This window comes from Gouania willdenowi, chromosome 20 (assembly GCF_900634775.1).
Source record: "Gouania willdenowi chromosome 20, fGouWil2.1, whole genome shotgun sequence".
Taxonomy (NCBI): Eukaryota; Metazoa; Chordata; class Actinopteri; order Blenniiformes; family Gobiesocidae; genus Gouania; species Gouania willdenowi.
The window spans coordinates 3334964-3407052 of NC_041063.1; the positions used below are offsets into that span (position 1 = coordinate 3334964).

The 72089-nt window shown below is 38.9% G+C and overlaps 2 protein-coding genes across 2 annotated transcripts; one reads left to right on the forward strand and one right to left on the reverse strand.

The window, feature by feature from the left end:
• Positions 1 to 9474: 9474 nt before the first annotated feature.
• Positions 9475 to 29304, reverse strand: map3k8 (mitogen-activated protein kinase kinase kinase 8). The gene is made up of 8 exons (XM_028435051.1): positions 29170 to 29304; positions 27675 to 28051; positions 25732 to 25902; positions 23288 to 23549; positions 16384 to 16490; positions 13871 to 14023; positions 10402 to 10648; positions 9475 to 10319 (listed from the first exon to the last, which is right to left on the reverse strand). Exons 2-8 carry the CDS (start codon positions 28005 to 28007, stop codon positions 10195 to 10197), a joined length of 1398 nt encoding a protein of 465 aa, XP_028290852.1. The 5' UTR covers positions 28008 to 28051; positions 29170 to 29304; the 3' UTR covers positions 9475 to 10194.
• A 451-nt stretch (positions 29305 to 29755) lies between these two features.
• mtpap (mitochondrial poly(A) polymerase) lies at positions 29756 to 51981 on the forward strand. Its single transcript, XM_028435068.1, has 11 exons — positions 29756 to 29760; positions 30482 to 30559; positions 30630 to 30688; positions 38598 to 38764; positions 38837 to 39070; positions 39159 to 39383; positions 43798 to 44009; positions 46337 to 46563; positions 49303 to 49395; positions 49479 to 49552; positions 51395 to 51981. The coding sequence occupies exons 1-11, from the start codon at positions 29756 to 29758 to the stop codon at positions 51731 to 51733; spliced, it is 1713 nt and encodes a 570-aa protein (XP_028290869.1). The 3' UTR covers positions 51734 to 51981.
• Positions 51982 to 72089: the final 20108 nt, after the last annotated feature.

Sequence of the window (72089 nt, forward strand, 5' to 3'; positions counted from 1 at the left end):
CAAGCTAACGCTACATGTGCTGCTGCTGGAGCAGTGAATGCTGCCAGAAGCTCCAGGGGGTCAACACAGCGAGCGTCTCCATTAGATCTCCATCTGTGCTGAAGCCAAAGTGTTTCCACACACTGGACCCCAAAGATGGATTGATGGATTTCTTCTCCGCCATGCTATGTTTTGTTGTCTGCTGGCGTGTGATGTCACAGGCTGCTGACAGAGTCGACAGGTAGCGTCTTTGTATATTTAAAGCATTTTAAAAACACATCCATCTAAAGTCTGCTGTGCTTAAAACCAATGCGTTATTTCCTTGTACCATACAATCGTTTAATTATCTTTTAAAATGATTTGAGATCGATTGATGTCATCCGGAAGGCTAACTTGCCGAGCACAGATCGATGTAGTAGGAATATAAATGGATTAATCGATCTTATGAATGAATTGTTACACCCTTACTAACTTGGTGACCAATGCACCGACCCTGAAAACAAATGCAATTGACATTTTAGTCAAAGTATTTCAAGTTAACATACAGTATTTTGTTGTAAAAATATAAATCCCTTAATGGCCCGTGTCCCGAGTGCGTGGCTTGAGGCAAAAACAGGAAACGCCCCTGGCTAAAGCTTAGATATATATAAACACTATGACGCAAGCGGGTTTCACCAGCGTAGCTCAACAGCGGCCATCTTACCTCAGACAACTGACATTCTGACGTGCTCTACAGTAGCTGTTGGAAGGTGAGTGATCAGCTTAAACAAAAATACCCTTAACTCAATGAAACATTACGGACTTACAAACGGTTTGCCTTATTATACGTAGGTATGACATAGGATGCTTGTACATGTTGAAATTGCCGCTTGCCATTAGAAAATTGGTTGAAAATTGATCAAGTTAGGGATATTTAAATATTACAGGCACCATTGATAATGAAATAAGCGGGGCCAGCTGTCTGAGGTAAGATGGCCGACACATTGCTACGTCGCTGCACATTGTCTAACAGAGCAACTAAGTCATATATATATATATATGGTGGTTTACCTCCAGGCTAAGCCCTACCCAACAAATACATCACAATGTTCAATCAAAGGGTCTTTAAGAGTGACTGCCCCTCTATGGGTTGAAACCCGGCTGTCACAATCAAATGCAGCTATTGGCTGGCTTGTGATGTTTCTGCTCACTGTTAGCCCCGCCCTTTTTATAAAAGCGAGCAGGTTGTAGGTTGGATTGAGAGAATTGTGAACAGAGAGGTACAGTATAGTGAGTATTGAGTAGCTAGTTAGCATAGCATGGATTGTTATTTGGAGACTTTGTAGTATAGACTGGGCGTGTCATGTTCCACGCCCATAATAAAGCTTTTTATGAATTTGGAAGGAGGAGTACTTAGAGAGAACATGCAAACTTTGCACAGAAAGGTCCAAGAAAAAATCAAATCCCCAAGCAGAAATTGAACCAAGCACTTCTTGCTTTAAGGCATTGGTGCTGTCACATGCTGCCCATCATGATCTTATTGTAAAATTAGCAAAGCCAAATCATTTCAGTTTTGCCAGTCAGATTTTACTTTTGAAAAAACTATTTTACCCGGAACCCTTTACTGATGGTTATATGGATTTTTGTTTTCATTCTAATCACTGAATAATCTAAAATACACCAAAATTCCAAGAGTTTTGAAGGCCTAAACTGTATTTAGGATGACAATCATTAGTTTGATCATCTTAAGTTGTTGTCAATCACTCGCACTATCAAAATCCTTATTATTAGAAAAGTGAGTTACACAAACAGAGTGAGATTTCCTTTTAATATTAGGTTCCACGATGAGAGAAGAATAAAAGCCTTTAACCTGGTTTAGGAGGAACCGTTGCTGCAGTAACACAGACAATACTGCCACCTGCTGGAAAGACTATTATTTCCTATTCTGTCCATGTTTATTTCATTAATACACATATCTTTAATGCCAGCAGGACATTCATAAATCATATGCATAAAGATTATTTTAACAATTTTAGTTTTTATTTCGAAATAACTACTTTCCCATGTATATTGTTTGTACAACATTAAAAAATATAAAATTATATTGTTCATACGATATAGTAATCAGAATACATTTTTACCTGTGGCAGCTCTATGCTTCCAGACTTTTACTAATTAATATCTTGTACAAAGAATTGTAAATGTCTTAAATAATCCCCACAGTAATCCTAACAGTATAAAGCATACTGAAGGAGGTGGTTGGCATAGTATCTCTAGAAGGAGTGAATGAGTGAATAATTCAATTCATATATTTACTATTTATTATATTTATATTTACCCACAGTCTCGTACCCTTTCAGACATTTAACCTAAAGCCTAAGGCACACTTAAAAAAACATAATAATGTGATGTTATATACAATGTAGCCCTATAGTGAAATTTGAAAATATATATAACAATAAAAAAGAATAATAATCTGTAAGCACACAAGAAAACATCTCAATAAGAAGGCCGTTCACCTGGAGAAAAAAATGATAACGTTTCAAACTTATTTAAACTAAATGTATGTTATTTATGGTGTTAAAATGTATAAATCCATGGTCACATGCTAATCTACATTTAAAATCAGTTTTTGTACTGTAAAAATGAGCATTTCTGCTATAACCTGGTACAATGCATCTTTTCTTTTGGTCAATGTTAAATAGTGCACTGTCCCTGTCTAAATAAAGACCATACCATATCGTATCACTCTATTTGTTTATTTAATTAGCCTACTGGCATTTTCAGTGATAAACAATCTCTTTTATTTTGGAAATATAAATCTACCAAATATGTGTTGAATGAACATACACCAGTAATATAACAAATTACTCATCCTTAAACCGTGAAACACAACTTGCTACAACTTTAAAAAGAAAGGTGAGAATGAGAGAATGCAGATCTGCAATGTGAGAGTCTGAGCTTTTAATCGTTCTCCATGCTTAGTCCTTTTCTGTATTTTGTTTTCATGTTTGTTAAAGTTGAAAATCAACTTTCACACAAGTACGTGGTGGCACAGGGCATCAAACACGTTTAGCTAGCCAAAGCAATTAAGCTCTTGCCATATTTCTGCTTTTTTGATAATATAGTTTTTTAGTCACCACTAGAGGGCAGTCTTACAGAGGCCAATGCATGGAGGCTCCTGACTGCTGCTCTATTTATTGTTCTAGTTACCAATGTGGCCACACTGTTTTTTTTTCACATACCCCCTATGACAATTTAGGTATCCCTGAGGGTACCTGTACCACACTTTGGGAACTTAGGTTCAAGGCAAAGTGTTTAATAATCATCAACATTTTGACACATAATTCACTATATTATAATTCACTATAACTTGTCAACTGCTCGGGGGCGCCGCCTACATCCTGGGTCGCTGGGATGTGGGTCGCTCCGCCTGCCTGTTTGGGCGCCTCGGCTTTGATCCCTTGAGCGGACCGTCGCCGTGGATATCGCTAGCGCGGTGCAATAGAATAATACAATTTATTTTTTGCAAAAACAAAAAAAAAATAATGTATTGCTGTCTAAAAAAGAATGCACTTCTTGTAGTGTTGACCTTTGACAGCATGTGCAGACAAAAAGAAAAAAAAAAAAGGAAACTTTGAATCTGACAGATTACCAATGTCCTGTGGGGTTCCTCAGGGCTCTGTTCTTGGACACCCACCTTCTGTTTAGCCTTTATATGCTTCCTTTAGGACAAATTTTACAGAACTGTAAGGTTGATTATCAAATGACTATGGTCCCATTGAGGTGTTGTGTGACTGCTTAGAAAAAGTAAACTGCTGGATGAGTGAAAACTTCCTTCAACTAAACCATGACAAGATGGAGGTGATTGTCTTTGGTAACTGGAAAAGAGGACTGCTGTCAGCAAGTATCTTGAGTCTGGATCTTTAAAAGCTAAAGACCAAGTCAAAAACCTTGGTGTTCTGATTGACTCAGATCTTACATTCAGCATCAGATCAAATCTATCACAAAAACAGCTTCTACCACCTAAAGAACATCTCCAGAGTGAAAGGTTTAATGACTTAATGACTATGTGTCACCCTTTTCTCTGCACACACCCAACACAGCATAACGTGGATGGCTGTTCATCATAGGAATGGGATCCACACAAGGTTCCTGCTGCTTAACAGAAGGTTTTCCTTGCCGCCATGATGAATTCATGTTGGGTGTGGGATACATATATACGTGTATATACGTATATATGCATATGTGTGTATCCATAAAATGAAGAGTCCGTCCTTAAGACTGCTCTACTGTAAAGTGCCTTGAGATACCATTAGTTATGATTTGGCGCTATACAAATAAAGATTGATTGATTGATTGATGATTGACTCAGAAAGATCAGGAGAAACTGGTCCATGCTTTTATCTCCAGCAGACTGGACTATTGTAATGGTCTTCATCAAACAGCTACAGCTGGTTCAGAACGCTGCAGCTCAGGTCTGAACCAGAACAAAGAGATCAGAACACAATACTCCAGTTTTAAAGTCTTTACACTGGCTCCCAGTCAGCCTCAGAGGAGACTTTAAAGTTCTGCTGCTGGTTATAAATCTGTGAATGGGTTTGGTCCAGAATACATCAGTGACATGTTAGTCAGGTATGAACCCAGCAGGTCTCTCAGATCTATGGACACAGGTCAGATAGTGGAGCCCAGAGCTCACAGTAAACATGGTGATGCTGCTTTTAGTTGTTATGCTGCAAAGAAGTGGAACAAACTGCAGCAGAGCTGAAGTCAGCATCACATGTGAACATTTTTAAATCTAAGTTAAAAGCTCTCTTTTTCTCTAATGTGTATGATTGAGAGAGAGATTTTTGATCATGTTGATGATGTCATGTGTTTGTTGATGATTTTAATTGATTTTACTGATGATTTTAAATGATGTTCTTATTGATTTTAAGCTGTTGAATGTTTTCTGTTGCACTTTTTGATCATGTAAAGCCCATTGAGTTGCCTTGTGTATAAAATGTGCTATACAAATACATTGCCTTGCCTCTGTGAACACTCTGTCAGTGTGTCATCGTCCGTCTTTGACAGACATGTAAATATACTGTCAGGAAAATGACATGACACTGTCCCATATTTCTACTTGAAGTCTGTAGGTGTGAAAATGCAGGATATGCTCATCAATCAGTTTGTTGAACAGCACCGGTGAAGGAAACAAAATCTATTACTTAACTACTAACTGTTATATTATTATTAATATTACTATTATTTCTAACTAAATCAGATTTTGCGGACAGAATAGTTGCTTAAACTGTCAGAGAATCCAGAATCCAATCAATTATTCCTGTTTTTTGGGGTGAAAAGGTTTTTATTTAAAGAAACTTTCATGAAAATTTCCTTGAAATTTGGACATTTTAATTTAAATGTTTTTTTTCCCTTTCACTGTTTGTGAAAGGGAAATTACAATTACAAAGTAATTGTTTATTTGAACAAACACTTTGAAGTAGGCCTGGTATAGAATGAGTATGAATGAATGTTCATGGTAGCCCTACTTCAAAATTGTTGTTAAAAAAAAAAAAAAACAATTACTTTGTTTTGAAGGGATTTCATAAACAGTGCCCGTTATCTAAAGCCACGAGAGGGAGCTATTTATAGATACAAAATTTAACTTACATACATGTACATAATGCATGGCTTCTGACGTTGTGCAAAGAAAGAAAGTTGGACAGAAAGTTACAAAGCCCCAGACATGACATGGTAAAAAATTAAAAGTACTAATAATACTAAAAATTAGTATTTTTTTAATTTTTTTTCTTCACCATGTCATGTCTGGAGCTCCAACAAGATTTATATTTGAGAAAATTTAGGCTACAGTCATTTGATATTTATTGTGTGTGATATTTAATACAAATAACATCAATTTTAAATAGCGCTTTTTTGAACAATCAAAGTCGCTTTACAGAAATAAGGGATTATTTTTTCACGCCACTTAGTGGTGGTAAACTACTATTGTAGCCACAGCTATTCTGCGGCAGATTGACGTATTTAAAACAATACGTAGTATATCATTTCCTAATACTGTACTGGGTTTTTCAACCTTAGGGTTGGGACCCCATGTGGGGTCACCTGGAATTAAAATGGGGTCGCCTGAAATGTCTAGTAATTGGTTATACATGAGCAGGAATACCTGGGAAGCACAACAACAACTTAACAGAACCAACAAAGACGTACTGAACAAAAAGAGGACCACAAGGGCTACAGGCAACTAAAACTAAACACAACCTGACAGAAGCCCACTTTGCCACAAGTGTACCAAGTTTGGGAGCAAGTGTGTAACTTTAATACTGTATGTCAGTCAAATTGATTGATTAGTCTTTTTTTGACCAATAGATGGTGCAATTTGGCTTGAAATAAAAACATATCCATTTTCATTCAAGTTTGCGCTGTGCCATGCGTAATACTATTGTTCTGTTCCACTCTTTGATGCCGTTACGCACAGGTGTAGTTCAGCAAGGCTTTGACCAATCACAATGCTTGACACAGAGTTGAAAAGCTCAGAACCTGCAGATATTGGTGATATCAAACACTATGGGAGTGGGCTTTAGCCAATCAGAGATGGATAAAGGAAGGACTCATTGGACGAATTTCTCAACTGAGAAATGCCTGGATGTCAGTAATGGCGGTATCTATCTGACGACACAATTTGGATTTATCAAAAAATTGAGTTTTATGCACATTGGAGCAACTTTTGATAAGAAACGACAAAGGTAAGACACAATTAGTCATCATTGCTGACTTTTTGCCGCTGTGTATTTTCTGATTTTGTGGTTGAGTTTTGGTACGTAACAAACCTGACCTGTATATCAGCTCAGCCTCTAGTTTCACGTGTTGTTATAGAGCTCTGTGGATATTTTGTGACTCACAGCTGTGAGAAAATCCGAGTTTTCCGAGTTGTTGACTTTTCCCTCTTTGAACATACTGGCCTGGTGTGTGTGCTGTGGTATTTGGTTCTGACTTTGGGTTGGCTACAGTATTAGCTGTGTTTCTTAGGATTATGGAGAGGAGTAGAATGTTTGATTTCAATAAAATTATTTACAACATTTAGACCCGTGACGGAGGCTAGAGCTGATTTTGAACATTTTATGAGCATTTTTGAGCATGAAAAATGTTTGCATCTGCTTTTCCATAAGAAAATGATTATGGAGAGACTCAATATTATTATTACTAAAGATAAATGAATAAATATTATTTGTGTTGTATTATCCGTCATCACAAATGTTTTACCAATTATAAGTATATGAAATATATTATCTATTATTGTATCAGTGGAATGATTATTATTATTATTATTATTATTATTATTATTATTATTATTATTATTTATAACCATAGGAGGAAGCTGAGATTATGCTGCCAGTAGGAGTTTGGAATTATTTATAGGGCTGACATGGTACATTAGGCAATGCCATCACCACTACTGACTTATGAAAATTGAACAAAGTTTATTTTCATTTTGATTCAGAACATTCAGCATTCTGCAGAACTTTTAGCACACTACAATATCAGGGACTTTCCCTAAAAAGATTGAAAATATTTTGGAAAGAGGGGTCAAAACTATAGACGTGAGTGAGACTAGAAATGTTTGTTAACGCCTCTAAAACACCTCCAAATAATTACAGATGTGCAACATTAAACTGGAAGCCAATTTAATCATTTAATCATGAACGTGTTTCAATCTTAAGGGGTTAAAAACAGATTTAAGTCATATTTTACCTTCAGTATTTCTCCTTTTACCATATGTTTCTAAGGTAGCGTTTGAAAACACAGATTGGTGTAGTAGACACCTTAATTAAACAGTTTAATAATATACAGCTGGAGTATTTGTGGATCTTAGAAATGCATTTTACATTTTCAATTAGAACAATTTGATAAAATAAATAAAATAATAAATTGTCGAGGTGTCCTGATCCGATATCAGCCAGAAAATCTAAAATCTCTGATATATATTTTATTATATTTATTCAATTGTAGATTATACTGTAGATATTATGTTATAGGTTAAAATGTATGTAACCAATCTGTTAATAATAAATGAGTCCGTTTATCTCATCCCTACTGTTGTTGACTATTGTTCTATGAGTAACATCACTAGACTTTTCAAACACTCCACACTACAAAATAAGTCAGAAAAGTATGTATGATTCGTGCTAATATCGGATCAATATCGGCCAATACTCAAGACTACAATATCGGCATTGTATCAGAAGTGAAAAAGTGACACCTGGACATCCCTAATAAATTGCAATGGTATGGAATGGGTGAAAAGTTATGGATATGGACGAATGTGTGGAGGTGGGAGACATACTGTACATCGTCGTGCTATGACATTGCTTGTGGGTCCCCTAGGGGTCAGTGTTGTTTTTTGCAACACTTGAGCACAGTTATTAATAGATGGTATAAACATTGACAGAGTTCATGGAAATTAAGTTTCTGGGCATAATATTAGACGATAAAATCAGTGTAAATCACATTTAAAACATGTGTAGCATGAATAGTTTCTTTTTGGGTAATACTTTTGTAAAGCGGTAACACTTTACAATAAAGGTCTCTTAATTAACATTAGTTAATGCATTATAATGCATTAACTAAGAGTTTCACAATATTTTATTAATCATTTGAATTTATTACCTAACATTAATTAACATATCAGTAAATGCATTAATAAGCAGTTAATTCATGTCTACTGTACAGACTTAAAACATCAGTAAGCATTAATAAAAGTTACATAATGTAATTAGTGAGTCTTATGTACGCATTGCTTATTAATTAATATATTAGTAAAACTTAATATCTCTAGTAATCATTTTAATGTGTACATCAGACAGACACCTTTACTCCTGTCTGACTGAGTGCGACTATATATACTCTTTTCTGAATCATATTTGTATTATGTTTGGAAATATCTGTATCATATTTGTATATAATTTGTATATTTGTGATATTATTAGTAGTAGTATTATCTATCCTACTTTATTGTGTGTGTATCTGATCCCTATTTTTTAAACAGTCTTTTACTTAATTATACACTTATTTAACATTTATTCTTTCTTTTGTCTTTGTTTAACGTTTTAGTGATTTTTTTTTTTATTTATTTTTTTTTTTTTTTGTGGCTGTAACGAAAGCAATTTCCCCCTGGGAATAATAAAGGAAATGTGATTCTGATTGTCTAACTAAACATAAAATGTTGTGTCTTTATAAATATGACTGTGATTTACAGTGTACAAATAGAGAAAATATGATAATAAACCATGTAGGTTGCTCTGATGTAATAAATGGTGATTTTTATGTAAGCATGATTTTGGTTCTTGATACTTTAAATGCTACTATATTTGACAGAAATCCACATTTTTAAGTTTGCACTAATTTAGTTTGACCATGTTTTCAAAAATAAATGCTCCTGCACTTCTACATCATCCCATTTTCTGCATCATATGACCTTGAAGTTTTCCACACACACAAACAAAAGTACAACGCTTTGGGTTTTTATTTTACTGCTTTTAATGCAAACTAAAAAAGTGACATTTTTTACAATCATAAAACTGAGAGAAAACACCGTGTTTCCTTAACGAGAATTACAAAACATCTCACTTTTCTGGATTCACAGATATTTATCTTGCAATATACAAAAAAAAATATTTGCATTCCATTACAATTTACATTCCACAGGAATCAACACAAGTCCACAGTGAACTACATACCAAACATGGCTTAAAAAACACACATACTTGCATTTGTAACAAATTAAACATTGTTTAAGAGCACTTGTTTCTGGTACGACTTACAATATAAGATAAAGTCTGAGACAGACTACACAATAATCCAAATAATTACCTGTACTCTAGATCGCCTAATATAAAATGATGGAAGCCATTTACAACTTTCAGATCAAGTCATCCTCAGTATTTATTACACATTGTTTATGTAGCAAACAGGCTTCCTGTGTCTAAAGCAACCAAAGCTACAGTAGCTTTGACCTAGTTATGGATCTATAGAAAATGTCTTCCTGATACTAGACTGGAATAAACTTTGGGTGCTAATCAGAATGTTGTCGTTAAAGCTGAATACACATTGATAAATACTTATTGCTACACTTCATTTCTCCATACCAGCCATGGCTGTTCAAACGTTTCACTCTAAATTAAACAAGTTGCTTTTGTACCTGTGCTTCAGTTTGGCATATTTCAATGTCAGATTTTAACCATATTCAGACAACGGAGGCCCTGTCACCATATTACGATAACCTGATAAGGCTCCCAGGTCAATGTATAAGGAGCCTTTTCTCTTCAAATGGCTGGAGTCTTGGGAGGAAAGAGACGATTCTGCAGAAAAAAGGAAATGTCTTATTTTTAAATGCTTCCCTGGTTGTTGTAAATTGAGACAAATCGGCACTTTGGAACTCACCCTGGGTGCTATTGTGGTGCTGGCTTTGCTGTCGCAGTAGAGTGCAGTTGACCTCCTCCAAGGCAGAGTCCAGGCTCCAGCAGCGAGGCTGGTCCTCCCTGGGAGGGTTGATGGCCTCGTCCTTCAGCAGATCAGATGCTGGACTTCGCAGTGAGGGGTTCTTCTCCAGAGCTCGCTCCAGGAAGGAGCGCATGGGCAGGCTGCAGTCCTCTGCTATGTCCTCCAGGGGCGGAGCCTGTTTGTGGATCTGTTAGGACATAAGAGACATAAGTAAAGCATGAGAGTCACTTACACAACAAGTGTGTCAAAAACATAGCCTCACGTTATGCAAAACCAAGCATTATTGTTGCTATTTGATGCATTGTACTAGAGCAGAAAATATACACGACAACAAAGTTACACTAAATGAGAATAGAAATACACACAATGAGATTAGATTAGTAAAATAACAGAGGACAGCACATCTTTCATCACACACATTAATCCCAATGACAAAATGAATCAAATATATTAATGAATTCACTGGTTGGATGAAAGTCTTTGAGTTTGTGTTTAAAACTCCTTGAAGAGTCACACTTCTTCATTTCGCTCAGTAAGCTGTTCCACTGTGTGTGTCCATAACTCACAGAGGAAACTAATGCTACACTCAGAAAATGGAGTTTCAGTAAGAGAGTAAACATGACTTTAGAATGCAACGAGACTTTCTTATGACAGCAGTTTCATATGAAAGTAAAAAAGAGAAGCAGACAATTTCAAAAACAGAAAAAACAGGATGTTTCAACAACTAAGGACTTATTTGACAGCAAAAGAGCACAAAGAAGAGCTTTGTGATAAAGCTGTTGTTTTGTTGCCATCTGCTATTCAGTTAATTTTTATAACTACCTGTATGTATGTTTGATACCCTGCTGTAGCAAAGCTTTGTTGACATTACAGAAGCTGGATGAATCATTGTTTACAACCTTTAGGAGAGGTAAACAAGCCACTTCCCGTGTTATCCAGGCGCTGTAAAGTCACGATTGCTGTGCTGCACCTTTCAGAACATGAATCGTAGGTGTATGCAAAGTGATAAAAAAATGTACGATATAACAGTACAACTGTGCAGGATCACCAATGGTTCTTGTTAAATGTAGAGAAAGGTAAGGGTTCTCTGACTTAAAACGGCATTTTGTTTAAAGGCCTTTTATTAACCTTCAAGGTTCCTATTTTCAGCACGCACGGCACACCTAGAGGCCAGGATATATTGTCCCTAAACTGGAACGTGCTGCAACATGTTCTACAACATGCCTTCGCACAGTGCTGGGAGCAAAACTCGCAGGGCGGATGTTTAGGGGTATTAAAACGTGTGCAAACGTCACTCCAATGCACTAATAAGGGGTGCAAATCCCAGGAAATCCAGACTGCGTGTGCTCTGCGCGTCACAATGAGCCCACAATCCATTTAGCGCATTTCCTCTGATGAATATGTAAAGTAGGCGGATCTCATAAGGGGAGCAAAAAAATGGGAGGTGGAAATGTAAATTAATTAATACAGTAGGTCAATGCAATTTATCAAATCTGAAACTGTTTACAGTGATTGTTTAATGCACCGAAAATAGTACGATACACATTCAGGTGCAAACTCACATCATTGCTGCACTGAATGTTGACACAAAACACAGCGGAGATGGAAAAAAAGGCTCCAGTTAATCTTTCTAGCATAAGCAAATAATGTAAATAAACAATAGGTAATATTGAATGGATAAGAAAATGCAGAGTAAAGTGTGTGTGAGGGAGAGAAAAAGCTGAACACCCGAGGCGGGGCGTGTAGAGTCTGGTGGCGTTGGGAGTAGAGGGTCACTGGGTACGGAGATCCATGGATGTCGCTATGGACACCGCTCCAGGGAACTCCTGTCTTTCTCTCCATGTTTTCACCCTAAACTCTTGTGTCGCATTGATGCCAGGCCAGAATCAGTTAAGCTGCTGCGCAATTTACGCAACATTGCATTAACTCAGATCAATGGCATCAACAGATCAATAGGATGTTTTAGGTTAGGTTTTAAAGTTGTTTTTTTTTTTTTTTGGTTTCTTTTAAACATATTTGTTTATTTTGTTTTCTACTTAATTAAATGTTTGCACAGCCGACAGAGAAGTCCACCAGTCATTTTGTGCTTCTGTGCCCTCACCTGAATGGGGAAAATGTTCATTAAAATTGGGCGGTCTCATCCACGTCTAAAAACACACCGACTTGTGACACTATGTCACTGAATTCCTCATAGCAGGTGAGTAAACAGTGCCACCAAACTGAAACCGTAGCCACACACATGCACACACACAAAAACAAAAAAACAGACCACTTTACATACAGTACATCTAGTGTGATAAGTAAGGACGGTGGAGTAGATGAGGACATCAGGTTCATCCACATCTTGTGTCCCATTTGGAGATCCAAAGCACTATCCTTCAGCAACAAGATCAGGATCTTTAACACCAATGTGAAGTCAGTATTCCTCTACAGATCTTAGACCTAGACAGTGACCAACACCAACAAGCCTACAGACAACTATACCATATCCTGAACATCAGATGGTCCGACAAGGTCTCCAACACCAACCCATGTAAAAAAACAACCAAGACATGGATGGATTGGTCACACCCTACACAGACATGGGGAACCCATTGCCAAACAGGCATTCAACTGGTACCCCCTTAAGGGAAAAGAGGAGTTGGTCAGCCAAAGCAGACATGGAGAAGATTAGTTGAAAACAAGCAAAGACGATGGTCCAGCTGTGGACAGCCAAGAGCTGAATGCTTTGGTGACTTTTGTCATATCAAAAACAGTTATTTTGGTAAAAAAGACACATACAATCATTTCATGAACCACTTCTGTCAATAAACACGCTTGTTTAATTTGTTTGGGAGTAGAGTCACATGAATACATCATTTCATCTTTTACGCTACAATTTGGTCAACTTTTTTTTTACCTTTATTTAACCAGATTTAACCAGGAAAGTCTCATTGAGATTTGGAATCTCATTTTCAAGACTTTCCTGGAAACAGTTTGAGGGACTTGCTCAAGAGAGATTGCCCACAGTGGATTTGAACCGGGGACCCTCCGGTTACAAGCCCGCTATACTATACTATACTATACTATACTATACTATACTATACTATTTCAATGAGAAATATTGCTTCATCAGACATTAATAAAAATTGGCAACACTTTTTTAATGGACGTAAACACCCTGAAAAGAATGGCCTTAACTATATTTGCTGAAAACAGTGAACCAGTAACTCATGAAAGTATAAAATAAGTGATAAATCATTAGCGGTGATGTTTAAAGTGTATCTTTAGTTTGTGTCTTTATAATTTCTCAGTAATAAGTTTGTGTCGTGCAAAATTTGAGTTCCTAGCAGGGCCGACTGTTTGTTCAGTGCCCAAAATAAATAAAAAGCAGAACAAAAACTACAAAGGGCCTTGTCAAACAACTTACAATGTACAGGTAGGATGGGTATGATGTCCGTGGGTATCTCCTGACCCATGGGGGACTCCCGGTCTGCATGTGAATGATGGTGGTGCCCAGGCTGTAGATGTCAGTTTTAGTAGTGTGTCCTCTGCATAAAACCAGTTCTGGACTCATATACATCTACATGAGAGAAAAGCAACATTATGCTCCAGATAAGAGAGGCATGAAATCAGCAAGTTCATCTTACACTCAGTTTTCTAATGTGGTCTGTGTGTCAGTCAGCAAACAGGAAGTGTAGTTCCATGCCGAAAGGGGCTTTCTGCCTGCAGAGACCAAGCTAACCTTTAAAAACGTGCTTGAGTCAGTTGATGACCTACAGCAACTTGGCCTTTGCAGGGAGAACAGTAACTCACTAATATACAGCCTCTGGTTTTCCATGATAGTGGAATATACATAATTCACTTCCTGAAACAGAATGAGCAATAGTTGTTTAGTTTTTCTAATTATCATTAATGTTTTATGTTTTTCATTTAACAAAATCTTCAGATGAAACTACAATATGACACTGAATATATTCTCACATGCATGTTTTGGGAAAAGATCTCAATAGTGATATAAAAAAACATTACCCAAATGTTTTGGGACAATATAACTTTGCAGTAAACGGATGGTCTCTAATGTCTAGCTTTAGCAGGTGTAGCAAACTGCTCGATGTCAAAGATTTTTTGCATTCATTTTTGTAGATGCATTTCTGCTGTGTAAAAAATGAATGAATCACTATAGTTAACCCCATTAATGCATTTAAGATGTTTGCCATGATTTAATGATTAATAGCCAGTGATGACATCTGATTAGTGAATGCTAATAAGGTGAAAACTAGACATAAATATGTTAACTAGTGTCAACTCTAAAACCAATTAGGGACATTTTGAAAGGGAAAATCTGGGGCTCTACTATCAGCTCTGTATTCTTTGTCTTTCTCTGTTGGAAACCCTTCTCTCTCTCTTTTCCCCTGTGTACCACGTGTGTTCTTGTTGAACAGATGCTTAAGCTGATATTATCATAGCCTCGCTCTCTCCTCTGGGACTTTCCACAAGCCAAAGGCCAAAGTGAGTAAACAAACAGTGATACACGGTGTGAACGCATAGACAAAGCATGACAGGAGAGCAGCATGTGAACAAAGTCTAACTCTCAAACTTCCTCAATGACTTATGGGAAGAGAAAAAATGAAGTATAAACAAAGCTGCAACTGACTGTTCATCAGTCAATAAATAAAAAGCCTGTGGTGCATTTGTCTACGTTAATCCCTGTTTTAGAAGTGGTGACAAGTAATAAAGAGTAATTTGTAAACCAATGGTAACTAAACCTGTGTTCAACACATGCTTAAAGTGATACGTAACCTTTTAACACTTTAGAATACTTGTGTCAAACTCAAGGCCTGGGGACCAAATCTGGCCTTTCAGAGCATCTGATTTGGGCCGCAGGAGAGAGTGAAAATGACAGAGTAAACATGAATCATTGTGTCAATCACCAAATAATTCAGCTGTAAATTGTTGTTGAAAGAACTTTATTTTTTTTCACAAAAATCCTGCATTTTTTCTCAAATTGTTCCAAAAAATATTCCCAACCTAAATAAAAATTAGTCAAAAAATAAAAAATTCAAAGGACATTTAAGGATGTTATTGCTAAGTTCATGTTGTTGCCTCCATACTTTGTCTAAATTATAACTTGAAATGCAAACTTGGGCACATTAATGTTGAAATTGCTCATTTTCCCACCTAAAACCTGCGGCCCACTTTTGAACTGCTCCGTATTTGGCTCTTGAACTAAAATGAGTTTGACACCGCTGCTTTAGATGATTGATTTAAAGCTGAATAATAAAACTAATTTGTGTAAGAAATGTCTTTGGAGTCATTTCTATCAAACGCTCATAATATCCCTTTATATGTGGGCATCGCCATTTTGGAGATTTCAGCCAATCAAGCGTTAACTTATATTGTCATCACACCAGACTAACTTGTCTCTAGCTGGGTTTCCATTATAGATTTTTGCAAAATAAAAGCAAAATTTCTAAATGACAACAAATTGCACTTTGAATGTGCTTCCATTTGAACGTTGTTTTGGGCAAGAGTCTCGTAACGCTTGTGAAAACTCATCTTGGGAGACTTTGCTGCAGGATGACGGACGCTCCAAACCTCCTTATAACACTCTGTATTCCTTGTTGTTTCACGTCTAATGTGACAGTAATAATGCTAAGGAATGTCCCAGTCTCCTCTTCTGTGGTCATGTGACCAGAAACGTCTTGTCTTGCAACGTGTATTTGTGGAAAAAGTGTTTCCATGGCGCTTTTGCGACACATTTCAATAATGAAATACCTCCTAATGAAAGCGTAAAAACATTTGAGTGTTTTTTCAAAAGTCAGGTTTTTCCCTTACCAGTTTTTATTGTGCTATTTAGATTTTGTGCATTTCCAAAGGTAATGGAAACACAGCTTCTGTAATTCGGTTGAAGTATCTCTCCATTCATGCTGATGTTCTTACCTCTGTTCCTCTGAGGTCTCTAGGAATGTACACGTCCTCTGTCATCTGCACTGTGAGGCCAAAGTCCACAAGCACTGCCTTATCCGACATCAGGACGATGTTACTCGCTGTGGAAAGTTTCAATAAAAGAAAGAGTCACGTGTCAAAGGTGTTGATTGAGTGATTTCTCATGAGACACTCTGATGGCTATGCTTTGTTCTGTGGGAATGGTTTGATGCTCCAATTCACATTTTGATTTTGAATTGTTATTCATTACTTGGAAAATGGTTGAAGCTGTAATTACATATCTAGGAAACAGACAGGAAATGATGAGAACCACAGCGCTGTGTCAGACTGGGGCTTTTACCATGTGTCACATACTTATCTGTACTCTATATTTATCCCAGGAATAGCAGGAGACCAAGGCTGGAATATTTAGACAACTAACAGCTTTGAGGCTAGTAGAGAAGGATTTCACTAGAGCAATGTTTAACCACTCCCACCTTATCAGACAAAACCAGATTATTCTCTGTCAGCCTGATCCATACTGTATGTTGCACTGGTGTGTTCATAACTTTAATATTTATCCTGCACAAACACCATGTAGATGGATTGACTTTGACACAAACAGAATGCCACTGAGCATGTGCCACATTTCCAACAAAGGAACACTCTTATGTTAAGCAATTTTAACATTTAAAAGCTACATGTGACTATGCAAAATTAAAAATGTAGATACCTTTAAATCCATGGAATTCAGGTAAATTCAAGGTATCTGTAAATGGAATAACTAATCAAAATGACATTGTAGATTTCTCACAATGGAATTACGGAATATCTAGAATTTATTTTGGATATCCGTAATGGCGTTGTAGGAGATATCTGTAATTAGAAACCCCATACATATTAATGACTAACGTGATTTTGTAGATATGTTAAAATGGAATTATGTCATAATTTAATTGTGGATATCCGAAATTTTCTTTTTGACTCGGCAAAACTGAAGTACAGACATCTACAATGTTGTTTTAAGATAGTCAAACTAAGCTTTGAAATGCTGAGGTGAAAGTAACGGATTACAAGTACTCATGTTACTGTAACTGAGTTGCTTTCATGGGTACGTGTACTTTTTTAAATCAGTAATTTTAATTGTATTTAAGTACATTTTAAAAAAAATAATTTGTTACATTTTTACACCCAACCATTACTGAGTAAATTATTCTTATTTTTTGTTTTAAAATGATCAACAGACATTGTGAAACTAGAAAATTGAAATGACCAGACAACAATCAAATGCATCACATCATAGCCGACCAATCAGATTAAACGTAAGGCACCGCGCCATAACAGCATTAAACACTGGTTATTTTCTCAGAGCATCAACAGAAGAACAACGAGTCTACTACTGATGCTTACGTGGACTGAAGTCACATGGCACAGTTTTAGAGTTCATAAATGTAGATATACTTAGGGACTGATCTTTTTTTTTTTTTTTTTTTTTGAATTGAATTAATTAGTGTTTTTTTATTATCAATCAATCAATCAATCTTTATTTGTATAGCGCCAAATCATAACCAATGGTATCTCAAGGCACTTTACAGTAGAGCAGTCTTAAGGACGGACTCTTCATTTTATGGATACACACATATGCATATATACGTATATACACATACATATGTATCCCACACCCAACATGAATTCATCATGGCGGCAAGGAAAACCTTCTGTTAAGCAGCAGGAACCTTGTGTGGATCCCATTCCTATGATGAACAGCCATCCACGTTATGCTGTGTTGGGTGTGTGCAGAGGAAAGGGTGGAGACAGAGCCGCTGAGTCTCTGTAACGCCACACTGAGGATCCCACGGACCTGCAAGACAAAAGCCAGAAGGAGTACAGGAGCAAACACACAAGGGAAGAAGCAGACATAGAGGGAGTGTTTGAGAGAGGAATGGGACCCTCTCCGGTCCCTCTCTAGCCTAAATGACCTCTCTCTTAACGCCCTCTCCAACCTCTCTCCAACCGAGCATGCCAGACCCCCCCCCCCGGCAGTCTATGCCTATTGCATCTTAATTATGAGCTATGAGCTGGTTCCTAACTAAAAGCTTTATCAAAGAGGAATGTTTTGAGCCTAACCTTAAAGGTAGAGAGGGTGTCTGCCCCCCGAACCGTGGTTGGTAGATGGTTCCAGAGAAGTGGGGCCTGATAACTGAAAGCTCTTCCTCCTATACTACTTTTAGAGATGAATGGAACAACGAGTAGTCCAGCATTTTGAGAGCGTAGTGTTCTGGGGGGATTGTATGGCACTACAAGCTCCTTGAGATAGACTGGTGCCTGTCCATTTAGGGCTTTATAAGTGAGAAGAAGAATCTTGAATTCTATTCTATATTTTATGGGAAGCCAATGCAGAGAGGCTAATACAGGAGTAATGTGATCTCTTCTCCTAGTTTTAGTCAGTACACGTGCTGCAGCATTTTGAACCAGCTGAAGTGTCTTAAGCGACTTGCTCGGGCAGCCTGCTAAAAGAGAATTACAATAATCCAGTCTAGAGGTAACAAAAGCATGGACTAGTTTTTCGGCGTCGCCCTGAGACAGGATAGATCTGATTTTAGCAATGTTACGGAGATGAAAGAAGGCAGTTCTTGAAGTTTGTTTTATGTGAGAGTTGAAGGATAAGTCCTGATCAAATAGAACCCCAAGGTTTCTAACAGTTGTGCTTTGTGCCAGAGTAATGCCATCTAGGGCAGTTAGGCTAGCATAGGTTTCTCTAAGGTGTCGCGGGCCCAGTACAATGACCTCAGTCTTGTCTGAGTTGAGAAGAAGAAAATTTTGGTCCATCCAGGCCCTAATGTCCTTTAGACAGGCCTCAAGTTTAGATAGCTGATTTGTCTCACCTGACTTCATTGATACATACAGTTGGGTATCATCAGCATAGCAGTGAAAGTTAACAGAGTATTTTCTCATAACATTACCAAGGGGGATCATATAGATACAGAAGAGGACTGGACCTAGCACAGAGCCCTGAGGAACCCCGTAGCTTACTTTAGTGTACACAGAAGACCTATTATTCACATGTACAAACTGGTACCTATCAGATAGGTAGGACTTAAACCAGTTTAGGGCAGTCCCTGTGATTCCAAGTAATTTCTCTAATCTCTCTAGTAGAATATAGTGATCTATAGTGTCAAAAGCTGCACTAAGATCTAATAAAACCAGCACTGAGAGTCGTCCTTCATCTGAAGCCCAGAGTAGATCATTAGTTACTTTAACTAAAGCAGTCTCTGTGCTGTGTTGAGCTCTAAAACCTGACTGGAAGTCCTCGAACAGGCTGTTGTTTTGAAGAAATTCACAGAGCTGAGCTGCCACAACTTTCTCAAGAATCTTTGAAATAAAAGGAAGATTAGATATAGGCCTGTAGTTTGCTAAAGTGCTGGAATCAAGAGTAGGTTTTTTGAGAAGGGGTTTGATTACAGCTACTTTAAAGGACTGTGGCACGTAGCCTATTGATAGGGATATATTTATTGTCTCCAACAAAGATGGGCAGACCAGGGGAACAACTTCTTTAAACAGCTTAGTTGGGATCGGATCTGAAAGGCAGGTCGATGGTTTGGAGGATGAAATAATAGAGTTAAGTTCCTGAAGTCCTATATGTGTGAAACAGTTTAGGTTAGGCCTATTTACATTTAATGGTACAGCAGGCCCAGGTGAAGGCAGGGAGTGGCTAATTTTATCTCTAATCTTGTGAATTTTATCGTTAAAAAATGTCATAAAGTCCTCACAGCTGAGGGCTAGAGGAATCATGGGCTCAATAGAGCTCTGACTTTGTGTTAGCCTGGCTACAGTGCTGAAAAGGTACCTCGGATTATTTTTATTTTCTTCAATTAGTGAGGAGTAGTATGTAGATCGACTATGTCGTAAGGCTGTCATGTATTTACTATGGCTTTCTTGCCAAAGTATTCGTGACTCCTCTGTTTTATTGGAGCGCCACATTCTCTCTAATTTACGGGTTGTTTGTTTGAGTGTGTGAGTTTCAGAGCTAAACCACGGAGCTTTCCTCTGACGTTTAATAGTTTTTTCCCTCAATGGGGCAATTGAGTCCAAGGTGGATTTTAGTAGACTAGCAGAGCTATCGACAAGCAGATCCAGTTGAGAGGGGTTATAATTAATATCATAGTTATTTATTGGATGGTGCACTGAGTTTAAGGCAGCAGGAATGGCCTCTTTAAATTTAGCCACAGCACTGTTGGATAGATTTCTACTTGTAACTATTTTATTGCACAGTGCGAGATCCTCTAGGATAATGTTAAAAGATATTAAAAAGTGATCTGATAGCAGAGGATTTTCAGGGTAGACTTTTAGTTCATTAATATCAAGGCCATATGTTAGAACAAGATCAAGAGTATGATTTAAACGATGAGTAGCTTCATTAATAGTTTGAAAAAAGCCAACTGAGTCTATTAGGGACATAAAGGCTGAGCTCAGGCTATCACTATCTTTGTCCACATGGATATTAAAATCTCCTACTATCAGTATTTTATCAGAACTGAGGACTAAGTTTGATATAAACTCAGAGAATTCTGATAGAAATTCAGAATAAGGGCCTGGAGGACGGTAAATTATCACAAATAAGACTGGCTGGCAGGTTTTTGATTCGATATGAGATAAATTTAGAACCAGGCTTTCAAAGGAAGTGTAACTGGCCTTTGGTTTAGGATAGATTAGGAGAGAGGAATGATAAATAGCTGCTACACCACCTCCACGGCCTATGTCTCGTGGCATATGAGTATTTAAATGACTGGGAGGAGTGGCTTCATTTAAACTAACATATTCATCTTGATACAGCCATGTTTCAGTTAAACAGAATAAATCAAAGTTATTTTCTGAGATAAGGTCATTTACTAGTAGAGATTTGGATCTCAGTGATCTAATATTTAATAGAGAACATCTAATGGTTTTATGTTTTGGTGTTTCTAGATTTGAGATTTTAATTTTTTTCAGATTTTTATAATTGATAGCTCTTTTATTTGATTTTATGTTAAAATCATTGTGAAATATGGGTCGGGGGACTGACACCGTCTCCATAAAATAATATTCATCACCATCACAACAGTTGTCATGGCGATGAACACAGCTATCCTGATAGCAATGGGAGGGAAACTGTCCTAAGGCAAGCGCAGAGGGGCGTGGAGGACTCCGCCTCTGTAACATGGTCTCATTCATGAGATGTCATAACAGTGACTGTGCCATGTTTTCTGATAGTAGAGATGCTCCCTCCAAAGTAGGATGGATTCCATCTCTTCCTATCAGGTTCGGTTTTCCCCAGAAGGATCTCCAATTATCAATGAAGCCCACCTCGTTTTCTGGACACCACCTCGATAGCCAGCGGTTAAATGATGACATGCGGCTATACATGTCATCACTGGTCAGATTTGGTAAGGGACCAGAGAAAATTACGGAGTCCGACATTGTTTTAGCATAAGCACAAACTGATTCAATGTTCACTTTGGTTGCTTCCGACTGGCGACGTCGGGAGTCATTAGTGCCGACATGGAGGACTATCCTATCAAACTTACGATTACTCTTTGCCAGCAACTTTAGATTTGATTCTATGTCGCCCGCTCTGGCCCCTGGGATGCACCTCACGATGCCCGCTGACTTCGCTAGCTTCACGTTTCTCACTATGGAGTCGCCAATTATCAGAGTTTGTTCCCCGGTGAGTGTGTTGTCCTCACGGAGGGGGGAGAACCTGTTTGAGACGTGAACATGGTGGTGTCCCGAGCGGCTTTTTGACCTTCGACTATGCTTACCACGGACAGTAACCCACTCATTGCTGGCCGGGGGGGAGGCTAAGCTAGAGCTAGCACGGTCCGCACCGGCTAGGTCCTGCTTGCTAGCTTCGGTTTTGGTATCAGGGGTGCGGAACCGCTTCTCCAGATTGTTGATCCTCGCCTCCATATCTAACAGTACGCTACACTTTATGCAACTACCATTGTCCCTAAAGGAGGACGAGGAGTAACTAAACATCTGACACACCGGGCAGGAGAGCGGAGGGGAGGAGAGAGAAGCCATAGGTGCTAAATTTAAGCTAAGCTAAGCTAAGCTAAGGACAAAAGGAAGTTTAAAGGAGATTGTACTGCCTATAAGAGGCGAGATTGCTTTTTACTTAACCTTCGTACGTTTAACTGTACGGTAAAAAATTAAAACAAGTGTTTTCAAGGCTAAAATATCAATGACAACAAGTTTGATTAGAGTTAGCAGAACACAGTAGTAGAGCGCTGCAAACAGCGGTAGAGTGTAAACAGGAAATGATCGATACGTCACCAGCACGTCAGCACGTCACCGTTTAAAAAAACGAATTGTGCATTTTGACAAAGCCTTTTATTTTATACAGATGTCTTTGTGGAAAATTGTGCAAAATTTGGTTTCTTCCTTTTTAGGTTTACATGAGATGTTTATTGTATGCAAGGGAACCGTACAAAGATTTATTACCAAAAATAAACGCAGGGGATGAAAGTAATTTGTAAATTTTACTTTGAGTACCATTTAAATGAGTTACTTTTTACTTTCACTTGAGCATTTAATGTGGAAAGTGTCTATTTGTACAGACAACCCCCCGTGCTATTGGTACGGTTACTAAAGTACACGTCTTAGGGTTAGGGTATAGCCCAATATCGCAACAATTTTTAGTGTTAAGGTTTAGTCTTAGTCACGTGACCTAAACTGGCCAAATGGGGGCGCTGCGTATCGATAGAATGTCAGTATATTGATACGGCAACAATACGGATAGCCACTGCTTTAATGTATGACTTACTTGTACTTGAGTAAAATTTAAATCAAGTAACGGTACTTCTACTACAGTAGATATATCAGTACTCTTTACACCTCTGTTTAAATGGCTTTCCATGCACTCTGTTATTCTTGCTCTTACGTTTAATGTCGTGGTGGATGATGTTGTGCGAGTGCAGGTACTCCAGTCCCCGCAGAACCTGCTTGGTCACCCAGATGATCTCAAACTCTCTCATGGGGCCACAGCTGTCCAGCTTCTCCAAGACTGATCCACCCTCACCAGCCTCCATGAACAGGTGAACGTTCTGGTCCCAAAGCAGCGCACCATACAACTCAGCAACGTTCTCATGCTTGAAACGGGCCTGGAACTCCACATCTGCTGCTTTAAAGTTCTCTATGGGGATCTGAGGGGAGAGATGGTCATAAATACATAAATGTATTTGACCCACTCACTTCTATTCATCCATATACACTACAGTATTGTAGCAGTTTTGTAAGTTGTAATGTCATATTATGTTTGTACTATCTGTTCCCCAATAAAAAATTAACTTAAAAAAATAAAAAAGATTATAATTCATGAAGAATTATTATACAAAATACCTCAAAAAACACATAGTGCACATAGTATCAACAAGAACACACAAAAAGGTGTCAAAAATACACAAAATGACAACAAAAACACAGAAAATATCCAGGGGTTGAAGCAGAGGATTAGCAACCTGCTACTGAATGTTAATGTGTGTCAATAGATGCATGAGAATAATAATGTAAAGTGCTTTAGGAAGTGAGGTAGTGATGATAAAAATGACTACATAAATGTAAAAGAGCATGAGTAACTAAAACAAACCTTATTTAGTGGAGAACAGTGGTGGGTTGAATGTACACACTAAATAAAAGTGTAAAAAATTATATTTCTATGACGTATAGTTAAACCGTAACTGTAATCAGCTGAATTTAGATCAGCCACTCATCCACTTCAAGAAAAGTCCATAGATAAAGTTCAAGCATCCTGTTAAGAATTTCGCAGTCATCTTCACTTTGGAGATGTTTATCATATCAAGTTTAATGAGAAACAAAGCCCTCAGGTTTAGCCTTTGACCTGATGAAGAGAATACATATCTAAACTGTTCTGGGAATTCCCCAAAAAACACAGACGTATACTAGAAAGTGGATGGATGGATGAACTTGATTCTTAACTTAAAGTGATTCTCCACTGTTTTTACAGATGTGGCCTAAAACCTTTGAAATGTCCTTCTTAGAAGATCTATGCCTAACAAAACACATTATTTTGCACCATATTTGTTTTATTAACTTTTAAAACTGGGACTACTTCACCCTGTGGTCCGCCATGTTGAAATGACGTCATTGATGACGCCAATCGCCCCTTTTAGTCCATTGAGTTCTATAGGAGGTGAAGCATTCAGGATCATTTAGCAGCTTTTTCAGTCAAAATGACAACTTGTGCTTCAATCCATTCAATACATTTGCAACCACACACAACCTGTCCGCCATATGGACAGGATTTTACTTTAAAAGTAATATTTTATTTAAACAAAAAGATATATATATATATATATATATATATATATATTTTTTTTTTTTTTATTTATATTTCCAGTGCTTCTGATATTTATTCTTTGAAAACACTTGAAGTCAATACTTCAGAGCCAGTGAGTTTACTGAATAGTTCAGATGTTGAACAGTTTAATACACAGATATGTTTGCAGCACTCTCTGCACTTTGCTTGGTTTTCCTTAATGTTTCCTAACCGGATGGGCAATCCACTGACTACATTTGGAATTCCAAAAATATAACATTATCTAGTTTTTTATTAATCAATGACCAGTAATGCATAAAGTACATTTTTGTTATTTATTGTGGCAGAGGAAAAATCGCAGTAAAATCGAAATCGCAATATTGATTGCAAAAAAAAAAAAATCGCAATTTTGCTTTTGGTCAAAATCGTTCAGCCCTAATCCTGGTTGCCTTTATTTAATGCACACAGCGTTCTTCTTCTCTCTTTAATGACATCTATGAAACGGCAGAGTGGGAACTGTCGCCCCCTGTGGCCACATATTTATTTAAGTCAGTTTTCATTTATCACCTCTCAGTAAACAAAAGAGGTTTACATTGATTTTTTCAACTTTTACTAATTAAATTATCCTAAATACTTCACCTCCAATAGAACACAATCAACTAAAAGGGGCTAATCACGTAATCAATGACATCATTTCAACATGGCGGCGCACAAGGTAAAGTTGTCCCATCTTAAAAAATTAATAAAATGAATATGGTGTAAAATAATGCGTTTTGTTAGGCTTAGATCTTCTAATAAGGACATGTCAAAGGTTTTAGGCCACAAAACAGTGGAGGATCCCTTTAAGGAAAAACCATGAGATTTAAATAAATGTTTGATGTGACAACATTATTCAAAACATGAAACCAGCAGAACATCCGTCTCTCTTCCTGTAACTCATCTACACTGGTTTCATAATAATCTTATCTGTGTCAACATGACACCAAGAATGAAACATTTAACAGCACGTTCTGCAAATATTTGGCCCTCATTCAAACAAATAGACTCACCAGTTTGCAGGCCATTCTTTTCCTGGTAATGATGTCCTGGGCTAAGTGGACTTTTCCAAAGGAGCCTTTGGGAACGATACCACAGCCATGGTTCTTATAGGTCAGTTTCCATGGAAACATCTGGACGTCCACATTGATTCGGTAGCGTCCTTTTTTAATCGTCATGTGTTTCTGCAAAAACAGAAGTTAAGAGTTTGTAAAAGAAAAAACCATGTGCTGTATCTGTTTCAATGACTTCACCGCATAATATTTCATAAAATAGGCAACATCTGGCAAGGTTTGCATAAATCAGGGTTGGGGTCAATTACATTTTTCAATTACAATTACATCTTCAATTATCCATGTTCAATTACAACTCAATTATGATTACGGTGACGGACAATTTTTTTCCAATTCCAATTGAAATTACAACTATTATTTTCCCCTAAAAGTCAATTACAATTAATCACAATTATTGAGCCTTTAATAAATAATCCCATAAAACTCAACCTTGCTCTTGTGTTAGCTTTCTGTTAGCATCTCTAATGCTAGCGGATCAGTTTGATCCATGTCTAAAATCAGCTGTAAAATACACTAATAAATATTATCTATCATCTAATTTAGTTTTTATCACTTGGTTACTTTGTTTGACTTCCTAATCAAATCAAATATTTATATTAATGTTTTTGGTGTAGGCGTTTGAGCCTTTTTTCTATCAGGATACCCTTAGATTTACGTTTTTATTAAAAAAAATTAGAATATGATCCTCAAGATTTAAATGACAGGCAGTGGGAAAAATAAGTTAAGTTAAATCGGGGCTTTCGCCTTTAATTGGCCATGTAATGGAATCACATTTTAATAATTATTAACTACTGTATGTGTGTAAGCCATAGAACTGTAACGTGGTTCCACAGGTTTGCAGGTTGTGCCTCTCAATCCTCTCAGTGGAAGATGTGGAGGACCTCTACCTGTTAGGGGTCATGATCACTGGCCTGCTAATGATGGGGGTATGTGCCTTTCTAATCCTTCGTATGCTAAGAAATCTATCTGAAGATAACAAAGAACTTCGAAAGAAGATGAACTTTTCTTTTGAACTGGAGGAACGCAAACAACGTCTGGGAATGAAATCTGCAGGGAACAAGGACGACACGAACAATGATGGAGAGGAGGAGGAATGAAAAAAGACAACACTGACTACAGATGAGAATAAATCCTACATTAAAAAGGACAAAAAAAAATGAAATTGTGTTCAGAACAACCTACGACTGTTTGACCAGAGAGACAAGCTTTGATGTAAATTTTCTGTGTACAAAACGGGGACGGGACTTGGATAAGCAAACTGCTTCTCTCGTCTCGTTTTTCGGCATGTACAAAACAAAAAAAAAAAAAAAAGGAATAACAAAACTTCTGTGAATGCCATGTCGGAAATAAACTGAATAAATAAATAAATAAAATTTAATTAAATTGTAATTGACAGTTTTTTTATAGAATTTCCAATTAAAAAGTCAATTACCTGAACTCAATTACAATTCAATTGTGATTATAACAGCAACAGATTATCAATTATAATTGACCCCAGCCCTGGCATGAATAATATGATAGAAAATATAAATACTTTGAAATCTTACACAGGACCATAATATGACTAAAATAGGACATAAAATGCATTTGAATACATTTAAATTTAGTCATTTAAAAGATTTTTTCAAAACAGCAGTCAGGGTCAGACAGTCGCACCACATGATATTTTGACACTTTAAATAACAGAAGTAATTACAGACGTAATTTAGTAAGTAACATTAAAAAGATATATATCAAAGTGAGCCCATACATACTAATTTACCACATATTTGGCATCTTTTTATGCATTTAACCTTTTTTCAGCTAAAATAAATGAGTTGGACAGAATAATTAGGTGTCCCATAATTGACCCATAAACATTTGTTCACATATTTATAAAGAACCTTATTGAGGACGACGCCCATCTCCCCAGGCAGGTACTGTAGAGCCTCCGTCTGCGTGCTGGACAGCAGGTTGACAAACGACAGGAGGTCTGCCACTGTTCCATACTTGATGTCTCCATGGTTGGATTCTTTCTCATCATCCCCCGAACCCACAAGGTCCCCATGATCCTCATTCTCATCCATCTCCTCCTGGGAGATATCTTCTTCTTCCTCAAAAGACAAGAGGCCCTCTTCTTCTTCCAGCTGATAGAGAGTCTCTGCTGCATTGATGATGTCCTCAACATTCATGTGAGCCAACAACAGTTCCAGTCCAGTGTCATATTTGAAATCCATCTTGATGATAGAATTTAATATACAAGATGAAGTTCAGATCAGATCTGGAAAAAAAAGAAAGAAAAATCAGTTTATGATGTTGAAAAGCTCTTCCACTATGTGGTGTCAAATGGAAAAAAAAGCTCACTTTTTCATAGTCGACATATTTTGAGCATTTAGCTCATTTTTCTTTAATTTGACACAGAAATTGTGTAAAACAGCATGTTCTATCATTATTAAAATGTGTGCACATAAAAAAAAAATCTAAATCTAAATCTAAATGTTAAATATAAATTTAAATATTAAATTGTAATGTTAAATTGGTTCCCAAGTGTAAAGCTAAATGTTTAACAATTATGCAAAGTGGGCAGGTGAGCGCCTGTCGACCACGGGGCTCCACCTATACCACTGACTACGGCTCAGTGCGTGAGGACAGGGGAAGAGCGGCACATGGCAAGATAGCTCCAAATTGACAAACTCGAAAAAGCAGAAATGACTGGTGTACGGGCTGCACATCGGCCGAGGGAATGTGTTGACAATTACCCTAACCCTAAACAGCATGCTGTATGGAACTCACTTTTGCCAGTGATGAAGACACCAAGGTTGCAGAACACCTTGGAGTGGGGTGTGAGGAGTAGACTTAACATTTATATTCAACATTTACATTTAGATTTATTTTTCATGTTTACACATTTTTAACAATGATATAGCGCATTGTTTTACATGAATCTGTCTTAAATGAAAGAAAAATGAGCTAAATGTTCAAAACATATCCGATATGAAACAGTTTCTACATTCGACGCCACATATTATTCCACAGTGTCACATTTGACTTCCACTCTGTTTGTAGGAAACATTACTGGGAGGAGTTTAAAAAAAGAAGAATGTTTTCCAAACTCAAGGGGATTTCAGGCTGATCTACTTCCCTGTAGCTGATCATCAATATTTTAAAATCAGACAATGTATTTTCGTAGTGAACGTTTGTAAAATGCAATCCAGACAAAACAAACGCATTGTTCTAGAAATGAAATACTTAGATTTGAGGGCAGATGAGAGGTAGTTAGTTTGAGGGAAACAACAACAACAACAACGTCAGTAATAACATTGACAACAACTTTAACAAGCAAATAAATCTGTTACAACGTGACATCAATCAGAAGACGTAGAATCATGTGATACTGACCGTGATTCCGATCAGAAATGAAGCGGTGGTTACATGCTGTTTTCCACTCAGCGTCTCCGTCACGGAATGAGTGTCTCGCGCTGAGCAGCGCGTTTACAGGCACGAGCAAACCGGAAGCGCCTCGTGCGCTCAGGCAGGGGGAGGCTTTCACTGTGTGACAGAGATCAGTGAGTTAGTGAAGGGAAAACGAAACCTACACGATCACAAACAAATATAAAGTGTTAGGGACTTTACTGCCCAACACACACACATATGTCTCAATGTTTTTCTGTGGATTTTTGCTTTGAAAATGTCAAATGATTAATATTTATGATCGAATATGTTTGTTTTTCAACCTTGGTGTCGCCTGGAGTTTAAATGGGATTGCTTGAAATTTCTGAAAAATGTAAACAGATTTTGATTTTTTTCATTTTGATTTTCTTTATTTTTTATTTCTATTCTTCTTCTTTTTTTTTAATTAAAAAAAAAAAACTGAGCTGGCACAACTTGTCACTAATGCTGGCTACTCTGTATTTGTACATGATCAAAAACGAACTCTAGAAAAAAAAAAATGTCTTTGGGGTCTCCAGAATTTATTGATATCAAAATGGGGTCACAATCCAAAATAGGGAACCACTGTGTTAGATAGTTATAGGACACGTCATGTAAAATAATCACCGACTACAACTCAAAATATCATCACTGTTAAATCTTGTTAAATTACATTAGTGATTCCAAGTTATTATAGGTACATGTGTCATTATAAAATCTAACAGATGTGTTAAAATTGGGGAAACATTTTAAAAGATGGATCTTGGATACCTCTGGCCTCTTGAAGCTATGAATACAAAAACCTAACCTTTCATCGGCCAAATAAAGCAAATATTTGCTATGACAACAATCCTAAAAGGTGTGTATAAGATTTAGCACATAACTCCACAAAATAGGTATAAAGAAGACGAGTTGAATTTTGTTGTGCATTAGTGTTACAGTAATTCAAATCAAATAAAATAAACAACTTCTATCAAACACAAATCAACTGAATATACTTTTTCACAACAAAATATAAAAACTAGTTTAGAAATCATTAATCAGTAATTTCCAAGAAGGAAATTTAGACAGACTTTGAACTCATACACGCAATACAATACAGTTGGATGAGACTGGAGAATGTTGTTTTTGTGTACAGTAGTGTAAGTTATATGTATATTTATAGTAATATAAGTAAGTATATGAGTCATTGTGTTACATTATTAAAAAATAATATTAATATATAATCGAGAATCGCTCTGCAATTTATTATTTGAGAATCAAGCTTTTTGGTTGCTCTGAGTTGCCATCGAATAGGACACTCGTACGCATGCGTATTCACTGTCTCTCCTGACAGCAATGGCGTCCCCCTTTGCAGTGTGTAAGTTCCACATGAGAGGCAAGGTTGCTGCTGTACACAGCTTCCACAAATTACAAGCTTTTTTCCGCAGAGGAATCGGATCAGATGCCGTTGCTGTTCACGCTGAGACGGTTCGGAAACTACAATGCGGTACGTATTACGTTTGAGCCAATGGTTAGCTGTTAGCATGGCTAACTGTCTGTCATTCCGAACTTTGTAGTGATGAGATATGAAGAACGTTAGTTTAATGATGTTGGACCAATTAATTCAAAATGTTATCAAAAACTGAAGTTATTTCAAGGCTGACAAAAAATAATAATACATTTAAAAAAAACTCGATATTTGTTTCACTAAAGGAAGTGTCTCCTAGTACGTAAGACGTATATATACCGGTGCCACGGTCTGAGTTTACCTCCGTACTGAGATTATAACCATAACCCAATACAGAAATAAAACACGTGTCCGTTTATCTTGAAAACAAAAACAAACAAAAATGAATTAATTTTATTTTAGCAAAAAATAATTTTTCGGTCGTGCGCATGTGCGCATGCACATATACAATCTCAGTACGACGTGAACTCAGACCATGACACCAGTGTCACGTACTGACTTTACCTCCGTACTGAGATTATATCCCTAACTTTAACCTAATCCAATAAACAAATAAAACACATGTCCGTTCACTTTGAAAACAAAAATAAACAAAAAAGAATTATATATATATACCAAAAATAATTTTTCGGTAGTGCACGTGTGCGCATGCGCATATGCAATCTCAGTACAACGAGCACTCAGTACATGACACCGGCAGTCTATCTGTATGAAAGATGACGTTTCCGGTGTAGTGAAAAATAATCCTACGCGTGAAAGCCTCCTACAGGAGCATGCGCACTAATAACGTAGTAAAAATTTACACGTGTACGTAAAATATTTTGCCTTAATTTTTCCTACTATGATGAAAATGAAAGGAAAGGTTCTTACCTGTTTTCAAAATGACGGATGCGCATGCGCAGTTCGCCAGGTGTGCATGCCCATCGTCTACTCTCTACCGTAGGAAATTTTCATGGTAGGTTTATTCTACACTACACCGGACCTTTTCTACATAAGCGTAATGTGTTTCACCGTGTCAGGAGTGGTCTGACTCAAGGATTCTTCCTTCCGCTGCCGTGGATTCACATTCGACATATATTTTTTTCATTTTAACATGTTATTTAACACGGCAAATTCCACCTTTAAAAATACTTGTATGAAAAAAACTTAAACTTTTAGGGTATTTCCTGGGTTAGGGATAGGGTTCGGAATAGACCCATGCCACATGACATCACAGGTCACATGATGTACGGCCCTCCGCCATGATGGAAGAACAAGCCACCGCAGGAAAGGTTTTAGTGAAGCAGAGAGCCCACAGCGATGGTTAATGTTAGCGCTGCATGTGTTTGGGTGTTCTAACATGGCTGGAGCTGGAGTACACAAGTCTTTCTTCAGGAAATTAAATGAAACTAAATCAACTAAATAGTTTTTATTTGTTTTGCATTGATCCAAGTGTGCACTGCAGATCTACTTTTCACACAAATTTGTGTCATCAATAAAATAGCTCAGATTCTGAAAAACCAGCATTGTGCAGTCATATTAAATGATGAATTATGAAAAATTAGCCTTCTTACCCTGGATTTAACCACATGGAGTCTATTATGAATAAAAGCAGCTACTTCACAAATTCAGCTTCTGGTAAAGTGTCAACATAATCCTTGGCCTCCGACATTTTGAGGTCAAACGGAGACGACCTTTGACAATCGTTTAGCACATGGGCTGCTTTCAATAAGTCAAAAAATCAGGTCGATGATCGACTTTGTAGTTGTTTCACCTGATCTCCGGCCGCGTGTCTCGGACACTCGGGTGAAGATAGGGGCTGAGCTGTCAACTGATCACAACCCGGTGGTGAGCTGGATCCGCTGGCAGGGGAGGAAGCCGGTCAGACCTGGCAGGCTCAAACGTATGGTGAGGGTCTGTTGGGAACGTCTGGTGGATCCCTCTGTCAGTGGGGTCTTCAACTCCCACCTCAGAATGAGCTTCTCCCAGATCCCGAGGGAAGTGCGAGACATGGAGTCCAAGTGGACCATGTTCTCCTCCTCCATTGTTGATGCGGCCGTTCACAGCTGTGGCCATATAGTCTCTGGTGCCTGTCGCGGCGGCAATCCCCGAACCCGGTGGTGGCGCCCGGAAGTAAGGGATGCCGTCAACCTGAAGAAGGAGACCTACCTGGCCTTTTTGGCTGGTAGGACTCCGGAGGCAGCCGAGAGGTACCAGCAGGCCAAGCGTGCTGCAGCTCGCGCGGTCGCAGAGGCAAAAACTCGGGTCTGGGAGGAGTTCGGAGAAGCCATGGAGGAGGACTATCGGTCAGCCTCGAAGAGATTCTGGCAAACCGTTCGGCGCCTCAGGAGGAGGAAGCAGTGCTTCACCAACACTGTTTACAGTGCAGGGGGGGACCTGCTGACCTCAACTGGGGATGTTGTCGGGCGGTGGAAGGAGTACTTCGAGGTTCTCCTCAATCCCACTGCCACGTTTTCCAATGAGGAAGCAGAGGCTGGGGACTCAGAGGCGGACTCGCCCATCACCCGGGCTGAAGTCACCGAGGTGGTTGAAAAGTTCCTCGGGGGCAGGGCTCCGGGGGTGGATGAGATTCGTCCTGAGTACCTTAAGTCTCTGGATTTTGTAGGACTGTCTTGGTTGACACGTCTCTGCAACATCGCGTGGCAGTTGGGGACAGTGCCTCTGGATTGGCAGACCGGGTTGGTGGTCCCTCTCTTTAAGAAGGGGGATCGGAGGGTGTGCTCCAACTACAGAGGGATCACACTCCTCAGCCTCCCCGGCAAGGTCTACTCCAGGGTGCTGGAGAGGAGGATCCGGCCAATAGTCGAACCTCGGATTCAGGATGAACAATTCGGTTTTCGTCCCGGCCGCGGCACATTGGATCAGCTCTATACCCTTCATCGGGTGCTCGAGGGTTCGTGGGAGTTGGGCCAACCAGTCCACATGTGCTTTGTGGATCTGGAGAAGGCTTTCGACTGTGTCCCTCGTGGTGCTCTGTGGGGGGTGCTGCGGGAGTATAGGGTCCGGGGCCCTTTGCTAAGGGCTGTCCGTTCCCTGTATGACCGCAGCAGGAGCCTGGTTCGCATTGCCGGCAGTAAGTCAGACCTGTTTCCAGTGCATGTTCGTCTCCGCCAGGGCTGCCCTTTGTTACCGGTTCTGTTCATTACTTTTATGGACAGAATTTCTAGGTGCAGCCAGGGACCAGAGGGGGTCCGATTTGGGAACCTCAGGATTTCATCTCTGCTGTTTGCAGATGATGATGTTCTGTTGGCTTCCTCAAATCAGGGCCTTCAGCGTGCACTGGGGCGATTTGCAGCCAAGTGTGAAGCGGCCGGGATGAGGATCAGCATCTCCAAATCTGAGGCCATGGTTCTCCACCGGAAAAAGGTGGCTTCCCCTCTCTGGGTTGGTGGAGAGTCCTTGCCTCAAGTGGAGGAGTTCAAGTATCTCGGGGTCTTGTTCACGAGTGAGGGTTGGATGGATAGACGGATTGGTGCGGCGTCAGCAGTGATGCGGTCGCTGTATCGTACTATTATGGTGAAGAGGGAGCTGAGCCAGGGGGCAAAGCTCTCAATTTATCGATCGATCTACGTTCCTACCCTCACCTATGGTCATGAGATTTGGGTAATGACCGAAAGGACAAGATCGCGGATACAGACGGCCGAAATGAGTTTCCTTCGCAGGGTGCCTGGGTGCACCATTCGAGATAGTGAGAAGCTCTGTCACTCGGGAGAAGCTCAGACTAGAGTCACTGCTCCTTCACGTCGAAAGGAGCCAGCTGAGGTGGCTCGGGCATCTGTTTCGGATGCCTCCTGGTTGCCTCCCTCGGAAGGTGTTTCAGGCATGTCCTATTGGGAAGAGGCCTCGTGGAAGGCCCAGGACACGCTGGAGGGACTATGTCTCTGAGCTGGCCTGGTGTCACCTCGGGGTCCCCCCAGAACAGCTGGAGGAGGTGTGCGTGGTTTGGGAGGTCTGGGCATCTCTGCTGAGACTGCTGCCTCCGCGACCCGGCCCCGGATAAAAGCGGAAGAAGATGGATGGATGGATGGCAATAAAGTTGGAGCAAAAAAAAAAATATATATATTTTTTTTTTTTTCTAAAGGGAAAACATTTATTTATACATTTCGTTGAAAAGCAAACCAGTTTTTCCAATACTTTTCAAAGAGATAATAAATGATTAATGAAGATAGCTTGAGTGCAGATAAACATTTATACATTTTTTTTGATCATTTAGGTTCTGGCAATTTTTAATGTGTTTTTGTTTTACATTTTTTAAGTTTGCTATAAATCTGGTGTTCTGTCTGGTAGGGATAGTACTTATATTATGTACTATCAATGTGTTTTGTTTTTTTTTCCTGTACATTGGGCAGATTTTGTTTAAAGAAATGTAGCAATGTAACGATTCACTCAACTCCCGATACAATTCGATTCATGATACTGGGTTCACGATGCGATTCTTTCACGATTTTTTTTTTACAAAATGGGACTGTAGACAAATGATGATGATATATAAAATATTCCTTTACTTTTTTCGGCAAAAAACTAGAAAATACTGTACTATTTTTGATAAACTGTTCAAAACAATGCAATTTAACTAAAAATAAATCTTGAATGAAATAAGTAAAAATAATAATACAAGAAGCCTATTAATTTAAATATTGGTTCTATAGTAAACAATGCAAAACTGCATAATAGTTATTTTTGCTTTTAAAAGTGCAACTGAAAATGTGTTTTTGTGCCTTAACAATTGGACTTAAAAAAAAACTGCCATTGCACTGCATTTACATCAGATATTTGTTTGGACCAGCAGAGGGAGTTGTGTGTTGTTGTGGACAAGACTGATTCCAGCGATTGTAGAATCTGAAACATTGTAGGTTCTTAATAGTCTAAGTCTAATCATATCTGCTTACAAGATGGCACCGCGGATGGCTGCTGTGGTGTGTTGGTGCGCACTTTTTCATCTCAAAGAAAGAGATGTAAATAGACTTTTCAGGAGACAGAACCCCCGTAAGGCTTGTGGACCGGACTCTGTCTCTCCTTCCACCTTAAAGCACTGCTGATCAGCTGTCTCCAGTGTTCAGACATTTTTAACACTTCACTGGAGACATGCACCGCACCAGCCTGTTTTAAGACCTCCACCATCGTTCCTGTCCCAAAAACGCTGAGGACCACAGGACTTGACGACTACAGACCCGTCGCTCTAACATCTGTGGTCATGAAGTCCTTTGAATGCCTCATGCTCTCTCACATCAAGGACATCACCGACCCCCACCTGGACCCCCTGCAGTTCGCCTACAGATCCAACAGGTCTGTAGATGATGCTGTAAACCTGGCTCTCCACTTCATCCTCCAGCACCTGGACTCCCCTGGCTCCTACACCAGGATCCTGTTTGTGGACTTCAGCTCTGCTTTCAACACTATAATCCCAGCTCTCCTTCAGGACAAGCTTTCCCAGCTGAACGTGCCAGACTCCACCTGCAGGTGGATCACAGACTTCCTGTCTGACAGGAAGCAGCACGTGAAGCTGGGAAAAACCATCTCTGCTCCCCGGACCATCAGCACTGGTTCTCCTCAGGGCTGTGTTCTTTCTCCTCTGCTCTTCTCCCTGTACACCAACAGCTGCACCTCCTCTCACCAGTCAGTCAAACTCCTGAAGTTTGCAGATGACACAACCATCATCGGACTCATCTCTGATGATGTCGGTACAATCTGTAGCTACCTTTTAATTGGAGTTTACACATGGTTTTAAATTACACTTTTACTTTGACATACATTTCTGTTTAATTATGGTTTTATTATTATTATTATTATTATTATTATTATTATTATTATTCATTTTACTCACAGGAGTTGAAAACCAATATTTTCTGAAAAAAATAGATACAAAAAAAACTGAATAAAAAATAACAATGTGGAAAACAGAATATATTTTATAGTGCCCTATGTAAGTCCTGTTAATGTTTGCCAGTTATTTCACCCTAGGGGTGGGCGATATGGGTGAATATACGTGAATGTGTGTTTTGCCTTATTGTACTCTTCAGAGTGTTCAAGATTGTATGGAAGCCCGTTTCCGCCACTAAAAAAAAAAAAATCACCAAAGAAAAATCATAATTTTGGGAAACAAAGTCATAATTATGAGATAGAAAGTCATAATTATGAGATAGAAAGTCATAATTATGAGTTAGTAAAGTCATAATTATGAGATTGAAAGTCATAATTATGAGATACTTAAACACATTCACAGCAGCTTGTTCATATGGTGAGCTGACACTGAGAGATGGCTGATAAGATTATCAAAGACTACTTTAGACGGGGATTTACAAATTATGAAATACTTTGTTTGCTAGCAAATTCACATAGAAATATGCTGAGTAGACGCACCCTTGAAAAGATATTAAGCAAAAAGAGGCTCTGGCGTTGAAAGGATAAAACTGATGTGGCTGAAGTAGCTCAGTTTATTGGACGACAAATGGAGATTTCTGGTCAGTGCCGTGGGTACAGATGGATGTACCAAAATGTTTCTATCTCATAATTATGACTTTACTAACTCATAATTATGACTTTCTTTCTCATAATTATGACTTTACTAACTCATAATTATGACTTTCCTTGGTGATTTTTAAAAAAAAAAATTTTTATGGCGGAAACGGGCTTCCATAAGATTGCTTAATTTATCTGGTAAAATAAAAAATCTGGGGTAGGATCCCCCCGACCTCCCACTATAGACTATTTTTGTCACCTTTTCATGCCTTTAGTGTTTGCATGTCTGCAAATGTCACATTGGTCTGTGTTCTGATGCTCGCCCCAAGCCCGTCATCCTTCATGTCGTACTTCCATGGGCTCCACAAAACCTGGGGGCCAAGTTGCGCGGGAAGGCTTGGCCCCCCCTTCATAACTGCTTCCAGTTCTAGTTGTTGTTATCCCCGCCACAAAGTGGAAGGGGGCGATATAGGTTTGAGCTCTGTCCGTCCGTCCGATAGTTAGTAATTTTATATTCTGATGTGATAATATTTTCTTATGAATACATCTAAGTTCTTAGATTTAGGACATTTAGGAAAAGGTTGTGAGTTATGAGAACCAATTTGGCGGGGGATGTTGATGACTGTTTTTTTGTTTTTTTTTCTATCTATTGGTTACCATGTTTGGCTTCCTAATAAAAAAATATAGGTTTTAATATTTTCGGTGTGGGCGTCTGAGCCTTTTTTGTGTCAGTATAGCCCTCAATTTATTTTAAATGGTAAAATGTGAGAAAGCTTGATATGAAACATATTTAAATAATTAACTACATATGTGTAGGACTGTACATAGAACTGTAACATGGCTCCCCAGTGTTGTGTTAAATTATAATTGACAATTTATATAGAATTTTCATGGTAAGTACAAAGTCAATTATCTAAACTCAATTATACTTTATCTATGATTACAACTCCAACATATTTTTTAAATTACACTTATAGTTAGACCATTATTGTAATAAATGATCAATTACGCAATTACAATTATAATTGACCCCAACCCTGGTATCTAATATATAAACATTCATTGTAACAAGCAGCGAAGAAGAAAAAACATGTCTTCCAATTCAAAAAGTGTTATTGTTATTGGGTTTCAATTCCTTTCTGTTTTTCCTTTGTTTCTCGCAGTGTGTGGCCACTTAAAGCTTTCAGCAGCAGAAGTGAGAATGTTGTGCTTGATGAATGAAATCCTCAAATTATGGGAAAAGTTGTTTTTAGCCACAGATATTATCACATGTAACACTGTGATGCTGTGTGAGGTGGCACTCGTGATGTCTTCTCTGTTGGGGTCAAAAAAGTAAAGCCACATGCAAAACAAAGCTACAGCAGACAAGTTTTTTTAGACATTTTTAATGGTGTCACATAATACTTTGTCTGACATCATTCAAGTGTTCACATGTTTTCTATAAGAATATTAATGTATATAATATTATTATTCACGTGTTTGATTTCAGATGAACAGAATGGACACAGGGCTCTTCACATTCTCCAGGAAGAAAGACGCAAACAAGCACAGAGGTCGGTTCTAATCAGCTGCCAAGTAACAACCAATGAGAAAAAGTTCCTCAAGTATTTATCTCAACATGGTGACATCAATAAATTCTTCTTCTATGAGAGTTATGTGAGTTAAAGTTCTAATTTATTGAGTACGTACTGAGTCAGTCTTTACAACATGTTTTTTTTTATCCCATAGGGTTTGTATGCAGTGGTGGAGTTTTCCAGCAGTGAAAGTGTTGCTTCTTTACTAGAGAGTAGTGTCATCCCCTCTGTCAGCCATGAGTGTGTCGTGCCTTTTAAGTCGAGGCTGCTGTGGCTTAGGAACCACAGCTTAGTGGATTCTGGAGGTCAGACGTCAGGCTTGGTGTGCCAGGCTCAGACCACCACTCCCATCAATGAGCTCATACACAGGATCTCCACACAGGAGAGTGTGAGTGATCATTTACACTACATTTGAATTTAATATGAATGTATAGCATTATGTTGACCCTGGTTTATCCATTCATTTGCTCGCTCAGATAGAGCAGCAGATGATGAGTTTGACTGAAGCCTCCCAGCTCACAGAGGAGAACAGCAGGCTGCGCTTCCTCGTGTGCTCATTGCTGGAGGACATTGCAACCGCCTATTTCCCAGAATGCACCATCACACCCTTTGGATCGTCAGTGAATGGCTTTGGAAAGCTTGGCTGTGACCTGGATATGTTTTTGAACCTGGACAACATCAAGGGACGCAACATGAGGCTGGTGAGTGAGGTGTGAAGTGTAGATAGGTTTTATTTGATTTAAAAATATTAAAAGCAAGTTGGGAAGCCAAAAATTGTTGTCTTTTAACAAAGATTTGGATGAGAACAAAGCCATCAGTTACCGCGACAATGCAAGTGGTAATGCGAAAAAGGATTCCCAACTCCTTCGGCTGTATGCGTTTATTATCTAATAAACACAAGTTTGTTTATACTCAGAGATAATGAACAGCTTTACATTAATTCATTGAGGATTTAAAGGGGACATATCATGCTAAATCCACTTTTTTAGCCCTTAAATGCATTTTGATGTATATTTAGATTGTTTAGAAGTACAGAAAAGTTCAAATTAATCTCTTTGGGTGCTCCGTTGATATCTTAATATTCTGTTTTGGTCATATTTTTCAATCTGTTTCGATTTTTCGATTCTCTATTACGTTTTTTGAACAATAACGTCACAGTAATTGCAGCGGAACTGCCAATATAGGACATTGACTCCAGGCCCAATCCGCCATTTTTATTTCTCGCTGCGATTTTGTAGTCCAAGCTCAAGGATGCCGAAGTTACGAGAGGAGAAGTCAAAATGTTCAGTTGTTGGATGTAGTAACCCACACGCTTCATTACACCGTCTCCCAGCATCAGAACCTTTTTGAAGTGCCTGGTTGAGTTTTATTTTTTATGGAAATGTACCCACATCTGTGGGTAAGGTCATTTTTGTGTGCGCGAAGCACTTCAAGGATGACTGCTTCTGCAACCTCCGCCAGTATAAAGAAGGATTTGTCTAATTGAGGGGTCAATTCCTTCTATCTTTGGAGACGACGAACAGAGCACTTCAGTGAGCTGTAAATAACGCTAAAAAGTGTGATGATTAGACATCCCTGTCATTGTTTTGTTAGCATTAGCAGTTGCACCGTCTTCATATGTTAGCGCTGTGTGTTCGTTTTAGATCCTTGATGATATGGCCTACGTGATTTAATTTAAGTCTAAAGTTTTCATAAGTCATTTCATTTTGCCGTTTTTGTCTCTGAAAAGACTGTATTAAAATGTATTTCGTGACGTTAGCTTGGTGCTAGCGTTAGCTCGGTGCTTGTGTTAGCTCACTTGTTGGGTTCCGCAGGTTCATCATCATTTTCATCTCGCTCACCCGGGTCCGACTCTGGCTTGAACATGTAAGGCTGGATGGACAAGTCTTCTGTTGTTGACATTTTGTAAATAACCTCTGAATAAACATTTTCTGCGCCGCTACATAATCGTATCTCTTCTATCAAACTACAAAAAGGGTCGAGCAGGGTGGAGTTGAACCGAGTGTCACCTCTGTAACCTGAAGAGGGTGCGAGGTATGGAGTGTCTCATTTGCATTTAAAGAGACCGCACCAAAATGAGTTGCTCTCAGAAGCACATCAGAAAAGGGTAGAAAAGGGGCCTGTGGAGCTATAATAATGAGGAATTCAGACCCAAGCATTGCAGTTCAGCTTTATATAGACCACAGCTGTATGATTTATATCTAAAAAGAAAGGATTTCAAACCATGATGTGTCCTCTTTAACAGTTATTTAGAGTCATAGGTACAAACATTGTGCAAGGCAAGATTTGAACAAGATCACCCTTGATGATTGTTTTTATTTTATTTTATTTTATTTTATTTTATTTATTTATTATAGGGACAGCACATATTAAAATGCATTCCTGTAAATATGCCATAAATAGCCTAAGGGCAATTGTTCATCCATAGTCCCTGGGCAGTTGTTAAAATACAACACAGTAAAATATTCTCTCTTGTCTGCACATGCTGTCAAAGGTCAACACTACAAGAAGTGCAATCATTATGAGACAGCAATGCATGTTTTGTTATTGCAATGAAATAAATTAATTTATTTTATTGTGTAATTGTGACCATCACCAGCCCTCCCTAAGGAAGGGTGAGAAACTTTTTATTAGGGAGGATATAAAAAGGGAGAGCAGTGTTACACCTAGGTGAAGGGGTGGTGGGGGAGGGGGAAGGGAGCAGGGAAGAGAGACTCAAGGCAGTAAATAGAAAGGATGGGGAGGAATTGATTATTTTAAAGTGAGTGCATCGTAGACCAGTATATGTGCAAAAAACACTACAGCACACCCAGGCGCCGCCCCAGGCCCACAGATGCAGCCAGGCCCGCAGAAAGAGTGGGAGCCAAGGAGCCCCAAGCCACCCCCCCATGGCTGAGCAGCCCCCCAGATGCCCTGGAGATCCCAGGCTGAGAAGATGCCACCGCCGCCCACATACACATCCGAGAAAGCCGTGCACCCAGCGCATCCTGCCACCGACCCCAAGGCCCCCCACTAGCATCCCGGAAGACCCCTGTCAGGACTGACCCAGCCAGCCGGCCAGGCCTGCCGGACCCAGAGAGCAGCCCCGCAGGACAGGGAACCTCCAAGGAAGAGCCCCCGGACCAAGCCTCCACGGGGGGGTGCCCTCCACCCCAGTCCATGAACCAGCCACAGCCCAGCAGGACCACACAGCCCCAGCCGGCGCAAGGACAGCAGATAGCACCCCCCAGCGCACCCACCCCCGACACCGGCGCAGCAGGCCGCCCCGGACCCGCTCACCGAAGGGAAGAGGCACCCCCACGCTCCGCCCGGAGAGAACCCACAAAGAGAACCCCGAGCAAAGAGAGCCCCCAGCAACACCCCTGCTCCCCATCCAACCTATATGTATTTATGTGTATGTGGTGTAATAGCTCCGGAGGGCAGAATTGGTGGTCCCACCCTCCGGGCGCAGCCGGGCACTAGTCACATCCCCCAGCGGTTCAGGGGGCGACCCCCGCCTCCCGCCGTCCCAGAGCGGCCCGCCCTGCCAAAGCAGGGAGTGGCCGAGCAGGAGAGAGGCCAGCACAGGCCCGCATGGCACCACGATACAACACCCTCCACAGGGAGGCGGCCCCGGCCCTCCCGACGAGAGAGGACGCCAGCAACCACCTAAGCAGGGCCCTGCCAACCACGGATCGATAGGCACGTGAACCTAAGCACCCTCAGCCAGGCACCGCCACCCCACACCAAAGCCGCCACCAGCCCCACCCCGCCCAAGGCAGCGCGGCGCCACACTGAACCGTGGCCAATCCCCGGGCAGACGGCAGGGGAGCGCGCCCTGAGACGCCCAACCCAAAGACCCACCCATCGTGCAAGCGACATCTCCAGTGAAGGCCTGCCCCAGGGAACCAAGCCAAAGCACCCAGACGCGCCGGCGGAGCAACCCACCGCAACACCACCCACCCAACGACCCAGGACGCAAGCACCAACCCAGAGCAGTAGCCACCCCCAGCCGCCGCCCCCATCCTGGACCCCCGGTCCCTGAGCCATAAATCCTACCACCCCAGGCCCCCCGACTGGCCGACCCCAAAGCCATCCCACCCGGCGCAACACCGCCCTCCCCCCAGGCGAAGGCCACAGCCCCCACACCAGCATCTCCCAACAGCGCTCTCAATAACACAAACCGATCATGACATACATTACTACAAAACTGTTACAAGCTCAACAACAACAGAGACAAGTCAGACTAACAAACAAGGGACAAGTAGCCAGCAGGGGGCAGCAAGAGATTGTTTAAAGGAAGGCAGAAGTAGGCTCTGATCACACTGAGCTAAAGCTGCCCATAGAAGTCTGAGGTTAAAAGTCCTACTTGTAGAAGCAAAGTAAGGGATAAATGCTAAGCATTCCCACTAAGAGTTTAATTATAAGAAAGAGGAAGGTTGTAGCAACATTTTAAGTTATAAATTGTAGCTGTAGAAGCTGCAGGATTAAAGCTTTAACAGGAGTTGTCTCACTCTAGCAGGCCTTATCAAGCACTGGATCGCAAAAGCAGCCTAATTTGCGTTAAATCTTAAATTACATTAAACATAAGAGAGTTAGAATTTTACAAATTAGATATTATCATTGTCACTAAGGAGCAGAACATTTTGATCTTTGAACAAACAAGGTCAATTAAAATTGTATTTTTGGTCAGAATTTAACCTGCACAATGTACATATAGATGTAGATTAGAAAGTGAACAGAATTTTAGTGCTAAAATTGTCTGAGTTAAAAATTGACAGAGATGTAGCAGTTTACAGTAAAAGCATAAAACCTAATATTACATTTAAAGTACAAATGTTAGCATTTTAAAAATAACAGCAGCATTGTTACTAAGCAGCCAAATATTTTGACATTTGAGTAGCTTAGATTGGTTAAGCCTTCCCACAATAATAAAGGAAACAGAACTTAAATTTAGCATTCCCACAATTACAGTTTGGGGGGTGAAGAAAAGAAGAGGTGCATTAAATCTCAGTTATGTCAAACAGGGAACATTTCTTTTCTAAAGGTTTAACAGGTATAATGAAGGCTTGTTTGTTACTGTGAAGCAAAAAGAAAAACAATGGCCTGTGTTGAGACTATGTTGTGAATCTGCAGCCTAAATCCGGTCTTTCCTTGGAGTACCAAATGAAGCGGGCCAACTCTGAGCGGGCTGTCACCCAGAGTATCCTGTCGGTTATCGGGGAGTGTGTAGACCAGTTCGGACCAGGGTGTGTCGGGGTGCAAAAGATTCTCAATGCACGATGTCCTCTGGTGCGCTTCTCCCACCAGCCCTCTGGGTTTCAGTGTGATCTCACTGCCAACAACAGGTAAGTGTTTTATACACTGTTAGTTGGGAGTAAATAGGAAAAGCTGCAAAAATGCCAATCAGTAACCAGAAGATTTTGTTCACCATGATTGCACCACAGCTGCGTTAACACTTGGTAAACAAACATAAGCCTGTTTTGACCCTCCCATTATCCTTGGGGTCATTTTGACCCCATTCAATTTTATCATTCAAAAGTGTGTGAATGCGTGCTCGTCCTACTACTCAAAGTAGAACTGATATTTCCCACGCTGTGGAGGGCGGAGTATTCCTGCAAGGACATTTGTAGTTCATGCAAAATAAGGGAGGAGCAAACGTATAAAAACTTGCATGCGAGCCCTCCAAATCATTCCTCATTGTGCTCTGTGTGCATTGTAATCTGCACTCTCTCTCTCTCCCTCTCTCTTTTAAATGTACTCTAGAAAAAGGTTTACTGTCAATGAGGTTTTAGAACAGCTCTTTCACAGTGAAAGTGACGTAGAGGAGAATGTCTGAGACAGAGGACTGTATTTTGAGGAGGACCCTGAATTTGATCTATTCTGAAGTAATACATTTTGTTCATCAGAGGAAAAAGGGGAAAGGGGGTCACCAACATCAATCAATTTGGTTCATTCTGTTATTCATGGATGTGCACCCCAAATTATTGTAAAGATGGGTGGAAGATTCTCTAGATAGATTAACTCTAAAACTGAACCTTTGACCTGATGGTGGCCCTGCAGGAAAGGTCATATCCTCACCACAACCAATAGGGTTCATACTCATGTGGTCATTAATGTTGTTAGTAAATTTGAGAAGATTTGGATGAAAATTATTCAAGATAAATTAATTCTAATTTAAAGTTTGGCCTGATGGTAGCGCTAGAGAACAGGTCATGGTTTCATTATTAAGGGGTTATTTATGTATTCAACAGATAAACAGAGTGTCTGACACAAAAACTTAGTCAACAATTTTCTGAAAATCATTTTCTGGAGGCACATATCCCTGGGGTAGATTGACCTAACAACTACACTAGGGCCCTATAAAATCCACGTTAACGGACTCACGGAATCAACCAATGAAAACGGAATTTACTGTTGAACACGGAAATGGACAGAATCGGGTTGAAACGCCGTCACTGTGAGGTAAAGGTTTTTTTTAATGCAGAGATGTCCTTCCCACTCATCCTAGGCGATTCAAACACCACCTAAACCTCCTAAAACATTGTCCAAACTGGCAAAAAACTACGCAAATCATCACTGACTCCTAAATCAGAGCCGACCAGTGTCTGCTTAACTTTTACGTGTCTGTAAAGCTCCGTTTGTTTTTTGTGTAGCGCTGCTGCACTCCGTGAAAACACGAGTCAACTTTAATCAGCTTTATTTGCTCAGAGCGTTTGAACATCTAATCAGAGCTACAGATCATCTGTGGATAAAGTTGTTCTGTTGTTGTTGACGAGACCAGAGTCTGAAACATTGTAGATTAATGATCTGAACTTCTGACAGTTTAAAATGTTTTGGCCCTTAGTGGTGAAAAAACTGGTGCATCCTTGTCCATTTATTTTTGTTTCATCATTACGGTGTGGAATGATGTCATCAGGATAATTTAAATTAGGCAAATTTAAAATTTAAATTTAATTTAATTTAAATTAGGTAAATTTAAATTAAGTTGATTCAAACTTAATCAAAGAACCTGATCAGATTCAGTAAACCATTGATCCCTGAGGGGAAATTGGGTGACATTATTGCTGTTCTCATACATCTTTGGCAGTCAGAACAATCCATGTCAGTACAACTTATATTTGTATTTTACTCAATATTTTAAATTACATTTTTATTTTTGACGTACATTTTTGTTTAATTATAGTTTTCTTTTTTTATTAGTATTTATTTTGTTTTCTCACAGGAGTTAAAAACAAATCTTTTCTGAAAAAATTGATTAATATTTCTAAAAAAAACTGAATTTTGAATGTGGAAAACACATTTGCAAAAAAATGAATGAAACGCATATGAATTTAAATGTATAAAATATTTTTTAAAAAATCGTAAATCAAATCGCAGTATTTGTCAGAAAAATCAAAATGAGGTTTTTTTTGTCAAAATCGTGCAGCCCTATCCTTGGAGCCACTGGGACGTGGTGTCTTTGGAAAAGGAACCAGGCAGGATGTCTTCCACAGCACAGGGACCCTCTGCAGGCTCAGGCTCATGGTGAAGATGTGCTGTAAAGTTCACAGAGCTGGGGGCACAAGCTTTCAGTACTGTGGGGCAGACGCCATCAGGTCCCGCAGCTTCACCAGCGTGTAGCTTCACCAGGTCATGTTTACATGAAATAAAGTATTTGACGTGTTTCCCACAGGGTGGCAATGAAGAGCACAGAGCTGCTCTACCTGTACGGAGGACTAGATGCTCGAGTGCGCCACCTGGTGTTCTCCGTGCGCTGCTGGGCACGAGTTCACGGGATCACCAGCAGCATTCCCGGGGCCTGGATTACCAACTTCTCCCTAACCATGATGGTGCTGTTCTTTCTGCAGAGGAGGAATCCTCCTATTATCCCCACACTGGACCAGCTCCAGCAACTGGCAGGTAGCGTTAGCATCAAAATACTGGAGTGAATGTGTCCGTTCACCAGGTCATACCATTATAAATGCTTTTAAACCTTTCTTGTACGTATGGATATTATCGAGCTTTAATCAGATAAAGATTCCATTAAAATTAAATTAAATTAAATTAAATATGCCAGTACCTTTGAATGAATATCTAGCTTATTTGTGTTATTTTCTTGTATGAGATTTTTAACAACAATATCTTTGTGCAAACTGCTATTGATTTTTAGTCTAAACCAGTGGTTCCCAAACTTCTCACAGTCCGGTACCCCTTCAGACAACCTGAAGACATGTACCCCCTACTCCTTCACTCAAAAAATATAATAATGTAATGTCATATACAATGTAGCCCAACAGTGAATTTCACCTATCCTGTTGAGGAATAATATATGATGATAATAACGAGAATATTTGCATTTCCAGAAGAAAATGCCAGTGAGGCCAGAAAAGCTGGCCCGCTTAGCATTGGCATTAGCATTAGCCTAGCATCAACATTAACATTAGCACAGCAATAGCATTAGCCTAGCATTAACATTAGCCTAATATTAATATTGACCTAGTATTAGCTTTTAACATAGCATTATCATTAGCCTAGCAATAGCATTTGCATTAACCTAGCATTAGCAATAACCTAGCAATAGCAATAACCTAGCAATAGCATTAACATTAACTGCTTTATTTGTATTCTGGTTTCCAATGTTGTCATTGTTTTAAATTTTCATTCACGTTACCCCATGACATTTTGCGTACCCCACTTTGGGAACCAAGGGTCTAAACTAAGGGTGTAAAAAAAAAAAGTTGATTTGGCGATATATCGCAATAATTCACGGCGCGATTATCATATTGATCCACATAATGTCCAAATCAATTTTTTAATAATGTTTAATGAAAAAAATATGTAAATGTGCGAACACATTCATAACGCGTAAATGCCTGGTCACTAGGTGTCAGTGAACACACCATCAGGCATTGTTAAACTACCTCACTCCTCAATGCATTTTAATATGGAAGTTGATTACATTATATTCATAAAACATACCAGGCACTGCAGCTCTTATTGTTCTCAGCTTCACTTTATTTTGAATGTAATATAATAATGAAATGCAAATGTGAGTCAGCAAGCCCGGCTTTTTTATCCCACATCAATATCTGACCTCACTAATATAATTTTTAAAAAAAATCCCATGAATACACAAGTAATTCAACAATGATGCACCCTATACAGACAATATGCCAGACTGTGTATTTAGGTTTCATATCAAAGACACTTTGCACTCCCACACACATTTATTCACCAGCAGCAGAACTTTACTGAGGCTGACTGGGAGCCAGTGTGAAGACTTTAAAACTGGACTAATGTGTTCTGATCTCTTTGTTGTGGTTCAGACCTGAGCTGCAGCGTTCTGAACCAGCTGTAGATGTTTGATGAAGACCATTACAATAGTCCAGTCTGCTGGAGATAAAAGCATGGCAGGCACCGTGTCATGGAGATATTCGCTTCACACGCTCACTCACTCACACACACACACACATACCTTTCTGGAGTTATAGTATAGATTAGGTTAGGGTTAAGGTTAGGGTTGCATGCGCATACAGTATATGCTCATAATCGATCTCAGTACGAGGTAAACACAGACACCGGAAACAAGACAATGCGTTATCACGCATCAGATCCCACCCATTTTTGTCCAAATCACAGAGATGCCAATTTACATTGGATTAGTATTATCACAGGACCTCAGAGTTCAGCAAAATATAGTAGGTAATTTGTGTGGGAATTTTTACTTAACAAATTACTGACATGGCCGATTCACACGGGACATTCTCCGCAATTATTACAAATCACATGTGGTCCCTAGGTAAAACTAATCTTGTGTGAATAGGGCTTTACCCGCCCTTGATCTCTCTTTAGTGGGTATACAAGGACATGCCTTCATGTGTTTTGACATGGCCCTCCTGGTAAAAATCTTCAGGCCTCAGCGGATAAAGTCTCCAACATCTGCCCTTACACAGGGCCGTTTAAAGGCTGTGATGTGGCCCACATTGGCCTTTACAACAGCAGCACTGTGTCGGTAGTTACTCCTGTTCCGAACATGTCAAAGACTCTCTGCTGCTCCTTTGGAAAATCTAAAACTTTGGCAACATCTGGTTCCTTTATGTGTAAGCTCTGGAAGTGCTGGCCTATCTTTGCCATAAGTAAGCAGTACAGATGAGACGGTAAGTCCTCTTGTCGTAGTTTTACTTACCAACTTTTCTTTGGGATGGAAAATGGTAACGTAGTATCGAGTGTCGCAACATGTTGCAGCAATAGGCGTCTTCGTTTGTGAGGACATGGTACACAGCCTCAGTGTGTGAGCGAGTGCAATGTGATCTTTCCAAGCTGGAGCTTTGCCCGTCAGAAAGTAGCTGTAAGCAGCAAGATCTGACCAAGTGATGCGTGTCTGCATTTGGTTTTAGGACTTTCAGCTCCACTGATTTCCAATAGGGTAACTTTATGTACTGTACGCTCCCAGGCTGCTGGAGGTTCCCTAAAGGTGACTGTTTTTACTGGATCATGTCTCCTGAATGTCCTAATTGTGACTACACATGCACAGGCTATTCAATCTGAGTGTTCTCCCCATTTCCTCATCATAGATAAACTAGCACCAATCCATCTGTGTCTCACAGGTGTGTAAAATCAGTCCTTTTTACCTTGTCCTCTTCCTCTTTTCCTCACAAGGTCCTGCAGACAAGAGTATAATTGATGGGAACGACTGCACATTTGTCAGTGACTTTGCCAAGGTTCAGCTCCAGAGTAACACAGAGACCCTGGGTGAGCACCAGGGCTACAGAGAGGCTCAATAAATACCACTTATACCATTTATTTCCTGTCAACTCGACTCTTCTTTGTTTCAGAACAACTGCTGAGTGCGTTCTTTGAGTTCTACGCCACTTTTAACTTCAGCAGGTTGTCGATAAACATCAGAAAGGTGAGTGTGGTTAGGCATGTGAGTGAGAAATCAAAGGAATTAGGATTTAAAATGTAATTTGAGAGACCAATACAATAAATAATATAATTCTAAAAAGTCACCAGTGATGATTAAAGCAAATGTTGAGAAAGGAAATAGTAAGTACACATGCTACAATATTAACAATAAAATGTGAACTCTCATATCTTGCAACAAGTTTAGAGATTGATGCTAATATTGGAAGAATATTATTGCTCATTGCATGCTGCAGAAGAACAGACATATACACAAAATGGATCAGGAAACCAGGCCATATGTAGACTGGAAGTAAAAAGAAACTTAGTGGACAGATCAGCTTTGTCTTGTATTTTTGTTTTAATTTTGTGTATTTTAGTTGTCATTTTGTAAATTTGTTATTTTTGTGGATTTTTAGTCGTATGATGCTATTTTTGGTTACTTTATATATTTTCCTGGTATTTTTGTTTTCCTTTTGTGTAGTTTTTTTTTTCTTTGGGGTCGCACAAAATTAGACCGAGGACCACATGTAGCCCCCCCGGGCCGCCAACTGCCTTACATGTTTTATGTTGACCAATTACTAGTTAGTGTTTCTAAGTAGTTACATTTAAAGTAGTGGTGACAGTTAAGGAAGTGGGAGGGTCACTGGTTCGAATCCAGCCTGGCCCATCACTGTGGGATGTTGAGCAAGTCTCTTCACTCAAACTGCTCGTGTTGTACGTCGTCAGGGATGGGGTTAATTAGCCTGTTTTCTGTCGGTATACCTCTTGATTTCAATTAGTTTTTAAATGGTGAAATGATCTTGGAGAGAACTTTTATAGATCATTTTAATAATTATTAACTGCGTATTTGTAAGCCATAGAACTGTAACATGGTTCCCTAGATTTACCTTTAATTACATTTTAAATTTTTTATAGAATTTTCCTGACAATTACAATTACAAAGACATTTATCTGAAGTCAATTCCAACAGCAAACAGATAATAACAATTACAATAATAATGCTGTCATAATTGTGATTAATTATGAATTCTGTGATTACTATTATAATTGACGCTGGTGTCTGCTAAATGAAATTGTGATCTAATCTAGTGAGATTGGTGGGTCATCTTGCCAGAGTTTAAAGCTTCATTAAAGCTGCAGTTATGAGGCTAATCTGAGATGTGATGCTGCAGGTTCACTGTGGCCCTGACCCAGGCAGTGAGCGCGTTACCTGAGGAGCAGCACACATAAATCTCTTTTATTGTGCCACAATTCTCTGCTCCGTTTTCCCCCTGTGGCAGACTGCTTCATATTACCAGCCTCTGTTTCTCACAGCCAACCAACAATTCATCGTTTTCCTTCAGGCTCAGTTACTTTGACCGCTGATGCTTTAGGGATACTGGGAATCTACACAAGATCTGATGTTAACACTACTTCAGTTGCCATTTTTCTTAATTAAACTGTCTTTCTCTGCATGTAGCCCATGGGCTGGGCAATATATTGAGATACAAGATTATAGAAAATTACAATATCGTCTGTATCGATATATTTTTATTTTATTTATTTTGTATTAGAATATTAGTTTTGGAGTGGCTGCTTTTGCTTCTTCTTAGAACAGCATGAAAAGCACGATGGATTTCTGAGAACCAAGACCTTCCCCTAAACATCCACACTGCAGAACTCACTCACACGTGCTGTCCCTTAGAGGCGAAAAAGACAAAAGTGGAACATATTGTGCAGCTGGTATATCTCCATTTTGGTCCATATCGCCCAGCTCTATGTTTCCCACATTCAGCAACTATGATGACCAATAAGATGGACAAACCATAAACTCATCCATGTGTTTTCAACCCTTCGTTTTTTACAGGGAAAAGAGCAGAACAAGCCTGAGATGTCTCCACTGCACATTCTGAATCCTTTTGAAACCTCTCTGAACATCAGCAAGAACGTCAACGTCACTCAGCTGGATCGCTTTGTGGCGTTGTGTCAGGAGAGCTCTTGGCTTTCCCAGCAGAGCAGGACTCTCAACCCCAAAAAAAGCACTAGTGGAAAAAACACAGCCATGCCATGGGGACTCGCTGCCCTCCTCCTGCCCTTACAGGTAGATGGCATCAAAGGTCGCAAGAAAAAGACACGAGAACTAGCAAGCGAGAGAATCAAGAGCTTACTCGTGTCCTTAAAGAAGAAAGATTCACCAACTAGTTAAGGATGAAATAACTACAGTTTCTTCTTTTAGCAATCATTTACTTTATTCTTCAGTTCAACTATCATCCAACATCTCACCTTAAAACTGACAGAGGAATTATACAGTTGTGTAGTTTCTGAGACGGACACTAGAAGGAGCTGTAAAGTCCTTTTTCTGCAAACGTGGCATCTGAAGGGAGTGATTCCTGTATTTTACATGTCATTCCTGATATTGTGTTGTAAATAAATGCAGTGCTGTGGTTCTACTTATATTTTTACTTATTTTTTTTGGTAAAACTGTAGCTCATCTAAAACCTGTTGGATGCTGCTTTGATTCCTGTGTTGAGAGAAGATCAGATCTTATTCCACACATTATAGAACCTACTAAACTTGAATGACAATAAAATTAAGCATTATTACTATTTATTATGGAAGATCTAAACAAAAAAAAAAACCTCTTCATTTATTCATACAGACAATACAAACATGCATCTCTAAATTAAGCTGCAGATTTGATGTGCAGGGTACGTCAACAGTTTATTGGAAGAAAGCATCTATTTTAGGAAATTTCCTTTATTTGTCCCCAGATGTTCTAAGTGGGAACAGATGCATATATCGTATGCTGCTTATCTGTGGTCGGGTCCGGCAGCATCCTTAGCAGCGAGGCCCAGACCGCCCTCTCCCCACCACTTTGTCCAGCTCTTTCCAGGGGAACCGAGGCGTTTCTGGGCCAGCCAAGAAACACAGTCTCTCTAGTGTGTCTTGGGTCTTCCCTGGATGCCTGGGCCACTCTAACGGAGAGCCCAACCCCCTATGAAGGAAGCTCATTTCAGCTGCTTGTACTTGTCTGCTGCCCAACGCACACTACTCTGGATTTAAATGTGATTTGGTGAGCTGATTGACAATGTGAAAAGTACGAAAGATTTTGGAGATGATCCAGAAGGTATTGTGGATGTAGTGTCCAGAACACATAATGTGGATGCTTGGTTGGTCAACACTACCTGCTGGTGACTTTGTGCCTCTAAACTTGGTGGTAATTTGCACTCTCTGGGGCGGATTCACTAAGATCTGAAATAAAGGGTGGTAAACCAGGTGAGTCCCTAAATCCTTTGGTGGAGCTGTTTGCTCACCTGGAATTTACTAACATTGTGTCACTAGTAGGTGTTTATAGACGTGGTTGAGACCGCCCTATTTAAATGAACATTTTGCTTCTTCATTGTGGAGAAGTGAGTGCACAGAAGCACAAAATGTAATTTGAAGAAGTTAAATTGGAGTCTGGTGGACTTCTCTATCTGCTGCACAAACATTTAATAATGTAGAAAACAAAATAAACAAAGATGTGTTTTTTTTTTTTTTTTTTTTTTAAACATCTGTAAAACCTAATCTTAAACCTATATTTCCCCCCACTTTAATGTGAGTGCTCTACTAGATCCTGTAACTTTGCTCTTAAAACAGGCAGATTTGGACATAAACCGTCCTATTGATCCGTTGATGCCGTTGATCTGATTTAATGCAGCAACAGTCTGTCAATCAGTCGATCCGCACCATTTGATGATGATCTACTGACCATCATCCAGCAGGTCTGAGCTCCGAAGCGGCGATTGTCACGCGCACACTCATTAGTGAACATTGTGCCATTGTTGCGTAAATTGCGCAGCAGCTTAACTGATTCTGGCCTGGCATCAACATGGAGAGAAAGACAGGAGTTCCCTGGAGCGGTGCGTCCATAGCGACATCCATGGATGTAAGTGCCCAGCGACCCTCTACACCCTGCGTCACCAGACTCCACACACGCCGCCTCAGGTGTTCAGCTTTTTCTCTCTCTCACACACACTTTACTCTGCATTTTCTTATTCAGTAGCTGTTAATATTAACTATTGTTTATTTAAATTATGTTCTTATATAGAAAGACTAACTGGGGCATTTTTTTTCATCTCTGTGTTTTGTGTCAACATTCAGTTCAGCTATGATCTCTGTGTGTGAGTTTGCACCCGAATGTGTGTCATACTATTTTCGGCGCATTAAACAATCACTGCAAACAGTTTCAGGTTTGATGAATTGCATTGGCCTACTGTAATAATTAATTTACATTTCCTCCCTTTTATTTGCTCTCCTTGTGGGATCCGCCTACTTTACATACTCATCAGAGGAAACGTGCTAAATGGATTGTGGGTGCATTGTGACGAGCAGAACACGTGCAGTCCTGATTTCCTGGGGTTTGTACCCCTTATTAGCGCATGGAGTGACATTAGCACACGTTTTAATACCCCTAAATCTTTAGTTAATCTGCCCCATCTGAGTTCTCTTGTTTCTTATTTATTCAGTCCAGAGTTGCACTTCGTCACAAAGCTGGATAAACATACTGTAACTTGAGTTTCTCTTGGTTACCTTACAGCACAAATTAGAACATCCTCAGTATTGATAAGCAGTTCCAGGAAGCCTGTTATTAACATCTTAAACTAGGTTTCCTGTGTGAGAAAGTGGCAGAAAATGGCCTATCACAGAGCAGTGTAGTTTCTCTAAAAGAAGGGTAAATCACATGAAATCCTCATTCTCAACATAGACATTAGTACATAGACTCCTCATGGACTGACGGCCTATTGGAGCTGACGATCTTCGTGGCCGCCATTTTGGACAGGTCTTTAAAGTATTTCTGCATTTATTTCTACTGAGGACGGTGGATCTCCAATTACAATAATAATCATAACTCCCTACATTTTTACCCAATTTTCACACGTTTTAGTTTGTTACAAATGGCAGAGATTTAGTTATGAAACAGGACGCTGTCAACACTGAAAAATATGTGCTTTCATGCTAAAAGACTTTGTATTACGCTCTAACAAAGACATGTGGTAGGCTATGGCATATAGATAAATGTATAAATGAATTAATTTTATATTTCATTAAAGAAACAACTTTGATTGTTCATTTTAATTTATCACACACACAAAATGTATTATAGATTTAATATTTTTATTAATAATAAAATACTTATTATATAAATATGATATAAAATTACACAATATAAAAATACATTATATAAAAACACTTTGATCCCAATATGCAAAATATGAAATATGAATATTGATTTGTATTCAATACACTTTGATAAGAATTACTGCATAATGTTAATTGCACTTTTCATTTGAAAAACAAAATGTGAAAAATTACAATAGATTTTGTTGTTCATTTGATTCCAATTAAAAACCCATATTTTGTGTTAATTTGATTCCAATTCAAGCCACTTTGATCAGAATAACTGTATATTGTTAATATATTTTTCAAAGTTTCATTTATTAACAAACATTTTCAGTTGGTGGTGTGCCTTTTTAATAAAAATATGTACATTGGTTAAAAAAAAAAAAAAAAGTTGAAAAACAATACATCACTAATTCCTAAACATGCAGAAAGTACTAATGGTAAAAAAAAAAAAAAAAAACATGTTTAGCAAAGTGTGATATTAACTTTAGTTTTTTATATGAATCATATATAGCTCTGTTAGCATGTATAGCAAAAATACACCTACTCTTTGTAGATGACATGATGATGGTGTCACACCATCTCTAAGCCTGACAATCTGACCCATCCTGTCTAAATGATCAGGTCTGAAGTGTTTATTACAGAGAACTGATGAATTAGTAGAAACTAAACCCTCCCATTGCCTCTGTATCACTGGGAAACCTTCAACATGTGTGGAAGAATGAAACAGCAAGAGACAATGACAGAGAGAGAGAGTACCAAATCCTGTTCTTATACACATAAATAACATTAGTTATGATGACCTAACATTATAAATGGTAAATAAACCAAAAGTATTGTTCAGTCTCACTTGTGAAAGGTAATCCTATGGGATCTGGTTTGAATACTGCACCAGTTATTGCAAATAAAAGCTGTACAAAACAGAGGCTTAGTTGAGTGAGGAGACCTGTCCAATAAGGCCACGACGTTTCATGCGGTCCATCACGTCATGAGATGTCTATGTATATAATGTCTATGATCCTCAAGATTAAAAATGACTTCTCACTACAACCATTATGTTGAATTTACACTTTATTTTACACTTTTGTTTTCTCATCATTTTAATTTATACTAAATGTGTGTTTATTTTTCACCAGCTGACAAAATAACCAGTTTAATGCAAAGGATAAAGACTTAATCTAAAATACAATTTAGTCTTACTCAAAATGTAGTCATCAGGACTACTTCAGTTAGTCTAGTCTTACGAAACGACTACTTTTATGAATAAAGATTTTAGTCCACAACCCTGATAGCACACAAACATCTCGCCGACGTCGTCACAATGAATGAAGTTGCATCAGCGAGACGTATTATGGAGAGCGTTTGCTCATTGGGCAGACGTCACGGAGACATCAGCATTTGGACGATGGATTAAAGATGCTCAGCGCGGCCTCTCTACAGCTTATATTAAGCTTTATTTAGCTCAGATCATTCAATTAGTATAAATATCTCCATATCCATAGTCGAGTATTTACTTAAATCTGATAGGAATATGGCAATATCACAACAACATTAACAAAAACTATATACTTCCACTAAAAAGCTTATTATGTGGACAAAATAAAGAGAGCCAGTTCATGATCATAAATGTATTTTCAGCAGCATATAGCCAAAAGAGCCCCAGCACAAAAACAGCTTCATAGAGGTAATATTTTACAGTTCTACAATTTAAGAGTAGAATGTAGACGCACGATCTGAGGCCGACATCGACGAGACGTATGTGTGCAATCCTGAAAGTTACAGATATAGTCAATTAAAATATACAGGATAAGAGTTTATGCATTTCAAAAAATACTCTATTAATGTAATATAGTATGGTATTACAGTTGTAAATACATACTGATTAATAAGCAGAACACATGAGTTCAGACTGGATTTTGTCACATGACAAAATTATAGTTTTGTTTTTATTAGTTGACGAAAATATAGATATGTTTTGATACAGTTTTTGTTCACATGTATTTTTCTTAAATTAGTCAAAATCTAGTTCTAATCACTTGAAAAGATGTAGTCGATGAAAACTATGACAAAAATTTTACAATGATGAGTCAGCATGAGGTCATTTTTTCCACTGACAATCAGAAGTCCAGCTTCTGGAGTCAAGGCTGCTGGTATTAATGGCTTTAAAATCATTTAGAACCACAATGCACAAACTTTAATAATAAAAATATTGTGTGGAAATTAATATGGTGGTTATTGAAGGATCTCATCTGTAGCGACCGATCTGTAGTCCTTTTAAATTGACAGAGTAGCTGATGTTCACCATCACAACCTCAGTTGTTGTTTCAGCCGTATGTGAGCTAACCTTGACTCTCTGCTGACATCCAGAGCTGAATGGTGTTTCAAGGCCTCCATAAACACATGGGCCGAGGTAACAAACACCGCTTTAATCTTCTGCTTCTCCAAAACAAAGAATTGGAAACAAAAATATTATGCATTCTAGTTCATGTTTGTATTGTAGGGGGATTTTGGATCAAGGTTGTCTTTTCTTTCTTGAACAGAAATATTTTTGTTTCTACTGTCCTGTAAATCACTACCAACAGAAAAGATGGCAAACGCTGGAGATAGAAAAAGAGAGCTTCTGTTCAAACAATGTGATACGCAGAAAAGGTGTTTGGTATCTTTGAGTTGCTGCCTGTAGGGTTGGGCGAGGGAGGACAGACACGTGTAAACCCTCATACAGTCATACTTGCCAACCCTCCCGATTTTCCCGGGAGAATCCCGAATTTCATTGTACCTCCCGAAAATCTCCCGGGGCCACCATTCTCCCGATTTTCTCCCTATTTCCGCCCTGACATTGTCCGGGCGGACCATCCTTCACTGAGCGTCGTTTACGGCCGGACAATAATAACGATTACACCGCATAAGAAGAGGAAGAAGAGACATGGCGGCATGTAAGACGAAGAAATATGCCTGCAAATTCCAAAATGACTGGAAAAAACAATTTAACTTTATTCAGGACAGCTCAAAAGGGAAGGGTTATGTGGCCTGCAATGTGTGTAGGTCAGACTTCTCGATTGAACACGGTGGCCGAACGGACATCACGAGTCATCAACGGTCAGAGAAGCACAAGGCTGCTGCAGCGCAGCACCGTTCACAGCCCAGTATTTAGAGCCATCTGGCCAAATGGAGACCTAGGGAGTTACTTTTGCTGAGACAAAGATGTATGCAATGTATGCCTTCTTTGTTTAAATTTATGTTATTTATTTTATTTATTCTACTACTACCACCATTTACCATTTGCACAGGTACTGTGGAATTTGTTCTTTACTTTAAATGTGTTTTTCAAATAAAAGAACACTGTGAAATTGAATTATTTCATTTTCTCTTTCAAAAGCAAACTACCCCCCCCCCCCCCCCCCCCCCCCCCGCTCTTTTGAAAATCTCCCTAATTTTGAGGTCTCAAGGTTGGCAAGTGTGTATACAGTACGTTCATCATACATCTGTGGTCTCTAGACCTGTTATCTTTGGTGCTTTGCTTGCTTTTAAAAGGAATGTTCTCTTTCAGCCCTATGAAGCCTAGAGTGTTAAAAAGAGATAATGAACTTAAATGTTTGCTAGCATAACCTGATCAGCCTATAGTGCAATACAACTAAATAAAGGTGTGACCAATATATCAGGATGTTAAACATCACAAGATCTATCGTCCAGTGTTAATTTTGTTGACTAAAAAATATTTTTAGTGACAATAACTACACTATGGCTAATTTTAAAAATACATGTGAACAAAAACTATATCAAACTATATTGATAAAACCCTGCTTTTCATCTGCACGAGACATCATCAATGTCCAAAGGTCTCAAATGCTGCCAGAAAATGTAGACATATTATTGTTATTGCAAATATTGTTTTAAAAAAGAAAAGAACATGTCTGTATCCTAAATCTGGGCTCTGTAAACTGTTCTAGTGTGATATAACAAAAAACTTGTTATGCAAAGTTCATCCATGGTAAAAAAAAAAAAAAAAGTAGAGGCGTGGCTTCTGGTAGATTGGCAGAGGCAGTGGGAGGGAGTGAAGCTGTTGAGGGCGGGACATCAAGACGTTTCTCAGAAACTTTGGATATCAGCTTTAAAGTCAAACCACTTTGCTACTGGAAATGTGTTTAACTCTTAGAAGGATTGTGGGGTTTGGTTGGCATGCATTGGTCAGTTGGCTCGGTGTCACAAACAGTCGTAGCAGAAGAGGCAATTCATGAGGAAACCAGGCTCCAGGTTTTGATGCATCACTTTTTGTTTTTTTATTTTCCATTTGCACCACCAGCACCGTGCACTCCAATCCCCAGTGAACAGAATGGAGGTGCTTATATACAGGTCCGTCCCTAATTAGCCTGTACCAAGCATGGAGGTGACATTTCATTTCAATATGAAAAGTACACAAACAATTCTTAACAGGAACCTATCACAAACAATAACCCTATATTGATATCATTATTATTATTATTATTCCCTAAATGATGAAAATGCTTATTTACATGAATTTACAACCACAAAACTCCACTGCTCCCAGTTTCCACTTGGTCTCTCCCACCTGGAACTACAAAAAGGAGTCCAAAGCCCCCGGGGAATTCTTTCACCAGAACACCTCAGGGAAGAGGAAGAGATCAGGCATCTCAGTCACACCCACAGTAACAGAAAATATGTTTATAGTTTTATCTTTCACATCACTGATAGTTATCAGTTACACTAAAATGTATTTTCTGTTTTTATTATTAAATAAATCCTGAAATCCTGTGGACTGAGACAGTCTTCATCATCAAGTGACATTTAAAAAAAATTAACTAAACCAATACAACAAAATGTGTTAATTAAGCACTGCCAGCCTGTTAACAATCACAGTTTATCATTTTTAAATGATAAAAGTCCAGTCTAAGCTTTCTGAATGGGAATATCTTTGTGTTACTGTTTTGATGTTTCTTTCTTTTTACAGTTTTTCCTCATTGGTTTGGTTAATTTCTTGAAACCGAAATGACATTCTCCAAGTGTTGTAATTCAGCTTTTCCAAAACCCATGCTTCAAAACTAAATTCATTTCCCATATAAATAGTCAGTGTTACCAAAAATGCAAAGGTTCTTTACAATTGCTTTGACTCATTTATTAAAACAGACTGGACGTTCTCAATACTCTTGGTTTTTTTGCCAAAATAACCTTGTTGCTTCAGCACAACACCATGGTTCAAAACTCACAGCTCTCCCAAGACAGTGTACCCATGTGACAAAACAAGTATCTATTCAGAAATAAGTAGTCAGTTCCCCCAAAATGCATTGTCCCATTGGCTTTGTGTGAGCACTCCAAGTAGAAATGTTTAGTCACTATGTCTAGCTAACATAATACAATCGTGTATGAAACTGGGGGATAAAAAGATGTCTTGGTAAGAGTCGCCTTCCAAGGTTTAACATCACACATTGCTCTCATACTGTCACAGAAATTGTAACTTCATCAGACACATTTCAGTAAGTAACTCCTTGACATCAAAGTAAAAAAGAAAATATAGACAGTGTAACACTACTATAAACACATAAATAAAGATGAAGTTTTACAACATAAACTTCTTCACCTTCCCTCCTGGCCGTCTTCCTCTTCCTTGAGCCGTTGCCCTTGTTCATTTGTTTGGTCAGGGGCCTCCATGTTCAGAGATTGTACTGGTCCTGGGCTGCGTCCGAATCGTCCCTCCTATCTCCTTTCCTATCCACTCTTCCTTCACCCTGGAAGTGTTTAAATGGTGGCCATGATAAAGAGCGTTCGAGTTCTCTTTAAGCTCAGGAAAAGAGGCTCAATGTTTCCTTTTTACCTCCTTTAGCCTAGGAAACACTGATGGATTCTTTACAAAAGGAGACCAGATAATACTGACCCACAATTCCTTGCGGCAACAACATTTAAAGGGACACGCACACGGAGATCATGTAAGTTACCAATGCAATAAAATGCCTTGAACAACTTTAAATAAATAATCTAAAACCCATATATATTACTATATGTAAGACATGTTATCAGATTATAACTGACATAAAACAGACACTCTGTGGTTCTAGAAAAAAGGATCAGAGACATTTTATCCACTTGTTGTATTCAACATAATTCAAATGAGTGAGTAGAAGGTGAGTGTGAGCAACCATTCTCAATGTGACGTTCTTTTAGTTTCATTTTTGTTCCTCGTAGCCTGGTAGCCTCTTTTCACTATGCTGGTTCATTCTATGGGTCATGCACATGATAAATTGATAAAGTTTGCACCAATGCTGCAGTTTAGGTAGAATCTGATAACACACACAAATTCATACAAATAAAGCTTTTTATTTAGTATTTAGTATTTTTTTAGTGCAGGGGTGCTTATCCTCCAAGCAGATATAAGTTAGCGAGCAGACTGAGAATTGTGTGTGTGTGTGTGTAGGTGTGTAGGTGTGTGTGTGTGTGACTCTCCACTCCTCCATGGCTCGCACACAAACGTGATTCAGCCGCACACATGCACGCACTCAGTGACTCACATTAGGCCCAATGCGTGAGACTTGAGAGCTTTGCTACTCAGACACCCCTCCCCACTCTCCGATCTATCCCGCGTTGATTCTGTGGTGATTTCAAAATAAAATGAAAATAAACATTTTGAAACATAATCACCAAATAAGTATGTTTCCTCAAAAGAGAAGTCGACAGGAACTCAAAACTTGTGAAAGAACCTGAAACTATCTTCCTCTCCCTCTCTCTCGTGTGTCTGCAGTGACGTCACGTCTGTGAAGTCATTATGGTCCAAAAATGGGACAAAGAACCCAGACAGGCAAAGAAAGCCAACGCGGGAATAAAAAGAGCCAGGAGCACATGATCCATTGGTTTATAACCTGTGGTCTTCAGCGAACCACCTGTGGTTTCTGTGGTTGAATAAAGTCTAAATAAAAACCAACAAAGACAAACACAAATTGTGAAATTTGTGTGATACCTGGCGTAGCCTTTTCGGAGGGCTAAACCCAAAAGTTCTGAACAGTATGTATTAATATTAATAGTAAGTTCTTGACAAATGTTGACAATTGAACAGATGAAATGAAACAACCGTTAGACAGAGAAGCCAACCATCAGTGTAAAAAAAGATCTATTCATTTGGAAATTGTGCTAATCTGTACAAAGTCATTTGCAAAGATGAATGAGACATTTGCAGTTTGATGAAATGAAGGAGAACTTCTAATCTTTTGTGAACAATTGCCAAGAAGTTTGGAGGTTTGTATATGTTGTTTCGGTTTCAAAAAAAATGTGTCAAACCAATGGAGAAAAACTGTAATTAGAATAATGTGGTTTGGAGCCACAACTGTCAGTAGTGTTGTCTGTTATTTTTACGTATGGTAAAATGTTAACTTCACAGTAAATATAATTCACCGTCTGTGCCATGTTATATGCTGACTTTCTCACTCAATCAAGCTCAGCCCAAGGACTGAGTCCTTTGTTTTAGCCTTAATGTCACTTGCTCAGAAGTGACTAGCACAACGTCCCAGTTAAATGTATTCACTCCATGTGAATCAGTGGGACAATGGATAGAGTATGTCTTCCCCTTGGCTCTGAATGATCTTAAGAAATGAAACAAATGTCAAAGAAAGGTGGCTGAAGGCTTTTGGAAAGCCAGAGAGCTTTTTCAGAGAGTACCGGGTAAGGAAACTCAAAAGAAAACAAGTGAAACGGATCTTGGAATGCATTTAGAGCTTAAAATCCTCTCCCAGAGGGCCTTTTGAGGAAAGTATTTCAGCTCAAAGCTGGTTACCACTTACCACTTGCCTTTTAAATATCATCTAAGACAATACAAGCCGAAGGATTTCAGAAAAGTGTTTTATCGCTTTCTGATCACAGCAACACTCTTTACTAAAAAGAAAACTTGAAATCTTGTGGTGGGAGTTGTCTGGAAAGCCCTTCCTCTTTCAGTTGTGTGTCTAACACTGTGGTCTGACCAGCCCCTCTCGCTTCCAGGGTTTCCACTCATGTGTGCTGTATTTGGGTGTGCCCAAGTTGTGGTGAGAGCAGAGCATGGAGTATGGAATGTACTTGCCACACGCTTGGGCCTCTGAGGTTATCGCTGTGTGTATCTTTGGCAGCACTTTGTGCTCCGTGTCTGCAGGGCTGTGAGCTGACGAGGAAAAGCCACTCTTTTAGGACCTCCATCTGCTGCTGCCTGCATCTTTCCAACAGAATAAAATATCGAATAAACACTTGGTATCGACTATATATAACTTGCACTTTGTGATTATGTTGTATGAGAATGCCAGGAAGCAACGGTTGCCATTAGCAGAAGCAGATTTGAGTGAAGGACTGCCTCTGCCTGCAGCACTGGCTGCACCTGCACGCTATGTCAGAATGTCAGATGTGAAACATGCAGCACATCACACATAAGCACAATTGGTGCACCGCTGTCATTGGTGAGTATCCATGGAAACGCAACCCACTCACGCACCAGCAATCCCCCGTGCTCTCCTGGGGGGCCCCTTTGCTCCGTGATGCCACACATAAACATGTGACACATGAAGTTCCCAGAGCACAGGGAACACAAACACTGTTGGTTCTTCAAAGCTACTGTTGTGCAAGAACGGGGGCGCAGTACAGTTATTAGAGGATATACAGATGTACCAGTAACAAAAGTCTAATGATGTGAATAATTCATGTAAACATGACAAATTCCTTTTTCAATTCATAGCAGAGTTTGAATTTAAAAATACTGTACATAATGTAGATAGCTGAGCTCATTTCTTGCCAACCATGACAGTGAATGTGTGTGTACCTGTATTTAATTATGTTGTGCTGTTCATTGCCTTCATCGATGCAAAAACATGCGAGCCTTGAGGCTGTGAGCCAATTTAATAATGGACAAGCACGCACACAGCCTTCCCCCATATAAACTGGGACAGATACTGTAGCTCTGCCTCCTGATGGATGGATTAGTATAAACAGCTTATTTGCTTATCATGAACATTATCATTTCTATCTTGGTTATTTATTTTTTTCATGAAGGCTGCAGTAGTTTAAAGTTAAGGCTATTCCTGCTTTACCTTTTGGAGGCTTTGTACCTTATTTTTTACATGCAAATCAAAGTTTTTGATCACCTAAGGATTTCCCGATCTGCTATTGATATCAATCCGATGTCAGCAACAACAACAAAAAAGAAATCAGCATACATCTATAAAACCTCCAATTTAACATATTGTTTTTATTAGATTTATTGAGGTCATTTTGAGGGTCTTCTAATTTATTTTTATTTTATTCAACTGTAGAATACTCTTTCACCAAATTTGACCCTTAGACTCTGTGATGTTAACATCCAAAGCACTAATATAAGGAGCTGAATCCAACCATGAGGAAACGTTTAAAGGCTGTTAAACTAGAACTGTCTGCTGGGATGCTTTTCAGATATTATCTTGTAAAAACATTTTTTAACTCATTGTTTTTCCTTTCTTGAACATACACTAAATTTACTGTAAGTGGTGAATAAGTGCAGCAGATGGCTTATATCACATGGGAGTGGTTATGAGAAGAGGGGAGGATTAAGCTGCTCCTGCTCAAAGAACTACTTCCATGCTTTGAAATATTTTATTATGATCTACTTTTTTAGGAGGTTTAAATACAATTTAAATCAAGTCAGGATTGTTTACATTTCAGAAACTCTTCCTGGAAGACTAAAGCAGGTTTGAGGTTAATAGACTATAGGTGTGCCTCTTTTAGCGGCCTTTGTTGGCTTTAAATTTTATTAGATCTGAACTTAACTTTGAACCCTTATACAGAAAGTTTAGCTACGTGTGTATGACCCTAAAACAGGAGGAAAGTATTGGCCGTGTGGTGGAGTTGGGGTTACTGTAGTACTCAGGGCTTCACATCTTGCTATAGGTGGATGGATACCAGTATTGGCGTATAACTCATTGGACCTCATGCACCAATATTGTGTTAAATTTCTGTTATCTTTTTGTGAAGAGAAATCAACTCCGGATACATCAAACATTGTTAACTTCCAAAACTGAATGTTAAAGGGGCAGTGTTATGAAAAAAATCACTTTATAATGGTTTTGCTACAGTGATATACATCCCTTTAGCCTCATTCAGGACTGAATCATAACATAACCACTATGTGAATGGTCACATTTACAGACCTTGGAGTCACTGTTAATTTACCAATAAACGGGAGGATATTCATCACTTTTATAATAAGTGATGACTAGGTCACTGGGAGTGAGGCCCAAGGCCAAGACAGGCAGACTTGATAATAATGTCTCATGTTTTTCTGCAGTCAGTGTCTTCTCCTCGTCCTTCTCTCTCTGCTCTGTTTCAGGTGTCGTGAAGCTGATGATGTCAGTTCCTGATCTGTGGTTCACGGTTCAACTAGTCTGGGACACTCTGATGTTCTATCTCTCTATCCTGTTCTGTTGGTCCTTCTGTCCACTAACCACAACCAGTCGACGCAGATGGCTGCCACCTCTGAACCTGGTTCTAACGGAGATTTAGAGTTGTTTCTTCCCACTGTCACTAAATGCTTGTTCATGTGGATCTTGTTGGGTTTTTTCTTTCTTATTATTAATTTTTTATTTTGATAAGCGCATTGAGATGACTTTGTTGTACATTGCGCTATACAAATAAAGTTGAATTGAATTGAATTGAATTCAGAGGGTCAAAGTTGAAAAAGGTCTGTTTCGTCCCTTGTTATTCCATATTTTGTAAAAAGTCAGCTTCGAATGGGTGAGTTGGATTTTTCTCACGTTATGATGTAACAACGTAGAAACTCCTCCTCCTGACAATCCTGGCTCCTCCTACCCTATATTAATGTGAGAATAATAAAGGCAAAGATTGCGGCAGCTGAAGAAGTTCAGTCTGCCAACAAAGATGATGGTGAACTTCTACAGCTCCATCATCCAGTCCATCCTCTGCTCCTCCATCACCATCTGGTACGCTGCAGCTACGGCCAAGGACAAGGCCAGACTGCAGCGTATCATCCACTCTGCAGAGAAGGTCATCGGCTGCAATCTGCCCTCCCTCCAGGACCTGTACGCCTCCAGGATTTTGAGGCGTGCAGGAAAGATTGTGGCCGACCCCTCCCACCCCGGTCATAAACTGTATCAATCTCTCCCTTCTGGAAGGTGGTTTTGGTCCATCAGGACCAGAACCTCCAGACACAAAATCAGCTTCTTTCCCTCTGCCACCATCCACATGAACACACCCCGCCCCCCGATCACCACCTCCATGATGACATTATCTGCTGCACTGTATATATATGTATATATATATTTATATTTATCCTATTTATCCTTTATTCTCTATCTATCCTTTATTTATCCCTCATCCTTTATATTTATCATTATTATTGTTTCTGGGTTGTTCTTTGTTTTTTTTTTGTTTTTGTTTTTTTGTTTGTTTTGTGCACCAACTACCAAGACAAATTCCTTGTACTGTCCTTAAAACTGTACATGGCCATTAAAAACATTTCTGATTCTGATTCTGATTTCTATATAACGCTTTTTTTGAGGACACTCAAAACTCATACAGAAACCATTATAATTCACCTGAGACTCACATCAGTCATGGTAAGCTACAATGTAGCCACAGCTGCCCTGGGGCATACTGACAGAAGCGTAGCTGCCATTTCACGCCTACGGCCCCTCTGACCATCACCAACATTCATGCACAATTCATACGAGGCAATGTGGGTAAAGTGCCTTGCTTAAAGACACAACGACAATAACTTGGATGGAGCAGGATTCGAACCCCCAACCGTTCAGTTATTGGATGACCCACTCTACCTCAAACTACCTCACAGGTAAAGCAAAAACACTGCAGTTTGGTATAGAACACTTTATTGTCATACATGTAAAGCTACATACATGAAATGTGTTCTCTGCATTTAACCCCTCCCTGTGAAGCAGTGGACAGCCACCCAGGGAGCAGTTAGGGTTAATATAAGGGACTGATCAACATCCCACAGTGATGGACCAGGGAGATTAGAACCAGTGAGCCTAGGATTACAAGCCTGCTCTCTTAATGAAGGCCCCAAAACAGCCTGTTTTTAGAAGCATCATTAAAGTGACTTTTCAGAGGCTAAAACATGTGAGATTGGGAAAAATAAAGATCAAATACTATGTTGTTGGGGTTCTTAGAACAAATGGAGATGGATGAAAAATAGAATAATACTGGACCTTTAAATCCCACTTGATTACACACAGTTGATAAGCATATGTGACGCCCACTAAACACCATATAAGGGCAGGAGTTGTGCTGTGTGCAAACAATCGACAACTAGAGAGATGCCAACTAAAAACGGAACTAAGAAAAAAAGAACTTTAGTAGCAGGGAAACTTGAAATACATTTAAATAAAATTAAACACATGTAATGTAATATCTTAGAGCGTCAGTACTGGTTTTAGACACAACAAAAACAGAGCATTGGAAAAACATGTGTGATGCTATGAATGCTGCAGGTTGCACAGTTGCAGATTTAAAGAAAATTGTTTCACATAAAAATGGAAACAAAAAAATGGGTCTTGCTCAAGCCAAACGCAGGCCAAACAATTTGGGAAATAAATGGAGAGGTCGTACTGACAGGATGCTTTTTTATTGGAAATGTCTATTTGTACTTTTGCAGTACGGACAACCCCTGGAGCTATTGGTACAGTTACAAGTACACGTACGTAGCATCTTATGGTTAGGTTTAGGTTATTACCCAATATCGCAACCATTTTTAGGGTTAGGGTTAGGTTTAGGTTTAGGGTAAGGTTTAAAACTAAGACTAACTTAGTCACTTGACCTAAACTGACCAATGACTGACCTATCACGTGACCTAAACTGGCACAATAGGGGCACTGGGTACGCATAGAATGTCAGTATATTGATACGGCCTAACCCTAACCCTAACCCTTCACTGTGTTCAAGTACCCAAGTATTTAAAAAAAAAAAATTACAAATAAATAAATAAATAAAAAAAAAAAAAAAAAAAATAATAATAATAATAATAATAATAATAATAAAAATAATAATAATAATAATAATCATAATAATAATAGATAAATAAATCACAAATTAAAAAGAGACCAATCATTAAAATTGCTTTGAATATACAGTATATAATACTGTAAGTTAAACTACATAAATGTGTTATCGTGTATTGGACAATCTTAATCCGTGTATTATTTGTGATTCCCAAAAACCAACAGGTACAAACAAAATCCCAGATAAGAACTATTATTGTCTTATTTTTTATTCTTATATGAAACCCACTCCCTCACACTAAGCGTAGTGGTCAGATGAATATTGTGGCTTTGCCAAAGAAAAATAGACAATTCAACTCTAGAACACAATGATGACACTAATCTAATGTTTTTATGTTACATTTTATTTAATGTTTTATTTGCTTTTATTAACAGTGGCTCTATAATGTTAAATTATTATTAATATTGAAATGAGTGTACAGTTACATTGTACACTTATCTCCCACCCACCGTACATGAAACTGACACGTATCAAGGCTACCACTAAGTGTGCATGACGGTGTTTGTGAGTTCTGCTGCATTTGTGAACAAAGTCACACGAAGCCATGTGTCTCCAGAGGAATCTGGTCAAATTTGATAACACAGTGAGATTGTGAATATAAAAGGTTCAGATCTATGCAGCCCCCCCCCCCCTCCCCAACACTCCTTAAGGGCAATACATCAATGCTGTATCATTGCTCTGTAGCATAAAACCTCAAAGTGATGTACAAACTGAGTGCAGTGTAGGTATGGAATGCATAGTCTACTATTTGTGCTTCAACTAAACAACATTGTGTGATAATGTAAAAGGTGCATCGCACTGTTGCACACTGTTGTGTACTTATTATGTTCAAACTAAATGTTGTGAAAGGAGTACCAGTTTTTAACTGGCTCTGTATGAAAAAGCCATTTTCCTTCTGCAGCTTTGCTCTTTCAATGACTGCATGTCTGAATTCCAAAGAAACCATATTTAAACTCTCCTCCACACAATTAATTTCAGATGTCACTTCTAGGTGGTTGGTAAATTCCTCAAATACCAGAGTGTGATATTTTTCCCTGCTGTACTCTGGTTTAAACCATGCATCAGAAAGTGTGACTAAAATATAAAAAGAATGACTGAAAACAAACCCAAACCTGCCGACAGCACACAGAGAACCACTTGTTGAAACTCAGCCTTGAGTTTGTGTCCATCTGGGACCTAATATATGCTACAGCTAATAGCAGCTCACTGCCCTGCCCTCGCACTACTACCACCTCAGTGTTTAATGCATTTTGAAGCTTTTTCTTCTAGGGCGAGTCATTGGGATTGTGGAAGGTTTGAGGTTGGGTGGAACATTGTGTCTGTAAGCACCATGGAGCTTCATCGCCCCTTCACCTTGCTCAGCTCGTTCCTGGGATTTAATTGCATCTCATACATACTTACATACATACATACATACATACATACATACATACATACACGCATACATACAAACATACATACACATACTGTACATACATACATACATACATACATACATACATACATACATACATACATACATACATACATACATACTGTACATACATACATACATACATACATACATACATACATACAAACATACATACATACATACATACATACATACATACATACACGCATACATACAAACATACATACACATACTGTACATACATACATACATACATACATACATACATACATACATACATACATACATACATACATACATACTGTACATACATACATACATACATACATACATACATACATACATACATACATACATACATACACATACATACATACACATACATACACATACACATACATACATACATACATACATACATACATACATACATACATACATACATACATACATACATGCTGTACATACATACATACATACATACATACATACATACATACACACATACATACAAACATACATACACATACTGTACATACATACATACATACACACATACATACAAACATACATACACATACTGTACATACATACATACATACATACATACATACATACATACATACATACATACATACATACACATACTGTACATACATACATACATACATACATACATACATACATACATACATACATACATACATACATACATACATACATACATACTGTACATACATACATACATACATACATACATACATACATACATATACACACATACATACTGTACATACATACATACATACATACATACATATACACACATACATACTGTACATACATACATACATACATACATACTGTACATACAAACATACATACACATACTGTACATACATACATACATACATACATACATACATACATACATACATACATACATACACACATACATACAAACATACATACACATACTGTACATACATACATACATACATACATACATACATACATACATACATACATACATACATACATACATACTGTACATACAGGAGCTGAGATGTTAGGGGCTGTGGCAGGTGGGTAATGTGAAAGAGAAATGTTTGACAGCCTGAGCATGGTTGCTCAGTCCCAACCGGGAAACAATGGCTCAGATGTTTGAGGGGTTGTCTTCTATGTGTCAAAGTAACACTGAACCCTAGTTGCTCCCGATGGTAGACTTGCATTTGGCCTCTATCCCATTGGTGTTTTAATGTGAGTGTGAGAGGGGGAATGTGCTGACATTGTAAAACACTTTGCAACTACATCAGTTGTAATAAAAGCTTTTTATCATTGGAGTCAATTTACCATTGGGATCGTCATCATGTTTTATTGCACCACACAGCACAGAGGACTTCACCTTCACAGGTCAGGTATTATGGTTCCTCTCCAGGAACCGGGAAATACATCATAACAGGGTATCAGGTAGTGTGGTGTTCAACACCACACTACCTGATACCAAGACTTGCCTGAGACCAGAATGCACAAGACCAAGACTTCCGGGAGCCGAGACCGAGTCAAGACCATAAACATTTTTTTCTTTTTAAATTAAAAAATATATAAATAAATACAAGTGACAAGTTTTGACAGTTAAATAACATTCTCTCTTTAGTTTTAGTTTCTTATAAATACATTTGATGGAGAAAAAAGGTGCCTGCAAAAATTAACTAAAATATTAAAACTACTACTGCTACTGATAAATTCACAATTATTCTATATATTTGAAAACAAGATTTTTATGTCAGCTGAATGTACAGCAAGTGTTTAAAAGTATTTCTGCCAAGAAATAACATGGTGAAACTAAATGAAACAAACCCTGGAACAGTCATGTGACAAATCAATCAACAGTTCTTGTTGAGAAAGATTATTGTTATTCTGGATACAGTGGAAACAGAAACTATAAAAAATAGTTATATTGTGAACCTGTTTATATTGTGGGGAACATAATATATACATAAAGGTAAGGGCGACCATGGCTCAGGTGGTAGTGGGTCGTCTTCTGATCGAGAGGTTGGGGGTTCGATCCCAGTACCTGACTATGTGTAGAAGTGTCCTTGGGCAAGACACTGAACCCTAAGTTGCTCCCAGTGGTCGACTAGCGCCTTGCATGGCAGTCTTGTCCCATTGGTGTGTGAATGTGAGAGTGATTGGGTGAATGAACTGATGTGTAAAGTGCTTTGAGACTGCTTCAGTGTGGTGATAAAGTGCTATATAAAATCAAGTCCAAGTCCATAATTGGAGTCTAAAGACACAAAAAACACCACTTTAAAAAGAAAATAGACTAATATAAGACCTCTTTACAGTTATTTGGGTCATTCTGCGCTTGCGCGACTTGCGGCGATGACGCGCTAATGACGACATACTGTAATCCAAGATGGCGGCGGCCCGGACTACAGCCGACACTAATTAATAAAAGCCTTAAAAGATATGGATATAATGAAATGAGTGGATGGATAGATGCATAAACATGCAAACTTTCACACGGACACACATAAACTTATTAACAGTGTTGGGCGGTAACGCGTTACAACCGCCCGAACATCACTTTTTACAGTAACTAGTACTGTAATGCAATATTTTTCTAAAGAAATAACATCGTTACCATTACAATATGGTGCGTTTGTCCGTTACTTTGCTAGCTGCAGTGTACTTCCTGTTTACAGTGGCGCTACATTTTTTTGCGGGATGCCGTGCCAAACATGGTAAAACAGTAGAAGAAGAAGCCAGCGTGTTTCTGTTTACATCATGTGCGCCAATCATGGCGAGTCAATGCGAGAACAGGACGAGCTTCTCAGAGTGGAAATACGCACATTATTTTTGTCTTTAAAATATGCATCAGTGAAGCTAAGGAACCAGGAACAGGTCAGCCAAACTATTGCACGGTATGTTGTTGTACATAAGAAGTCTGTCACTG

Coding starts and splice junctions, on each gene's coding strand:
- map3k8 (XM_028435051.1), bottom strand. CDS start 28,007: ATGGATTTCAAATATGACACTGGACTGGAACTGTTGTTGGCTCACATG. Junction 14,024..16,383: donor GAGACCTCAGAGGAACAGAG/GTAAGAACATCA, acceptor TCTCTCATGTAG/ATGTATATGAGTCCAGAACT. Junction 10,649..13,870: donor ACCCATCCTACCTGTACATT/GTAAGTTGTTTG, acceptor ATGTCCTAACAG/ATCCACAAACAGGCTCCGCC.
- mtpap (XM_028435068.1), top strand. Junction 39,384..43,797: donor AGGGACGCAACATGAGGCTG/GTGAGTGAGGTG, acceptor GTGAATCTGCAG/CCTAAATCCGGTCTTTCCTT. Junction 44,010..46,336: donor GATCTCACTGCCAACAACAG/GTAAGTGTTTTA, acceptor TGTTTCCCACAG/GGTGGCAATGAAGAGCACAG.